Raw genomic sequence first — 71,826 nt, forward strand, 5'->3', positions numbered from 1 at the left:
GGAAAAAACCAAGGCACCCTGTTAGTTTTACAATTAAAACAGCAGACTAGTACTCCTGAAACCTGCAATTTTGCTTCTTGGTTTTGTTTGAAACTTCAGTTTTCTTGGGCAAGGCAATCACTACTCTCTTCAGTTTCCTATTTATAAACTAGGGTGATAGTATTTCTTTTCTGTCATTTTCTTAACTTGGTTGCCTGAGTTACGACAGGACCCATATCTCAATCTGTTCCTGCCTAGAGGCTGGAAAAATAGCCTGCTTCCAACTGGGACTGTTACATTGCAGTTTTGCAGTAACCACGGGTAAGTAAGGCAGAGAGGAATAGAAAAGCAAAGAAGCTGACAAAAGTTTTGATATCAGGAACTGAAAGTGACTACTAAAAAATACATATTTGGGTCCTTTTATTTTCTTTCTGATCCTATCAAATGTACTCAAGGCACATTTCAGCTTATTTTTAATTTATTCCCTTGAATCTTACTTTTACTTCAAAAGAAAGTGGCTATTCTCATACAAGAGCTTGGGCTTTCTGAAAAACACCGGCTCTAATCAGCCTTTTGATAAAATTGTAAGAGCTGAAAACATTGAGAGTTCCTTTTGTTTTAATAACCTTTCTTGAATATTTACTTCTCATTTGAATACTTATCATCAATAAAAATTAAAACCTTATGTTTGTGAGGAGTGCGAGCATATGTGGGATTAAAATGAATGACATCTCTCAAAAATGAGGGCTTTTGAAGGGCTATCTTTCTTAAAGCAGTGCTCTTTCTGCAAGAGTATTCTGAGTCCAGCATGCTACACAACCAAGAAAACAAAGGAGAGAAATTCTGTAAATGAGAAGCACAACTGGGAAAAAGATTCTGTTTGGTTCATCTGCACTATAAATTGTATAACTTTAACTATTCACAACACTAAGAAAATATTTGAGTTTCTAATATAATTAACAATTCTTTTAAGCAGTGGTTTAAATTATAGTTCTTGTTAATTTTCATTATTTGCTATTTGCCTGTGCAAATAAGGTGTTTTCAGAAACAGTTTGCTGAGAAGCCTGCAAGGAGATACAGGATTGGAATACATCACACACATGACAACGTAAACCACAGAAAAATATGGACAAATAGCAAAGACAAATGTATCCTCTACAGCATTAAAGTTGCAGAATGCCTAGAGATGAGGAACAGCTAATACAGGAGAAAATGGTTCATAATTTGGAGAAAATGTCTAAGTTAATAATTTGTGGGTGAAATGTATGAACTTTGTAACTATTCAACTAAAGTTCCATACCAAAGCTAGATGCTCTCCTGGACTTTTTTTTTTTTTTCCTTTTTAATATGGAGATAATCACAGGCATTTATTAAAATTTATAATCTTTCATTCAAAGACAGTTCCTGTTGAGTTTAGATATGGCCTATGTTTCTTTCTATATAAGCCATTAATTAAGCACCTGGAACAGAAATGTTTTCAGTGGCAAGGCCAAGGGATGTGAAGTTGTCAAATGGGGCTCTCTAAGCCATTTTAGAGAACAGAAGGACGTTGTGCCTAGACACCAAACCACAAAAAAATCTTAACAATGGGTAAATTGTGGTAAGGTACAAGGCACGCATATTTGATCATGTTGTCTTGTGCTGTTTGTGGTGTTATTTAAAACAAAGAGTACTTGTGGGTTAAACTGCTCAAATACTCCATGCAATTAAGCTTGGACTCTGCCTGGAAAACATAAGTCCTGGGGATACTCGCCGTGTTAGGAGTACAGTAAAGTTCGCACATGATGTGCCTCACGGTAGACCTGGTCCATGGGGATGCTGTACCCATGGGAGCTGCGGAGGGCGTGCCTGGAGCAGAGACATCAGGCAGGGTGAGGAGCGCTGTGTGGGCGCCGTGCTTGGGATTCAGTGATGATGGAAGAGCGTCTGTGCTAACCGGGAAATAAAGAAGCCGGATCAAGTCCTGGGTCAGGATATTTACACCTCCGTGAACTGAGCAACAACGGGGATCTATGCCCATAGCGGGCAGTGTTCCACCATCATGTTTTGAGAAAGTGGTTGCCTTATCCTCCCTTTGTGGTTTACAGTACACACCCAACGCAAGTGTGTACATAATTTTGTTACACATATATATAATACTAAAGCCTCCCTGATGCCTCTCCCCTCATAGACCAGTCCTCACGGAAGTCTGGCTGTCCAGGGCCTGGGATGGCAGCAGTGCCGAGCTGTTATGCAGGAGGCGCACGTAAGGAGAGGAGGACCCTTCTCTGGGACACACACCCCAGACACTCCCGCACAGCACTCGGCAGGTGCCGCTCGGGCCTCACCGCTCTGCCCGCGGCCCGGCCCCGCCGGCAGCTCGGCCGTGCGACGGCGGCGGCCGGTCCCGGCGGCGCTCGGAGGGCAGGGCGGGCCGGCAGAGGTGGCAGGAGTCCCCGCCTCTCCCGCGGCTTGCCCGGCGAAGGCCGGGCCGGGAGGAGCCGCTCACCGGCGCCACGGCCCGCCGGAGCCATGAGCTCCCACCGCAGCGAGAGCGACTGGCAGGGGCTGCTGAGCGAGGTGAGGCGGCGGGGGGGCCGCGGGCCGGGGCGCCGGGCAGCGAGGAAGAGCGGCGGGCGGGCCCGGCTGCTCCTCGCACCTCGGGGAAATGCCGGGGAGAGGGGCACGGCCGCCGGCAGGGCACCCGGCCCGCGGCCGAGCGGGCAGCAGCGGCTGCAGCGGCTGCAGAGCGGAGCGCCGAGCTGAGCCGGTCACGGCTGCGCCGTGTGGCCACGTCTGCCGCTGGCCCTGCCCTGCTCGGGCTGCCGCCGCGGCCCTGCGCTGCTGCGGAGCGCCGCAAGAAGGGCCTGTGAACCTCTCCGTGTAGTAACCGGCCTGGGGCTGCGGAGAGCAGCTTCTAGGCGCTGCTGCTGCTGCTGCTGTGGCTGGTTTGAAACCGACGAGGATTCCCTGAGCTGCGGGGATGGCCGAGGCCTCGGGCCCGGAGGAGCAGCGCAGCGCAGCCCGGCCCGGCTGCGGCACCGGCCTGGGTGACCGGGCTGCCCCTGTGCCGTATGCCTTCCTTGTCTTCTTACTTCACTTGAATCACATATTTACGGGTTTTGAGACCCATGGTGACATTTATACTATGGGAAAAAGAATGTAATTGCAGCGTGCCCACAAGCCTCAACAGGTGGAGGATTTTCCAGTTACATGAATAGAAACTTTATTGCCCACTGCATCCCCATTAAAACATCCACAGCGTTTACAGGTATATGTTTTCATGTAGGGTAAGTTAGCAAGCTCAAACCAACTTGAGGTCAGTATCATTTAAAGGAGTATTATTTAAGACAAGTCTGTTTATTCATCAAACTCATGAAGCAGGCTGGCATGCTTATTTTTACATCGCATTACTGTAAAAATAGTAATTTTATGCTTACAGCTAGCAGATAAAACTTTTGTGCAAATGGCATTGGCCTGGATACTGTCCTACAGTATGATGCACGCAGATGAATTCCCGTGTTTTCAGGAGGGCTTTGCCTCCATTATGTTAACTGAGTGTAAGGCCTTAGGCCCTGACCTGTCAAAAAGATATTTGAGTTTAGGGTGTTGAACCTGTCACTGTTCTTGGTGATTTCAGTGGCAGTTTGTATGGGCCCAGATCTGTGCTAGTACAGTACTTCCAGAATTGGAGACTGTCTGTGAATACAGTACTTCCAAAGACACAAAATAATCCAAGAGAAAGTGAAAAGTGCACTTTTAGTAGCATCTTGGTTGTGCAGTGTTGAATCTGACATCTCATTTATCAAATGGAGTTTTATTTGGAATGGAGGTGATTTCAGATGGGAGGCAAATCACGAGGTGTGTTCAGAGGAAATGTTGCTATTACTTGCTTTAAAATGTAATTTAGAATTATTTTGGAACTTTTCCACTTTTTATATAGTTAAACCTAAAAACTCTATCCTAAAATTGAATACCTACTTAAGTTTAGGGACTTCTTGAATGTAGTAAAGTTTCATGACTGTACTAAGCTACATTCTTGTAGATGCTTAAACATACATATGATTTCTTATTTTCAGGAAAAATTAGAGGCATGGTGATTTATATTCCACCTTTCCTTCCTTCTCTCTGTTTCCACAGCAGGCTTACAGCCTGTTGTTCTGGGTGAAGTCTAGTATGTGCTGTCAAGATACAGGTTTTCCTCTTTTGCCTTCCTCTTCATTTGGCTGTTGTACTTCACTCCATGTGTTTTACCCATTAACTCCAGCATCCTTATGGGTCTTTATGAGAAAGTGGCTCAGACTTCTGAAGTAACTTGTAGTAAGTTTTTTGAATTTGCCATATCTCTCAGTGGTACAGATTTTCTCAAGGCCTCCTAGCTTCAGTGTCTGCTGAGAAATTTTTTTCCCCTGTTCATTTCATAAAAATCTTGAAATGCTTTCAAAATACAAGGTAACACAGGCAAGAAAAGACATGGTAGCTCTAAACAAACACTCTCCCACTGCAGGTGCTAGACAGTTAAAACATAAGATGGGGTTAAAAATCTTGGCGTAAAAGAAGCTGATGAGTTCAGACCTGTGGTCACATATGTTTTCATTTGCATAAGCCAAATCTTCCAGGTTTGAAAGGTAGGAGTAATTGAAATACTTGTCAAAGCAACTGTAACTTTTAAAACTATGGTGCTACAGGTGTTAAGAAGAGTGGTAAGGATGTGTGTTTGGTCCTTATGCACAAACACTTGTACACACAGCAGATTGCCTTTTCATTTTTCATTAGAAAAGAAGAAATTTTTTTGTCAGTTTCAGTCTTTTTCTATATTTACTCTTCTCTTTCCTTTTGACTTTGGTTCCGTTTCAGTGCCTTTTGCTCTGTACCCTTTCACATATCTTTCTCTGTTTTTATTATGCTCACCACTAACTTCTTGCTTGTTCTTTTGCCTCCATATTTATTTATTTTTCCACTTACTTTACAGCCTCATATAACAGGCCTAGTGTGCATCTGGTACTCTGAACAATCTTTGCACCACATGTACCTTGAGCATTCTTTAAACTAACTGAATAGGGTGACGTAGGTAGGAACACTGGGACAAAGCCAACTTAGCAAACACTGAAGAAGCATAAAAGAGTCATTATTTCCATTGAAAATCTCACAAACCGGATGCAGAAAAACTCACTTCAAGAGCAAGAATCCACATTTTACCTGTCCTCTAGCTAAGTTTATGTATTGGTGATGGATGTATAGAGGTGTATATATATATATATATATATATATATATATATACACATTCATATATGAAAGATTAATTACTCTGTTGAGTTACCATGTTATTTTTCTGCTTGGACTCTTGGTTTTCATCTAAAGTTTATGTCACTCAGTGACCCATGTTTAGGGTATTTAAAAGTCAGTGTAAAGTTGTAGGGTGAAGACCTGGTCAATAACTGCTGGTTTGACACAAGAGACTGAGCTGCAGCAAGAACTTTCTTACTGGTGGCCCAAGTCCTCCATAAACCAGTAATCTTCATAAATCTCAAATGTACTGTCCCAAGAGTACATTCCATTCCTCATCCCCATCCCTGGAGTTGTTCAAGGCCAGTTTGAACGGGAGCTTGAGCGACCTGGACTAGTTGAACATGTCCCTGCCCATGGCAGCAGACTTGGAACTAGATGATCTCCACGATCCCTCAGATTTGCCAGCCTCTAAAATTATGTCAATGTCAAAATGCTTCTCTTTCATTTGTCACCTCCCACACATTAGAGTGTTTAGTGTATGCTGTTTACAGCTACTCATTTGTGACTGTGCCTCCTACAGCTAGTTTGAAGAGATGTAATTTCCGTTTAATTTTTCATTCACAAGAGGCTATTTCTTGGTTATTGACTGTGTATGGTCTTCAGCAGCACAGAGGGAGGTGATATGCTTGTCTCTGAGCTCCCTTGCCTAGTAATTTTGGACTTACCAAACTGTTGAGCAGTAGTTCTAGTTGAAATAGCTAGATTTTAACATGAGACATGAGTTCTGAAGGGATACCTAGCCTGCTTGTAATTGGCAGAGCACACCTTTCCCATTGGTTGTACAATTTTTTATGTGGGCAAGAGAGAAGGGAAGGAAAACTGATGAGATTTTCATGTTCATATTATCTCTGTCATGTTTCCTTCTCAAACAAAGCATGAAATGTAATTTGCCAAACCTCTGTGAGGGTACCAACAGGCTTTGGAGCCACTAGTTTAACAGCTTTTCTTAATGTGCACAAATGCAGGGGTTGTAGGGAAGAACAAAGTGGAGCGGATACTCCGAGGTCTCTGGTTGGTTGGGTTGGCATTGTAGTGACTTTGACATTTGCAAAATGCAGTGAAAATGTTGAAAGAGCTGGCATTGTGATTTACTGCACTCCAAAATTCTCTGGAGCTGTGGGAGAGTGCTATGAAGACCTGCATGCTGGACTTTTGGGCAATTAAACAAGTGGTTGCTTTTCATGTTTCAGGTTGGAGTAAGAAATCTGCAGGGATGTTGTGAAACAAACAGAGAAATTAATAATGTTATCTGATGCACAGCATACAAAACTTCTGAGGGCTGGGCCACATCGCACAGTAGTGTTAACTACTAAATTGTGGTATTCCTAAGTGGGTGGTGAAGATGGTGTGGTGTAGTATTGCCATCAAGACAAGACATGGTGTTCTGAGGAGCTGCTTATATCACTTCTATCATCAGTGGATGATACCAGCCTGCTTTGTGTTTCAGCAGCCAGAAGGCAGCCAGTGAAGCAAGAGCTGGGCAGCAGGAAAAGCAGAGTTGATATGGTGGGATAAAACCAAGGTCACTGCATTATTTCAGGTTTTATCAGAGATAAATCACATCAGGAAGTGAGATGGCAAGCAAATGGCCAATAATTGTGCATTTTTCTAGGTCTGAGTGCTTGACTCTTTCAGATAAGGTAACAATTTAATCTGAAGTCAAGGGGAACAACATTATAGAAACGCAATCAACAAACATCCCAAACAGTGAGATTGCAATGCATTTTGGGACCCTTCGGTTTCTACAACAGAATTGTCTCCAAGACTACAGTCAGGAGAAATTTGACGAAACTTAAGGCAGTTTGGTAGCAGCTGGATCTCTTGTTAAAAGAGGGTGAGTAGACTTCATGGTTTCCCAGAGAGCATGGTAGATGATAGGTTTCAAGGCCCAATGTAATGTAGTAGCCCTTCAGTATTTGAGGACACAAGGCCCTTAAGTATCAAGAAGAGACAGAATATGATCACAGTGATTCCAAAGCACAGACTGGAGATAGTATCTCTGCTTCTACTCTCAGAGAATTAGATGTTTCCCATGACATTATTTGTCATTAAATACCAAAATATAGGCTAGTAATTTGTACAAATTAAAAAAAAAAATCTGATAGGAATTCAGTGTGTTTGTTGGTTTAGAAAAAGAAAGTCTAAAACCTTGACTGTGTCCCAGCTTCATCAGATTATTAGACCATGTCTACAGCATCATTAATGAGATCTACCCAGATTTGTGACTAAAAATAGCGATGGACAAATAGTAAGTGTTTGATGTAGAGGGTCACCTTGGAGCAGTTACACTCTCCTGTCAGTCTCTTTTTACTCAATTTCACTAAAGTAGTCATCTGGCTGTAAAGCAGTTCAGGCAGTAATGTAGGATGTCATATATATTCCTTTAATTATGATGTTCTTCATTGTAGCAATTATAATTTACTTTATTGCAGATAACAGCACATTGGTAGATAAAAGCCACTAGACAGATATGAAAAGTTGTACATTGTAACTTTTAGATTGAATGTATAGCAGCTGGTTCTCATTTAACTTTGTTTTTTTAATTAATGGATTATTTTGTACCAATAATTAAAAAGAAACAAAAGATAATATGAATATTTCACAGTAACTGTAGTGCATAACAGAATTCACTTGTTTGTCTCACTGATAAACACCTGAGATGGGGCCTTTCCTTCAGTTGCAGGGGAAGAAGTCTCTGCATGAGTGAATTGCAGAAGCATCTACTGAGTGCTTTTTTTTCAGACTGTGTGAGAAAATTTGCCTTATTGCTTTCATTGCTCCAAAACAACTTGTCACACTCCTATGTTCTTTTTGACAGCATACCAATTTTGTTGCACTTATTTTGTCTATATAAGGGAAATTGCTGATGGGACTCAGTTATTTCCCTGACTAGAACCCATTTCTGGTATACAGCTGTTAGGTCATTTTATAGCCATTATTGCTACATTGTTTTTTAACATTCAGAAAAAAATATATTGAATAACCTCTTTGAGGTCTGTCTTTGTGAAATTTGGTTTTCCTTCAGTAATGGTAATGGCAACTGCAAACATAGCCCTGTTGAATAATCAGATTCTACAGAAATGCTCTGGCTTTTTGTTTCTTGTACCATAAGCCCATGGAAACAAATTATTATGTTATTACTGGTTTTATTCTATTTATTTGGGAAAGTCAATATTTGTAAAAGGCAAAAATTACTTCAAAAAGTCTTTTATGTGGTCATTTTTGTAGTAAAATCCAAACAGTACATTGAGGAGAGATGCCAATATCATCAGTATTTTGTTCATCTAGTTAAAACAGATTTTAAACAAGGAGGTCATCTTTATTCCTTTTCATTCAGACTCTGAATATTACTGTCCCCACAATCTGTTTATGGTTCATTATCCTCAGGCTAATAGGTAGTGAAGAATTCCCCAGCCCCTGCCGGTGCTGCTGTAAAAGGTGAAGCTTTCTCGTATGCTCTGTGTCCTTTGTAGAGGGCTGTGACTCATGGCAGAAGCAAGATTTGTTTGCTGCTAGGTCTATATTTCCTCCTGGGTAAGTACTGGGTTTTACAGCCTAATCCACATGCTCTGGTTCACTCCTGACTCTCATACATGGTTTCATCCAGCAGCACTTGAGGCAAGGCTTGCAGGCACCTGCAGTACTGTGGGTGTATAAGGCAAGATGTTTGGCTTCTTTCCACTCACATTGTGTGCATGGTATAGGGTGCTCCACTCCACACAGGTGTTGGCTGGATGGGCCAGCTTCATTCTTCATGGGATTCTTCCTGGTAAAGGAGCAGGACAGGCTACTTGGTTCAGGGATTAGGCTGTTGGGTTAGGGTTTTTTTAAGTGATTTTGAGGTTTGCTTTTACTCATTTTTATTTGCAACTACTCTATCAGACTGTTAATATTTAAAAACAATATAGCAAAGGCTTGATTTACAATTAGACTTAGACAGGGGATGAAACGGGGGAAAAAGAAGAGAGATTGACAAATATTTCACTGTAAGGGAAAGAATTACTTTATCAAATTTGAAGCAGTTTACTATAATCACTTACTGACAATGTTAAAGTTTAGCTTCTCATACCTTTCAGTTCTTTATCAGGGGATTTGACATTTGTGTAAGGTATCAGTAAGGACATAAGTACATAGGTACACTTGCCTTTGTTGATGCCAAGGCATCATAATCCAGAAAATTTATGGCAGGATTTCAACTTCAGTATTGCCAGAAATAAAATTAATCCAAGGTGGAAGTGTCCTTTTTGAGAGTTCAAATCCTTCTTGGAACTGCTTTTCCCATTTCCTTCCCACTTTTTTTGCAACTAAGCATTTACCATTTTTGGAAAAGGTTGTCTGTACTAATATACCAAACTTACTTTTTCCTTTCTCATTGACTTCAAATTGAGGTTAACAAAGTTAATTCCAAGCAAGTAGTACATACAAAGAATGATTTTTGTCCCAAAGAACAGCACTGACTTGAACAGCATGGAAATGCTGATGTTGTTGCTTTATGCAAGAGCCCATAATGACAAAGTATTCTTGTCAGAGGATATAATGAAACTGTAAATTGTTTTCATGACTGCTATGGTATTTGGTCTCTTGCAGATCACATTCAGAAAGTATTTAGAGCCACATCATATGTCAGTAACATCAGAAATAGAAATACATACTTTAGCATGAGCAGTGTCAAGTGATGGGTAATAAGAATCTGCTGATCGAACATCATGTTAAGTAAAAGTTACCTGAAAGTTCTGTTAGGTAATATTGAGGATGACATACATGTTACTCTTCCTTTCAATGTGAAAAGGCAATGAAGCAGATCAGACTAATGCAGAACAGCTAAGATTTGCAAGTTCTGCTTTGCTTAGTGCATGACCACTTCACATGAGAAGTGATGGCTGCAGAGGAAGGCTCATCTCTGCTTTTCCTCCCCTTTTAGGTGTTTGCAGCATTCCAGCATTATTTCCCATTTTTTTTGCCTCAAATAAGTATATGCCTAGTATCACAGCATAATTAAGTTTCTTTTATTTGTGGCATTAGGGCATCACACTGTAATTGTTTCACAGTCAAGGTATATTTTGGTTATCATTCCTGCAGGCCCTTCTGCTGTAACATAGTCCCATTTCAGTGTCCAGTTGGGAGGCTGAGCCCAGAGTACGTTGCTGGTAGTGGGGAGAAGGACAGCAGTGGGAAGTGAAGCAGGAACGATTGGTTGCTACCTGGGAGCTAGATATTGTGAACACATGTAGAAAAAGGACTTTGCAAATGCTTCTTCCTTCTAGCAGCCTTGTCAGGGCTTCTGGGCAAATTGCAAGGTTCCTCATACTACTGCATATAAAGAAAAGAATGAGAAACTCAATTTGGTAAATTTTTCTAAGTCACAGTGGTCAGGTGAACATGTAGCCTTACAGATGGATTTCAAGCTTTCCATATGAGATATCTTCCCCATGATTGTCATTAATAAGTTAAGACAACTTGTGGCAGACTTTGATCTTGTGCAGTCTTCCAACTTTTCATAGAAGAACTTGAGCCTCTTGTATTCAGTACTGGCTTGGGTAGAAATGGCTTGTTACATGTATGGGTTTTTTCTCTTCTGCAGTATCTGGTATGCAAAAGGAAACTTGAAAGTAAAAAGGAGGCATTGCTCATCCTTTCCAAAGAGCTGGACACCTGTCAGCAAGAAAGAGACCAGTACAAACTTATGGCCAACCAGCTGCGGGAACGACACCAGTCTCTGAAAAAGAAGTATCGGGAGCTGATTGTAGGTTGTTCTTTATGAAGACTGTATAACTGGGGGACAAAGGTGAACCTCAAAAAAAATTGGAAAGAAGTCCATAGTGGCTGCTGTAAAAATGGTTAGGTACTTGTTTGCTGTAGTCCTGCAGTTGCACAGCCCTGATAATATTATTACTCATTTGTTCTGCAGTGATGAGGCAGTGCTTGTTATATACGACACAGAAATGCAGTGCATCTCTGAGGAAATTAGTTTCAGTGATAATTCCATTTAAAAACTGACTGTGGTATTAGTATTCCACAGCAACTTAATGTACCAGTATGAAAATTAATGCAACAGAAATTTGTAATGAACTGCTGTTCTAGAAATGTAAACAAATCTTCAACTTTAGAAATTTTTTAATGTTCAAGTTAGAATTACTGGTATTAATCAGCAGTATTTAAAAAAATTGATAGCATTTTAGTTAAAATACATGTTCTACAATTAGATTCACAGAATTAATATAGTTTCTGGTTTCATAAATAAGCTGCCAATAAAATATATCTGTTTATTTGTAGGATGGGGATCCATCACTTCCACCTGAAAAGAGGAAACAGGTAGGAATTTTTTTTCAACTGATGTTATTTATCTGCTACAAAAGTACTTTGCGAAAGAATAAAAATATTAATTAAGAGATCTGGTAAAAAAAGCAAACATTTCTGAATATTGAAAAGCTCAGTCTTTAAATTGTGAAATTTTGCTTTTGTCTACACATCTCACTGTGAAATACCTGAACTATAGAATATATGGCTATTGCTTTTGTGTCCACCTGAGACTGAAATTGGTCAGTGTACAGAGACTTGAGGTCATTCTCCTTTTTGTTCATTCTTCCATGTTGAGTCCTAAAATGTATTTGTGACAGGACTTCTCATACTTAAAAGTAAGCTGGGAATGCATTGTCTGCTTTCCATAATTGTTAATTTATTGTTGTGAGGGCTGTTTTCCATTAATTATTCTCCCAGGCCACTTGACTATGAGTTATAAATGGTAAAACAATGATAATTGCATTTTATGGTTCCCCTGAAAAACTTTTTGCCTGCTTGCATGCATTTTTGTTCCTGGATATCCACAGTGTGTCCCTGTTGTGGAATGCTGGTTGTCACATCTTAAATTTTATCTTAATTTTTAGAGAAAAATGGCACCAAAACTCAATGTGTGAAGCAGGGAGATGAGAACAACCCAAAAGAGCAAAACTGTTCTGTAATTGCTAGTTTTGGAAGTCTTTTAACTATGTTTAAAACATGGTTATTACATTCTGTTAATGGATCAGAAGTTTTACTCATCATCCTTTCCCTGATAGTTTGCATGTAGTTCTTGCTATTTGCTTAAAATTTTATGGCTTAGGGTTTTGGTTGCTTTAAACTAAACTTCCAGAGGCAATATAATTACTCCTTCAGGCACTTATACAAATAGCTGCCAAGAAGTCAGTGGCTTAGTGTAGAATCATTTAACTTCCTCATTATTTAGCATAATTTATTTGCAGTTCTGTTATTTCAACAGAATTCTAATAAAACTTTATGACAGATACAAGTTTGTGCATTCTGAGTGTTGCTGAGGAATATCCAGTTGAAAGAAAAAACCAAAGCAGTGTATGGATCATTACAGAGGATGATCTGTAGGATCAGAGTAGGAAGGGGGATTTGCCATCCCATAGCTCTTCTAATTAATCTTTCATCTTTCAAAACAAATAAAACTGGCAGTTGTTTCTAAAATACTAGCCAAAATCAGTCTAAATTCAGAAGCTGTGATTGTATTAAGTTTTAGCAATTTGTCTTACCAGGGCAAGTGCCTCAAAAACCTTTAATAATTTACCTAGGAGTCATTTTTTTTTCCTGAGGAAATTATGTATTCATGTTAGGTAGCAGTAAAAGAAAGAAAATGGGGTCATTGATAGGTTCCCCCCTAGAACGATGTATATGTTAGGTTGTACAGTAGTAGACTGTTAGTGTACTTCTTGAGTTTTTATTTTCATGAGAAATGTGTCTGTAGCATACAAGGTGGATAACCTAGAGTAGTTAGTGCAACCTTTCTGAAGAAGAGTATAGTTTCGCTTTGAGAAATGCATCAGAGAATAATAAAAGAAAGTTATGAATATTTTTCCATTATTACCATAGCTACATTTCTTAGCATTTTCTCACCTAAGAAAGAGTGAAGTTCTCTCTCCTTTTTGTGCTTCTTCCATTTCCTTTTTTCCTGGAACCCTAGATGCATGCTGAGAGAAGTTTGTGACCTCAGTTGCTTTATGAAAGGAGACCCTGGTCCTCCAATGAATTCTACACAACACAAAAGTGCATACTGTTTTCATGGTCAGAAATAAGATGAAAACACGATATACTTAACAGTTTGCTATGTGTTGCATTGGTTTGCCACAACTGAGAAATTACTGCTAATTATTGAAATTCCAGTCTAGAACCTTAAATGTAATAGGTGGGTTGGAATTACTACTGTCTTCTCCTTCTTGTCTTCATTTTTCCCCTTTATTATCAATTATGTTTGGTGACTGCTTAAAATGTCATGTTTTCCACCATGCCTTCTCATCCTGCTTTCCAGCACAGAATTCTCATAGTTTTTATGGAAATATAATGTAACCAGGCATTTTCTGTCAGCAAACAGCTAAGTAAAAATCTGGTTTTGTAAAATTGTTACTTAAAGGTATCTTAACATGCAGTGCTCTGTAGTGTTTTCCCTCTCAAAGCTGTGTTTGCATCTCAGATCTTTTCCAAACTAAACAATTCTATGATACTATGATGATTTTATCCAAGGAGTGACCTGTGTGTATCACCTTCTGCCAAACAGCAGAAGCAGAAAGTGAGAAACGGTGCTACAGAAATCTCTATTTCTACTGTAGATGTTTCACCATTAGTGTTGTTCACAGCTTGTGAGCTGTCTGCGCTTTCCTGGCCCTTCATGCCTATGCGGTTGAAGGTAGTTTTATAATGTCTTACAGTGTCAGGTGTAGAGTAATTTTTGGATAAGTAATGGAGGGGCAAAATGTTTCAGGACAATAGGAATTAGGAAGAGCATGTTTTATGTTAAAATTCATGCAGACATATTTGTAATGGTTTAATCCCAGCCAGCAGCCAAGGCCCACACAGACCCTCACTCACTGCCTCACCAAGGCGATCATAGAGAGAATCAGAAGGGCAAAAGCTATGGAATTTGTGGGTTGAGATAAAGATAGTTTTATGGGAAAAATAAAAGCTGCTCATACAAGCAAAGCAAATCAAAGTAAGGAATTAATTCATGACTTCCATGGGCAGGCATGCTGTTCACCCATCCCTGGGAGAGCAGGCCCTTTCAAGCATAATGGTGAATTGGGAAGACAAATGGCATCACTCCAACCCCCACCCCTTCCTCTTTCTTCCCCACATTTTATATATGGAGCATGATGTCACATGGTCTAGAATATGCTTGGTCAGTTTGGGTCACCTGTCCTGGCTTTGTCTCTTCCCAACCTCCTATGTACCCCCAACTTCCTTGCCAGCACAGCAGTACAAAAAGTATAAAAGGCCTTGGCTCCGTGTAAATTCTGCTCAGCGAGAACAAAAACATCTCCATATTATCAGCCCTGTGTTCAGCTCAAATCTAAAGTGTAGCCCCGTATCAGCAACTGTGAAGAAAATTAACTCTACCCCAGCTGAAACCAGCACAATGGTAAACAATAGACACTCCCCTTTTTGAAAGACGTGTTAAAATATTTCTCTGTATTCATAGCCTCTGCTGAGCATCCTATATAAATAGAAATTCTGCTGTTCTACAGTTCTGCAATGATACGTATTTATATGCATTAACTGTGATACAGGACATTTTAATAGAAGTTTACTAGCTATCTGTTGGCCAGTGTTGCTGCACTGGGAAACTTTAAAAAACACAGATTGGATTTCTAGCTTAATATATACTGCCTGTTATTTTCATCTACGTTGCTTAAATTTTCAGTATAGCTTCAGTTTGGGAGAAGCTTTGCCATTAAAATAACAAATCAATGAATCCTTTGACCTTCTATATGAAATGGATATTCTTTTAATACAAATGAGATCCTTTGAATAAACAACCATGAAGTAAAATGCATGCTTAGGAAAACAACTGTTCTGGGCCACAGTCCTAAAAATGCTTTCCTTAATTTGATCTCAGTGAGACCACTCAGTTGGAGATAGTGGGTTTGCACTGGGGCTCTGTGCGAAAAATAAAGCTGCAATGCGTATGTCACTGGGAAGGTCTTAGATTTGTATTTTAAATGTATAAGAAATCAAATTAAATGGAACTGAATACCACAAGATCACAGAAGAGTTGAAGTGGGAAGACAGCTCATGAGGTCAACTAGTCCAATCTTCTTGCTCAAACATGACCACGTAGAGCAGGTTGCCCATTTTCAGTATGGTTTTGATTCTCTGTGACTCCACAGCCTCTCTGGGCAACCTGTTCCAGTATTTGAGTACTCTCACAGAAAAAAGGATGAGGAGGCAAGACCCTTCCTCACCTTTTTGCAATCCTTTCTAAGGAGCCTGTATCCCTTCATTGCAGCACTCCGGCTGTGTGAGCTCTCCCACCTATTCTACATGATCCTAGAGTTTGTAACTCTGTAACTGCCCACAGTCTTCAAACTCCTCCTGTTTATTCCCCCTGCTACATGTGTTAAGAGACCTTGGAGGGGTATCTAGTGTGCTGGTTCTGTGGTACAGGCTTACAGCTTTCCTACAAGGCTGTTCTATGGTAGTCTCCTTCTGTACAGAATCACAGAATAATGAGGTTGGAAGAGACCTCTAAAATCATCAAGTCCAACCTATGCCCTAACACCTCAACTAGATTATAGAACCAAGTGCCATGTCCAGTCTTTTTTTAAACACATCCAGAGATGGTGATTCTACCACCTCCCTGGGAAGACAATTCTAGTACTTTATTATTCTTTCTGTGAAAATTTTTTTCCTAATATCCAACCTGTACCTTCCCTGACATAGCTTGAGACTCTGTCCTCTTGTTCTGTCAGTTGCATGCCTGTGGTCAAAGGAATTACACTTCAGCTCAGTTGCTTTGTGCATTGCTAAGTCCTTTCTCTTCCCATCATCCTAGACTCTTGGCATGCCTACCCTATCCTAAGCTTCCTTATTCCCTCCCACATAATTTCAAGAGTAAAGCTCTCGTTTTGAAGTTCTCCAGCCTACTGCCAAAGATACTTTTGCCTCATGTGGATCCTGTGTCTCCCAGGCAGCTGCTGAGCCTTAGAGAGGATCCCATGGTCACAGAAGCGTCTTTGAGGCTCCCAGTACTGAGTCCCATAATGTAATGATGACATATTCCTACTACAGAACACAGCTTGATGGTTAATCTTCCTACCAGCCAAAAAGGCCCACCAGAGAACCTGAATGTCACGGCCCTTAATGCTGTTACAGTTATCCGTAGATATCCTAAGGTGATTCATTCAAACCAAGATTCTGACTGCTGCAAGGGCCGTTGGTATCACAGTGGCATGGTACCCACTCACTGAGATGTTTGTCAGCTTGTCTCCTGCTAATGAGTATGTCTGTGGGCATGACTTTTTTTGGGCAGGCATAACATCAGAAAGACCAGAGGTTCCAGACAGGATTATGCTGTGACATACCACAAATGGACTTATTTTGATCCATTTCACTTCTGGCTTCTAGCTCAATGTTCTTGGCTATCACAATTCACTTCTGAAACAAACTTCAGGGATTACCTTATGACTGTTCATGACATGATCATAAATAATTATTAATGTGGCTATTTCTTGTAAATTAATGAATTCAGTAAGTTTTTCTAGCCTTGTGTTAAGGTCCAAAGGCTGCATTCAGAGTCCTATGAGATAAAATCTGTGGATAAAATATACTATGGGGTAAGGAATAATTTTGTATTTATCTCACAGTGGTGCTGTGAAGATTAATGTGATTTCCTCCTTTCTACAAAGGGTTTGAAGATGAAAAACATTATGCATGTGCTGAATGTGGACCAGTGCACTTTGCTTTGGTTTTTAGGTGCACATGTTTGACTCCCATAGCATGAGGTAGCAGTTGGAAAACAGTGACATTGTCCTTGCAACACGTAGAAAGCAATATTCCCGTGAATTTCAAAATGTGCCGGCTCCAAGAATGTAGCCAGTAGACAGATTTTTCTTTCTGGACACTGAAATCTTCTATTCCATTGGTCAGAGCAGGTGGTAGTATGTAAAACCTAGAACTTGTTAGCCACACTAGGAGTCATGCTTTGTTAAATTACACCATTGTTTCTTCAACAAATAGGTTTTGCACTAACACAGAATTATAGAATCATTTAGATTACAAAAGATCTCTAAGATCATCGAGTCCAACCATTAACCTAATGATGCCAAGTGAAGTCTAGGAGAGGAGAAATGCTCATTTAATAGATGTGATAGTCCCTCAGGCCTGATGTGTACAACAACTTCTTGTCTGGTTGCTGTGTCTTACCTTAATGGAATAGAGAGACATTTGTGCACACCTCTGCACCTGAGTACTTTCAATAAATATTCTGTCGATTAATTACAACACTCAAAATGTTTAAGGGATTTTGATTATTTTTGTGCATTATCTCAAAGTTTAAGATATCTTTAGGAATTCAAAATATTTAGGAGCAGATTTTCTTCTTGTCTTGTTCTATGTCAGGTGACTGCTTGACGAAGCTTTAATTTTTGGTGTTGTTTTTCAGTGTGAAAATATGACCCATATTAAATGTATTTTCGTTTGTATACCCAGGATATGTAATTTTAAAAGTCTTCTCTGGTTTTTCATCTTAAAGAGAAAAATGCAATAATTTTGGGATTTTATTGCAAGGAAACTAGTGCTAAGGGCAGTCATCAGTTCCCATATCTTGGAGTGAACAGTGGTATCTGGTAAGTAAAACAGGTTTTCCTGTATTAATTCAGCCATTGCAGTCAAATGAATTCATTAGAGGAGAAACTGCACTTAAATTTGTGATCAGTCACACCCATCAAGTGTGCTGAATGTTTCATCAAACGTTTTTCTGTCAGGCCTATAATTCAGTGTTCTTCTTTGTTTGAAGGTGTGGCTGGAGCAAACATAAAAGACTGTAAATTGCAATGTAGAAATGTTTGTATTTAAAAATACTTCTAAACTGTAAAGGTATGTTGGAAGTTTCCCCCTCTTCCCCCGTGCCATATTACTTTTTCAGGGAGAACCCTGAAGGCAAAAAGTTACTTTTTTTTTCCCCTTTTTTAAGTGTTGGATAAGATTTATGTGCAAAAGAATGGAGAGCTGTGTTAAAGACTGTTATTATCCATCATGTTTTAAGTGCTGTGAAGAAAAGTAACGCTGTGTGTATGTGTAGCTAGATTTGCAAAATGATTAAAGGAGACAAACCCCAGTGTAGTACATAATGCCAGGGATGACTATTTGGAGTTACTGGTTTTTTCTCATCAGGCCATTGGTCACTAGTGAGCAAAGATCTGTTGCTGCCTGACAGATATTTACTGGCTTATGTCAATAAGTATTTATGGATATTTTTGTCGGTATTTTTTTGATGCTCATCTGTAGCTAAAAGTGAAGTTCTTTTCCACCTTTTGTCCCAAAAAAATGTTCTTGCAAATTTTAACAAAGCCTAAGTGGAAAAGGAGGAGGTCTGTGATCCCATCCCACTGCATCTTTGACTCTCCAGTCTGTTTTGATATATCATGCTTTTTTTCCTTTATGTAATAAAGGTACGCACTTCCCACTTGGCACTCTCTGAGCCTTCTTTTTCTCCTTTCTCCTTAGCTTCTGATGGGATTGTTGGCTGTGGTTGCACTTGCATTTGGTCAGAGGAAAAAGGAATATGGGGACAATGTATTATGTCTAGCACTGCAGTGAGGGTTTAGACAGTGCTCAAATCGTGCTCCACTGAGAAGGTGGTTGAGCACTTGAACAGGCTTCCCTGGGAAGTGGCTGCAGCACCCAGCCTGCCAGAGTTCTGGCTGCATCTGGCCAACACTTAAGTATGTGGCTTCCTTCTGGGGCAGTCCTGTGAGGCAGAGGCAGTTGGACTTGATGATCTTTATGAATCCCTTCCAGCTATTCTTGAGTCTATGATACATGAAGCTTTCCATAACAGATGCATCTAAAACAAATAGCTTGTTGTGCTGCAGAGGCTCCAGAGAACCTGCCAGAAATGGAATGTGGCTAGAGCTCTGGAAGCTTGTCTGATACTGGCCACCTACAGAGACAGCGCTGAAGCAATACTTGTTATTTTGTATTAGAAACAGCTGCATTAAGAAGAGGGTAGGAGAAACAGTTTCCACTGCTGTGGGTTGTTGCAGAGGGAAGACGAGGAGGCAGGAGAAAGGTACCTCTGCATCTTTCCGTCCTTTATTCATGGCTCAGAAACCTCTCTTCATCAGTACTTTACAGTTAGTTTTGTGTAATATGAGTGAAAGAAGTAAAATCTTTTAACAGTTTCAGGAGTCTTTTAAAGGCTTCACCTAAAATCAAAAGAAACTCTCGAAGAAATTGCCTTTAGAGAAGCTGAATTTGGCTAATTTACAGGGAGTTCTGTGTTGCATGGGTAAATGATAAGAGCTTTATTGTCTGTTGAAGTAACTAATGTTGGATTTCTGAGCAAATTCTGTGTTTGTTCTATGAATATTGAAAAGAAGTTGCCAAATGGAAAAATGAATTGCCATTGCCTTTCCATAGATTTCTCCCCTTTCCTCAAAAAATATGTTCTTGTAGGTTCACTAAGGCAGTCCTCCATTGTTAGTTTTATCATCTTTCAAGCATATGGTATGTTTTCTTATATATGCCAAAGAAATGGTACCAAGTCCAGTGTCAATCCATATATCATCTTGGCTGGCTGTCTTTAAGCCTAATAGAGCACTTTGGAAAATCAAATGTTTCTTCATCTATCCATATTTAACCAAGAGCTTTAATGAGGTCTTGCCAAAACCTTTGAAACTCGTAACAGTCTGAATTATACATTGTATGGAACCTCTAAGCCAGGGAAATGAGTAATTGCTGGAGACTACTTCTGTGACATAGCTTGGTTGTTTCAGTTTAATAGAAGTACAATACAAGGCTTGCAGGAAGGAGCAAATCTATACTTAGCTCATTGTAATGCTCTTGGCATGGTCAAACAAAGCTGGTTTATTTTGGTGTCTAAAATTCTTTGTTTCCAGTTTCTTCTAAAACCTCTGTCGTGAGTATAAAGCTTTTTGTCACATTAAGTCATTTATATGACTGACAGATAAAATCCAGCATAGAATTGCAACCCCAGAGAAATGGTTTTAAAGGAAATAAATCTGAGCAGGAAGATTTAGTATAGGCATGGTAATGCCTTTCCTGCCATTACTGTGAGCCAGGTTTTAACTACAGACTGCTGAAATCCTGGTGTTACAGTTGTAAACACTTATTAGTGAGATTGAGTTCTTTCCAGGTGTTGAAATTACATGTGCTATTGCAGTGTTAAGAGTTGTGCCAATTCATCATAAAAAGGAGCTGTATGTATAGAGGTGTTTCAGAGAGATTTGTGCGAATCATATTCCTTTTAACTAACACAGGCTTTATTGACAGTCAGCTTTGTTTAAAAAAAAAATTAAAAATGCATCTAAGCAGTAGCTATAGATACTTCAGTTTAAATACAATTTCCTGCAAATGTGGGTTCTTAGTTTTCTTTCTTTTCAGTGGCCATTAAGAAGTACTTCTCAAAACCATTGATTGAATGTTTTCTTCTGAAGCTCCTTAATTCATTTGTCCTGTGAATGACTATTATACTATTTGTTTAAGAGATAGGAACAAGATTTTGCATTGCTTGAATGGTTGTTGTTTTGAAAATAAAATTAAATTTATTAATTTTAGATTTATTAAAGTAATTAATAAATTAAATTTATTTATTTTAGTCCTGTATTGGCTGTAAATTGGCTCTTTATAGGGGTTCTTTTGCTATTACACTCTTCCCCCAAATTATTTATTGCAGTCCTCAGGTTTGTCAGTAGTTTAAAAAATACTTTAATGCTTTTTACCTGACTTTCTCCTGAACTTTTGGTCTCAAAGCATCAGAAATACAGAAGCTGTAGCAGTGACTTAGGCTTCTCGTTCATCAAGTAGGGTGTTGTCAGTTTCTTGAGTTATTTTTCCTTTTTAAAAGTTTGAAGCTATTACTAATTTAGACCAATTGGAATTTGGAGTTATCTTCTTCAATAGTATAGTACAAAAGTTCTACTTGATGGTAGCTTAATAGTCTAATCCTGTAAATGGTCGTATACATGCATAGCTATGTTCATGTTACTATTCACATTCATACATTCCTCTTAATCGTTCTCTTAAATGTAAAGCAGGACATGTAGAAATAGTAGTTGTTAGTGAACAAGGAGCAAGATTGCAGTAATGGCTATTAGATACCTTGTTGATTTGAGAGTGTATGGGTTGTAAAGATAAAATTCACAAAAACGTCCTATTAGACTCATGGGGTAGTAGAATCACTGGGTAAAAGAGTCAGATTGAAAAAGAGATTTGTCAGAATAGAGAAATGGGGGAGTTGAATGAGAAGCACAGCAGGTAGGGAATCTAAAACTAAACCTAAGATACCAAGAGAGAACTAGGAACAGTCACTTGATGAATTACAGTCATTTAATGCATTGGCCTCTAATCCAGGGAGTAGTGTAAGCGTGGCTCAGAGATACTGACTCATGAGGCTTAAATAAGTCATACTTAGAAGATCAAAAATTCTTTTGAAATTTCTTTTCATACTCTTAAGATTTATGGCAATGGATGACACTCCAAACTGTCCATAGGCAATGTCTTGAAAGGTTGCATCTTAGCCACTATGATTCTAACTTCCTTGGAAAAGCTGTCATTGGTAGGTTTTTCCTGTGTTGAGTCAATGTTTGTGTATTCATGAGACATTTTTAGGGTAAAAATGGAATAAATTTACCTTTAGTATTTGTTCATTTTCAGATAGCATATATGGGAAAAGAGCAGATTGCACTTATTTTTTGGTTAGTGATCAAACTGATGTAATTAAATTGTAAGATCATAAACCAGACTGCTTGCCCTGCTAACTTAGTAGGTTAATGTGAATGACTGCTTTTAACTTGGACTGTTGGGTGGGGAGTAGAATGGAACTCCAGCTTTCACCTCTGTTTTTCCAGAATCTAGGTGATACCTAACAACAAAAATCAGGTCATATTTGAAGTTTTGCAATAGTAGATATCCATGGTATAGCTCCATACAGGGGCAAGGACTTTGGCTGACAGCTTCTTTACTGGCTGGAAATCTGCTCTAGACGCTATTAAGGGCTTTCATTGTATCATAATTCTTTCTCAGCTGTGCCTTTTGTCTAATTATATGCAAGTTTAAACTATTATTTTGGCAGCTTTGTATAAATATTGTCAAAGTATTTTGAATTTCCAGCCACGATACTGGAAGTAGCTTAGATGTTCTCACTTTGTCTCATTTGGGGTTTGTGTGCTGTTCTGGGAGTCTGTATGCACTCATGCTGTATGTATTTTCTACTATGTAGAAAGATAAAGGAACCCAGGTGACTTTTCTTGTTATCTCTCTAATGAAGCATGAAGTCTGGGTACCACCAACAATAAAAGTAAAGATTGTTGGTGGATAAGGAGTAATTCAAGGGTTTCTTTTCAAGCACTACTTGCACTTCTCTCCACAGACACTGACTTCTGACTGATATTTACTCATTTTCTAGGCAAATCTTGCTCAACTACTGAGTGAGGCTCAAGATCGAAATAAACATCTTGGAGAAGAGATTGGAGAGCTTCAGCAGAGACTGGGAGAAGTACAAGGGGACAATAAGGTATTACCAACTGCCAGTAAATGTCATGGAATGTGTAAACTGGGCTAGAGTTTTGCATTTACTTCTTAGGAAAACAAAATAATGGGTTACAGAATTTCTAGAATACTTTAATTATAAAAGTGCTTAGAACAGTGAAACTACAGAAGCTATAAAGGATACCATTAAGTGCATCTTATGTATTTTTATATGGTGCTTTTTCTCTGTTGTCCTTAACTATGTATTTTGTATTTAGCCTTGCTTTAATGCTCTCAGACTTTCTATGTTCCTTTCTTTTTTTTAAAAAAACCCATATTTTATTACTGGTCTTTCCTCTTACAAATAAGTACAGATAAGAATGTGTTCTACATGTGATAATTTCCAGGTTTTTGTACTGAACAGAAAAAATTTAGTAGATGCTGGAGGAGCATAATTTTTCCCTTAAAAAAATGTGGAGTGGTTGATCAGAAACGTGTATAGTGAGCTTTCTATTAAGCCCTCATCCCATTATCCTTACATAACCAATTTATTTCATTGCTAAATTTAGCAAGTTATATGGAACATTACTCAAAATCTGCCATTTGGTATTAATCAAACTCCTGTTGTCTCCATTAATTGAAATATTTAAACTCAAGCCAAATGTGTGTAACATTCACAGCTGGAGCTTTATGCAAAAGTACATTCAGAGATCAAACTAGTGAGAGTGAGAGGTTGAATTGGAGAGTCAAGGTGGTTAGCAAAGTAAAAAATTGAAACAAATAATGATAACTTCCCTCCCTCAATTACAGTTTTAAAATTATAGCATTTTAAAATTTGAATAAAAATGACATGGCTTTTAATTATTCAGATGGGGTTTGTCTTTTTCCATTTAAGTTTATTTTATTTATTTTCTTTTAAACATAAATATATTGTGATAATGCAAGTTTTTTCACTGTTTGTCACAAAGACCTCCCTTCAAGGTGTTCATAGAGCTGGGAAAGGTTCAAGCGAAACCTGAATTTATAGTATGCGTGGCATTCAGCATAACTTGCTCAACTCTTCAAAGACCAGCTTTCCCACTGTTTATTTTCATTTGTATGTTACTGCTTGAACTGTATTACAGTGTAGAAGTCAGTGCCTTTCCAGTACCAATATTATGCCACACAGCCTTTCCCAAGCCAGTCCTGAAGAGATAGCAAGGGTTTGTAAGTACAAACAGAAAACAAAGGTAGGAAAACTACAACACATTTAAATATCAAGGTTATGTACCTATTGTAGTTCCTTATGACAATACATGATCTTGGTAACACAGAACCTACTTCTTTGTGTCTGAAATGGCACTGTTTAGGTTCAGCTTTGTGGGTTAACATGGTATTAGCTAGTTATCTTCATGACATCTGTATTCTCAGCTTGAATTTAAATTCATGATCCTCAAAATGAGTGGAAAAGTACAAAAGGAGTTATTCTGCCCAGTGTGCCTTTCTCTGAAAGGTGCAAAATAGTGCATCACTAAATACAGAGTGGGAGGAAAGAGCTGCATCAGACACGGATTAATTTAGACTAGGATTTTCATTTTTGGAATACATTCTTCACTCTCCGAGTAAATGAGAAACAGAGCTTATTTTAGAGTCAGGTTGCTGGTTTTCAAAGTGCCTAAAAAAGCATTGCCATCTCTCTGAGGGATTTAACACTCTCCTCCTGTGTCAGATTTCTCTCCCTACAAGCTTCAGTGATAAAATTCTAGGCTTGTTCACAAAGCCATTCTCTTCTGCTCATCAGTTCTTCTGTACTGGCAGCTGGGCTACCTCAGGCACTGTAGTCCACATAATGCATGGTATATACAAGAACAACAAAAAAAAAACCTATCATAATTTGCTTGTTCTTACATTTTTTCCCTTCATTCTTCTCACTGCTTTTTCCAAAGTGAGGGAGGGCATCCTGCCCAGCTGGTCTACGTCAGCCTTACTTCTGGCAAGAGACGAACAAACAGCTGCTTTTGCAGCAAGGGAAGCTGCTTATGGATGAACAATTCTGCCTATGTCTGAGCAGGGGTGACTCATGCAGGCTTTGTCACTGAGTGGCAAGGGCTTTGCAGGACTAAAAAAGAAAAAAAAAACTCTTTAAATATCACACATTAGTTCTATTGATAAAGAAATGTTTTGATGGCTTGGCTTGTTTTGCACCACTTTAATGTTTGCTACAAGTAGGATACAGTCACTTGGATTAGCAAGAAAACCTTGAACTGGAGATATTTTACTTGTTGAAATCATGTTAAACACGTCATCAGGCAGTAACAAATTACTTGCATTTGGTTTAACTGGAGTAATTTTTTCCTCTCATTTCAAGTAGAATTTTGTTGGCACAAATAATAAAACTTGTTCAGACAGTCTCTGGAAGGATTTGTTGCTGCAGTTTGAAAAATACAGCAGTAGTTAGACTGCGCCATTCCAGTGACAGATATCTAAGGCTATTTATTTTTATGATTGATCACAATCTCACAAGTTCTGACACATGAAAACTCTTCTATCTTTATGGTAGTTATTTGTAAATATTTTTCCTTCCTCATGTTTTGGCAGCAATGCTTGGAAACAATTACTAAAACATAGAAGAAGATAGTTAAAATATCTAATTCTCTCACGTGAAAGGGTAAAAATGGAAAGCTTAAGAGAAATTGGAGACTTCTGCAAGACAAGATGACTCAGTTGCCTTTACCTGAACCCCTACCCACGCAAAGAATTGCTTTTGTTAGCTGCCAAGAGCAGTGCCGAGCGAGAGGAAGGTGCATGGGGAACAATGGCTGCGGTGTTACTGACAGTTCCTTATTGCCAGGCAGACAGTCATTCATGCAGCAGCAGGGAGGTGTTAAATGGGGCGTGTGTGTTTTGGCAGAACTGGGACTTCAGGTAGCATATTTGCAAGTTCTGGTCCACATTTTAAGATTTTGTAAGATAACGGGGTGAAGACAGTTGCTGTGACATGATGGTTTCTGCCTTCCATGAAGAATTGGTTGTGCTTGTTTCCCTTCTCCTTCTGCATGTTTTATTGATAATCAGGAGTGTCCAGCTTTGGTGCAGGCATTGTCTATGGACTCCTAGCCTGCACAGCACCTATGCCAGTGATGCTGGTTTTAGGCATTGTGGGGCTGATACAGTGTTGCTACTTTGTAAATAATTATCTTTGCTGAAAGTGATGTAAGAAAAAGCTGTGATACTAAAATAAAAAGACGGTGCTTGCAGCAGTGGATTGTTTTGGTTAACAACTTATAGGTTCTTGACAAACAGGAGTTTTCTCTGGGAAGGTGCCATTAATTTAAATCCGTTCAGCTGTGAATGCTGTTCTCTGAATCCTGAGGGGTAGTGTTAACCTAAATGAAGTTGAGTGGTCTTTTCGTCAGTGATTTCTGAATGACAGAAACAAAAATACAGCAGCTAGAGGGCAAGTGTATAAAGTTTATAAGAAAGCACTAATATATCAAATAAACCTTTAAACCTCTGGCATAACAGTGTCTCTTTGGGTCACAGCATTTTCAGGGAAGAATTTTATAGCAGGTGGTGCTGCCTCATGAGACATTCGCAATGCAGAATTAAACGACTTGGCCTGTTCTGCCCTGTCAACTCTCTGATTGGCCAACTGTCTGGAAGAAGCACTCTGTTGTTTTATGGATTGATATTTTACTGTATTTTGTGTATGTTAATAATGCTGCGTTTGCTGGGTGAATTTGGATTTTTGAAGCATTCTTTTCATAAGACCTCATGGTTTTTGGGGTTTTTTTGCCTCAAAATTGGTAGTAAATAAAGAGTTCTCCTTTTATTAACAGACTGTTTGACCTTGCAAGTTCTAATTGCTTGCAGTTATATCTTATGCCTCACCCCCTCCTGGGCTGGAGGAGAGTTGGTCATAGTGCATGAGTGACAGCTTTGGTCCAGTTCCCAGCCTGGTGCCAAGTGTTATGCAGAAGTTTTACTCTGCTGCAGGCTTTGGAGGCATTAATAAAGTGTGATTCCTCTTTCCATTTCCAGTTTTTTTTTAACAAGATTGAAACCTCAAAATGTTATTACATTTGTTTTGTGTGGTCTTTGTCACTAGAGAGAGATTCTAGAAGTTAACTTATCTGAATTAAATGACATGACATGACCACACCTTTTGTTCATCAGCACTTTAGCATTTAAAAAAATCCAATAGCTATGAAACCATTCTAGGATTTGCTAGTTGCCTTTTTTACTTGTTTTGATAAAGAAATTGGTAGGAGTTATATCTCTTAGTATCCATTCAGCCTTACTAACTATGCAGTAATTTCCACTTCACCTGTAGGGATAGTGAAATATAGTTTGCCAAAACCAGTTACTTTTGCAGCCACAGCTTCCCCTGAAAAAGTGAACTTCTTATCAGCACACATTGTACTAGCTTCAGTGACTTGCACTGAACTGGAGCTGAAATAAGTGGGGAGGATGATTTTGGTAGTCTGTCTTGCATCAGCAGGATTTTAATTGGCACATTGTAGCTATGGTGACTGGCATCCCATAAATACCAAAGATAGATTTTAATGTACAATCTTCTACTTCAGAAGACTGATTTTTTTTTTCCTAACTCTGCAATATAATGATGTGCATTAATTCCTTGGTGCAGTCGAAGCTACAGGGAAAGTCAGGCTGGTTATTGTGGTAGGTTTCCCTGGTCTCTGTGGAGCTCCTAAAGATGAGGCCTAGTTGTACTGAGTATAAACAACTGTAAATGCTGAATGCTTTATAGATTGGTATTTAATACTCCATGGTCCTTGAAAGGTCTTTGCTTTTTGCTTTGGATATTGAATGTAAATGTGTATTAATTCAAGTCAGACTGTTTTCAGCAGTCACAATATCAGAAGTTCATTAGCTGCTTGAGCATTTTGGCCAAGTCTCTTTGTTGTTAGCCCATTGTTTTGCTTTTGACATGAATTAGCTTTTGTGAGTAGACTAAAAAAATAACGCATAAGCAAATGTACTAGCAGCTGTTAATACAAATTCTGCAGTGATGTAGCACAGTGGGGGTTTTAAGTCATGTCAGTAAAATGAAGCTGGACAAACCACTTTGTTCCTTTTTATTAACTAAAAAGACTTCTCTGCCACAGAGAATTTTACTATTTACATATTTACAAAGAGGCTTTCTGTAATTCTGTAGTTTTAGTCTGGGTGGAATTAGTTTCTGTTGCTCCTAAAAAACATTGACCACATGTCTACGTTTTCTTGGTCTTTCATAGTTTGTATACTCTGATGACTGTTGTTGCAGGGTCTGATTGAATTCCTGTGGATGCTTTGACTGTTCAACTGGATTTTTTCACTAAAAACTGGATTTGACCCTCAGCTCAGAAGCCTCCCTCTGATTTAAATAATACCAGCTGTTTGGCAGCTTTACTCTTTCTAATACAGATGTACTCTGCTGCTACAGCCTATGATTTCTTCCTTACCAAATTCTGTTTTTGTCATGACAGCTCCTTCGAATGACCATAGCAAAGCAAAGACTGGGAGACGATGAAGTTGGGGCTCGCCACTTTGCAGCACATGAACGGGAGGACCTTGTTCAACAGTTGGAAAAGGCTCGAGAACAGGTAGTAATTAAATGGGCATACAGTGTCATGTTTTACAGAGCTATTGTAGTAGCAAGTAAATAATTTCTGTTCTGTTTGAAGGGCTGATTGATGCTGGAAGTAGTGGTTAGAGTGAATTCCTAATCTCAGGGATTTTTTTTCTCTAGATTATTGATTCTCCTTTTCTTTTTAATGTCCAGCAACAACTTGTGACAATTGAATATTGTCAATGAATGTCAATAAAAGGTACCTGTGGCAGCTGCTCTCTGGCCATAGAGAGCAACAGGACACAACTTTCCCAGGCATTGTCCTGGGGAAAGATGTGAGAAGATCAGAGAAAAGAACGAGAAACAATTCTTATCTTAGCTTGCTGCACCTGTTGGTGTGAACACATGGAATGTGTTATGGAGATTTGTTTACCAAAGGGTGATTTCTTAATTGTCCAGTGGTGATGGTGTTTGGAATCAAGCACCAATTAGGTCAAACTGTATCAGACTGTCTGTAAGGGCAATGGGTTTCTTAATAAACATAGTATAATGAAGTGATTGATCAGCCTTCTGAGAATCATGGAGTCGATGCTAATCATTACCGGCTCAGTGCAGCTTAAGCTACAACAGGTACCCTTTAGTGAAGGCTCTTACAAGTATTCAGCACAGTGTACAGTGGCTGTGTACCTCCTAAAGATACTCTCTGAATCAAATTTTCTGTAGAAGTGTTGTTAGTGTCCTCTTCCTCCTGCCTCCAAGCTATTTCTTCTCCTCTTCTGGAAAATTCTCACATCAGACCTATTTCTTTCCTCAAGTCTGTATGAATGCTCTTTACCATGCATCATCAGACTTTTTCCCTAACACTGATACATAATTTTCTGGACAGTTTTGCAGGTCTGCATTCTCAGCTTTTCCTACACTTATCCGAGCCATTCTGTGATCCAGGAATTTCTAGTTTTTCAGTCTTCCCTCAATTGCAGCACCACTGTCCCTTACTGGAAAGGCTGTTGGTCTTCTTCCAGTGTGATCCTCCCATGCTAGCTCTGTTACCAAGCTTGTGTTCTTTCTGCTTGTCACCCAGCCTCTTTTAAAGGGTGGTCTGTTGTCCTTCCTGGCTTATCTGTGTTTTCTAGGGTGTAGGTGGAGACTTCTGTCACTGCAGACTTTTCTCACACTCAGTTTCATCTCGTTGGAAGTTTGAAGCTCTTTGTCCTTGAGTATCTTCCACACTGGACTTCTTCACTCTTTTGTACTTTTTCAGTTTTTATTCTATGGAACCTCATTGCTCAAGTCCCATTATTAGTGCAAATTCCCACTTACCGGCTTTTTGACAAGGCTTGTTCACTTAATTCTTGGAGTCCTAGAAATTATATGATAAAACCACCTTAATATGTTTATAGAGCAGAATTACAGTAGGGATTGAGATTTCTTTTGCTGTTACATTTTAATTGATTTCTAGAATTTTTTTCCAAACGAATTTAACTGGTAAAGTTACTTAACTCCAAGTTAATGAAATATTACTGAAATTGGGTAAAAATACCTGGGGTTATGAGCTTCGAAAAGAATTTTGACTGTCCAAAATGAATACTGTTCAAACATGTGCTTGTTGCTGTTTTCAGGCTGGGTCATATGTTAGCTATGGTTTAAATTTTTACTGATACAGCTCTTCTTTCTTCTCAGATTGAGACTCTGAGATATGATCTTCAGGCTGCACTGGATGAGTTACAGGATGTGAAAGAGGAACGCTCTGTTTACCAAGATAAGTCTGACAGACTAAACCAAGAGTTGAATCATGTCTTAGGAGGGCATGAAAACCGTATCATTGACATAGATGCTCTATGTATGGAGAACAGGTGAGTGCATTACTGTTTCCCTAGAAAAACAGTGTGTTGTTGTAATAGGAGTATCAGGAAGTCAGTCACAACACAACTTTAAAGAAAAGATATCCAAGAATAAAAGTTAAGAGATTTTGGAAATTTGTTTTGCCTGTTTTATTTATACTGTAACTAAGCATTAAATAATATTGAGAAATCTAGGCTACAGGAAATTACCAATGCTGTATTTGGCTACAGAGATGCCAGTGATGTTCCCAAATAAAGCTAAACAAGGAAAAGGAAGAGAAGACCTTTTTATTCCCATCACTGCATGGCACCAAAAGCAAGAATATTAAAAATTTGTGTATTCAGAAACGCCCAGTGAGCTGTAGTGGACTAATCTTGAGTTGGAAACAGGGACTTTGAGTACCCTGGGTTACAGTTAAAAACATAATTTTTGCACACAGAGAGGTTGTCAGCATGGAGTGATTTGCCAACAAAAGTTGCTGGTGAAATCACCCATGTAGATATTCTTGCTGGTTTATTGGGAAAATAATGTGTTTTATGGTCTCTACTAAGGATGACAGGCAGGAGTCACTGACAGAGCCATACGCAGGTATGTCCCTTAATGTCAAAATTACCTTACAGTGAAATAGAACTTTTAAGACAGTTTGCATTTACAAAAACCTATGCTTTAGGCAAGAAAGTGTACTACCAAAGGCGTTACTTCTTCCCCACAACTTCAGGAGATTTTTTTTCTGTTTTGTGTGGCCTACAGAGTTCTGTATCAATTTATCCCCCCTGCTTCCTGACAGTGATGTGAGTTTTTTCTGTAAAATAATTAAATTGTCCCAAACCCTCATACAACTGCAGTTGTACTACATGAAAGAAGATCCCTTATAAACCCTCTATACATAAAAAAGATATTTTCCTATTTGGAAATAACTGTCTCATCCAAGTGCACAAACTCTAATAGGAAGAACTGTACTGTTTCATTTAACTGTGTACCATTTTTCAACTATACCGTTAAATTTTCTACTTTGTGATTGCTAATGAGAAATGCCAAGTAAGTGATGGATATTGCAATGCAAAAGTTCTGCATAGCTGAGTCTTGTGTTGACATATATACAAATCTTCATGTGTCCATCTCACAGACCTTTAAGTACAGAGGGCACACATAAATGCTTCCTGACTATTTCCTCTAGACATAAATATATTCTTTTAGCTTTCTTCCCCAGAAACCTGACAACCAATACAAAATAGTTGTGCAGCATGCTTGACAAATCTAACAGGAGGGCAGCCTCCTGTACTGATGCAATTTGTTTCCCTGCTTTAAGTTTTATGGGGTCAAGAACAGTAAGATCTTGTTATTTCATCCCTCAGAGAACTGCAGAGGGAAAAGAACTCTCACTAGTTCAAAGACAGGACATGCCAAATAGTAAAGAACACTGCTTGAGGCAGTATTTGAAGGTTCCGTGAAATAAAGGATTACATTTCTTTTTCAGGTATCTTCAAGAGAGATTAAAACAACTTCAAGAGGAAGTCAACCTTCTGAAGTCCAGTATTACTAAATATAAGGTAAGATCTTCTCAGTATATCATCTAAACTGTGCTTCTTTGTTCATGGAAGTTATTCTCCATTTTCATGTTAAATGTGTTTGAAAAACAAATTTGTTCTTGTGAGAAAAATCCACCATTGTCATTATGAAAATATTAATATGTATAGTATTACATGCTCATTCTTCCTTGTAGGCTTCTTAGCTGAGGGTAGTACAAAGGGATACCTGTTAAGAATATTTTGAAAAATTAATGAAATACTGTTTTTAAGTTCTGTGGGGAAATCATCAGTCTGCTGGGGGGCACATGATCAGCCTTCCAGCCAGCTGCTAGTAGCAGATCATGCAGTGGTGAATAACTGCAGCTGTGTTGCTGTCACAAAAAGATCTTGTCTCCCTGTTCTCTGGTGGCTGTGCTATTTCTTAATGTAGCTTAATGGTAACTAAGCTTTCATTGTTCTTCTTTTCCTGAGTTAAGGTATATGCTGTTTTACATAAAACCTTCAGGACTGATTTTTGCCCTTTCCAGAAGTTGTGCACTCTTATTTCCTTCTGCAAGTGATTTTGGGGAGTGGGAGGGGAGGACTGCTTGTCAGAAGGGTAATCTTAGGATTGTCAATAGGACTTCTTCATTTAGGTCACTATAAAGTAGTCACAGCCCTGATTGTTTTTTGTGCATGAGCAAAGCTCCTCAAAGTACCAACTTCATTTCAGTGTCTGTTCTCGCTTGCAGCTTGGGTCTCTTGGAGTGTGAGTTTATTGGTGAGAACTGAGCATCTTGGTGGTCCAATGGATTTCACAGAACTGTAATTGAAAGATCTGGACTTCTGTAGCAGGACCATTCTGCTTTTAATTCCTGAAAGTCAGTATTTGGTACTAAAAGGGCTTATAGAAACTCTGATTGAGGAAATGGAATTTTCCCTTTGAAACCTATCTGAAGAAATGCTGGGAAAAGTCTGCTTTTGTTTCCAGTTGATGTTGTCTACAGGATACTGCAGTATCTTTACTGGCAGTTAGCAGATTATTAAAAAATAGGCAAGTCTTAAATATACATTAGGGGGAGTGGGTGGGAGAGACTGCAGTAAAGTGATTACGGTGAGACAGATGAGTCTTTGTAACATGCCAAAGACTTTAGGCTGGAGAATAATAATCTTTGAGAGTTACACTCCCATAGTTTTTTATAGGTGTAAGGTCTAGGCCTTGCAGAGTTGCTCTGAGACCAAAATCCAAAGTTCCAGATTCTTTCCTCCTAATGACAGGATTTGTTGGCTACTGTTTTTCTAAATAAGATATTTGTTGTTTCCCTAGAATGCACTAGAGAGACGAAAAAATTCAAAGACTCATAGTAGATCCAGTAGCAGTGCTCTGACTGGAGTCCTTTCTGCAAAGCAAGGTATTGCATAAATGCAGCATGGTGTAGCATATCTCATTGAATTCCTTTCATCTAACCTCTTAATTTCAGTAACCCTTTCCTTACCAACCAAGCCAAAAGCTCTCTTCCTATTCCCTGTTTATTACTATGTGCTAATTCTGTCCTCTTCTCAGTTGACTTTACAATATAAAATTTGCCTCTGGATTACTGCTTCTTCTTTTGTTAATTCTTTTGCCATTCATTCTCTCCCCCATTAGTTTTATCAAATATTTCTTTACTCTCTAGACCCTGACAAATCACTTCTTTATTCATCTCTTTGCTCTGCTAACAATGGCTGTCACAATTCGCATTCCAATGAAAAGGAGACTGGGTGGTGGAGGAGGGGCACTAAGTCAGGTTCTCTGCTACTGTTCTTGGAAGCTTTTACATTCAGATGTTTTGCAAGAAATCTTTGTGTCCCATGTTTCTTCATGGGTAGCACAATAATCTCTTTTCCCTGTTCCAAAGAAAATACCAAGATTAGGAAAGAAAGGGAATGAGAAAATTCTTTGAAGCAAACAGTATACCTTGCCACCCTACTGTTTAAATGTAGGTATATTCATACACACACATGAGATCAGTAGTAAGTGTCATGGTAAGCTGAAACTCATTTTCCTGGTTTTGACTTCTCTTTTTTCCTCTTCTCCATGTACTTGCATACATATATATATTTATGTATTTATGTAAAGAATCAGAGCCAGATTCTAGTTACAGATTTTAATGATACTAGTGAACTTCCTGATTTGGCTTGAAGGTACCGACTCTCTCTTGCAGAGGAAGAGTTCATGGGTGACTGTATTTTTACACCAGTCTTAAATAACCTGAAGGATATAATGGTTTTAAAAATTAATATAAAATATTCCTTGGAGGCTTTGGTTTTAATGACCAGGTTTTACCAATTTGTAGGCTTGTGGAAGAATTATTTTGTATCCTTCTGAACACAAAGTATTTTCCAAAAGGAGAATCGAGCTAATGTAAGATGTGTCTGCCTATACTTGTTCTGGCTATTGCTGTGAATAACAATCAACTTGGAAAGGCACCATATTTATGCCAGCTAGAAGTTACAGTTCTGATCTTTTGGCTTTGTTTTTTAATTGAAGGAAAAATATATGTATTCATTTGAGTAATTGGAATACTTCCTTAGTGCTAAGTAAATGTTTGTGTTGCATTTCTGTGCATGAGAAGCCAAAACTCATTTGTGTTTTTAACATTATAGTCCAAGAGTTGTTGTCGGAGGATCATGGATGTAGCCTACCAGCCACACCACAATCCATTTCAGATCTCAAATCACTGGCCACTGCATTACTGGAAACCATCCATGAAAAAAACATGGTCATACAACACCAAAGACAAACCAACAAGTAGGTGGCATGACTTCTAAGTAAAATATCAAGCTATGGGAAAGTTAGATTGGGGAAATATTAAGGGAAATGGGAAGGAAGATTCATTTTCACAGAAAATTCATCATCATGGTTGAGTGGTGGATTCTTTAGTTTTTAAGACCAGATTTGTGATTTGAGAAAAATTACATTTTCATCTTAAATTCTGGGCTTGACAGAGACTTGTCTGCCTCTGCTAGGCAAGGATTGGTTTGCTGCTTAGGTTATTACAAACTGTAATAACTCAAAGCAGACTTCTAGCAGGTAGTCTGTAGGAACAGCTAAAGAAAAGCTTCTGGGAGGAAGCTTTGAACTGGAGAGAAGATATGTGGTAATTGGTTGTCAATGTAGGAATTTTCTAATAAGCTCTGATGGAGTTAGTAAGTGTTGCTCCTAGAAAAGAATCTTAAAGGGTTAATGTAACATTTGACAACTGCTTAGTGGCCTGTGTCATACAGATGATACCTGTTGCTCCTATGGTTACTTTGCTAAAAGTTGAAGGGGATAAACACAGTTTGATTGCTACTATATGGGCTTTTTAAAAAAAATCTGAACTGAACTTTAAAGGGGAATTTGTTTACTCTTAGCTGTTCTGCTCATCAGTAAAATTCTTTGTGGTTTGTACAGTTCCTATCATGGCAGAATATAATTTTTTTGCCACATTTTGTGACATTCTGATATTATTGTCCTTATACAGTGTATAAAAATCAGAGCTAGGAAGTGTTCCTTGATTTTGTGCTCAATTTCAACCCCTCTCTTTTTTTGTTGGTGGGTTGTTTGGTTTTTTTTGGGGTTTTTTTTTTGTTTTTTTAAACCCTGAGTTGCTGGTGGTAATCAGAGGTTATTCAGGCTTCTCAAAAGCACATCAGGACCAGATGCCAGCAACAGCCAGACATCTTTTCTGAAAAGAAGTAGTACTGAAGTAAACTGTATTACACTAGAATGGATGATTCACTTTGAAAATTGATAACTTAGATACTAGGCAGACTCCATTGCATAATTCTGAGTGATGTGGCAACACAAGTGGAGGAGCAGTTGATAGCCACTTTTAATGCCTTTGAGACATCAAATGGCTAATCAGCTAAAAGGAGACTAAAGTGGTGAAAATGTAGCCCAGATCTAACTGATGACAGCTCAGTCAGTTCTTGTCCTGTGATGGAAAAGGAGTTGCTGCACAGAGCAGTGCTAAGGAAGGACTAACACCTGCTTACTGCCTTCTTACTGCTAATGTAACACCAGAAGGAAAACATCCAGAAAACAACTTTTGTTGTTCCAGGTGTAACCAATATTTGCCTGATACTGTATCACGACCCAGTGTTTTATTTTGCATGATTTTTCTTTTTTTGCAAAGTTCTTTCTTAGTTTTGTATTTTTCTTTGGTGATATGCAGTCTCTTGTATCTCTCAAATATTATTGCAATGATTGTTTTCTGATACTACTCTTTCTGTTTTCAACTACTGAGTATGGTTTGTCTTGAGATAACCCACATGAGGAGATATAATCCTTATGTGTGCCCCACTGTTCATATATAGCCATCAGAGTATAGACTGGATAAATGCAAACTACTGTTCTATGGCCAACAGAAGATCAGGTCTTAGAGGGAAGTGACAGTCCAGATCAGTCCAGGATCAGAAGTGTTCTCAGATCTGTAGTGTATATAGTTTATATAGTTTATATAGTTTATATAGTGTATATATTTAGTTCAGGATGGTTCAGGAAAAAAATATATAGATAAATCCTGATCAAGTTGAGTGAAGAGCCTCAAAAACATTCCTTTGTAGTATTCTCATTCTTTTTATCACTTTTGACTTTAGATGGATTAAAGAAGCTATTAAAGAGCTAGGAGGAATGGGAACCACTACAAGTGGAATCACCTAAGATATAAAAATTTAATGTGAAAAAGGGAAATGCAGGTAGGACATCAAGGAAAAACATCCTTTATTTGAGATTCAAATAAATGAGGACACTTATTTGCCATGTAAAAAGTGAAGTCTGCTGACTTGTGAAAATGGGAAAGAAACTACCCACCTGTTGGAGAAGATTAGATGTATGATCAGTGCACAAGTTAAACAGACAGGGTCATAAACTGGTACTAGTAGAAGATGCATTCTTTTGTTGAAGACATTTCTCCATTCAAAATAGGAAGTTGAGAAGGATGTGAGGCTAGAGAGAATTGTAGTGACAAAAAGTTTTACATAAATCACAAGGTAGCAGTCTTTCCCTGTGCAAAGAGCATGTTTGAAGGACACATTTACTCTTTCAGATTGTTGTTTGAAGAAAGTGAGATTTATTGGATAAAGAACATGAGATTTTGGGGTGTTTTTTTCATTTTGTGGAAGAAATTCTGCATTTGATATTTGATGGGTGAATGACCTAATAGTGATTCGCTCACTATCAGTAAATGAGATTTTTCAGACCACATGAACTTACTTTCCCCCCACACAGTTAACCTACTCTAAGGTCTAGACCTCCTTGGTAGCTTGCAGATTGAGAGTTGACTGTATAAGTTTACAATAGCAGAATGGTGGATTTGCTTTCTGAATAACTGAAGCAATAACAAGACAGTGGATTTTTTAGTGTAGATTGGAGTTTGGATGTTCTGTTGAAGTTTACTTTCTGTTCTTATACTGTTGTTAAAAAAAATCCATTGGCACTTGGTCTCGGAGAAGACGCACTACTATTATTGCCACTCTTCTAAAGATATGGCATGATAGAAGGAACTGTGGGAGTATGTGCCTAGGGACAAGTAGGCTAAATCTAGCCCTTATTTTGTATCCCCGGTTTTCAGAAAAAAAGTTGTTGTGGGAAAAACAAGATTGTTTTTCCAAGGTGGTTGGTAGCTACTAATACTAAGTTTAAGTAACGTCCTGTGTTTTTCTTCACAAGCCCATTAGCTTAATTTGAAAAGGCAGTTGTAAATTAATTCTCTACACAGTAGGGTGTTGCAAGATTAAACAGTTCCGTAAATGCAAAACCAAATTGTCCTAACTCTGCTTAGCAAATGGATAAACATCCTTTTTTATTCTACCAGCAATAAACCATTTATTAGATGTTCTTTTTAGTGCAATTTGTTCCTGAAATTGCCAGCACTTGTGCAAGCTGGATCAGCGTAAAAGCTGCTGTGGTGGTTAGATATATTGCACTAATTTTAACATTTCTAACTTGGGCAAGTTCAGTCATGTCCAAAATTACAAAAAGGATTGTGTCAGTCTGTAACTTGAGCACACGTTTCCATGCGAGGTGCAGAGCCAGACATGGGACCGTGACAGAGCTATTTACAGGCATTTAAGTGATGGTATCTGTATGAGGGTGTATGTCTTCTGCAGCAAGAGCTAAATTGAAGTCAGGTGAAGGGAGCTCAGGTGCTGTAAATCACCACAGCTCCCTTCAGATCATGGCCATGTATGTTGGAAAGCATGAGAGAGCCAGAAGGAGACTTCTGAAGTCAGGTGGGACCATTGCTATTGTTGCACAAACAATGACTCCCTTTCCTGGAGGGAGGTTCATACTAACTCCCTTGTTGCATTAGGTACAGGACCAGAGAACAGTGGAAATAGCTATCACCTGTCTCTGTGACATAATCCTTCTGTTTTAGTTGAAGGATGTGGTTCACTGTGTCTAGAGATAAAAAAAGAGATTAGGAAATTGGGTGCTACCAACCCATGCAGCCTCTTTAAAAATACTCACCCAGGTAGGCCTACCCAGGCCACCAAGCTCAGTCTTCCCACAGGTCTCAGGGGAAAGGAAAAAATGCCACATTGTGTTCAGAATAGCTCACACATTTATCTTTCAAAACTTTATTGCTATAAGAACTTGCAGCTTTATTTAGGTTTTATTTCTCCCATACCTGTCTTGGGATAAAGTGTTTTTTTAAGCAAACTAGAATGATACCTATCACTGAATGTATTTTGCTCCCTTCGTGAATGAAAGGAGTAGGGTTAACTATTGTCCTCTGCTGTTGCCAAGCATTGTTCTGACATACAAAATGATCCTTCTACATGAGAACCTGCAACAAAGGTTAAAAAAAACCCTCAGTGCCTCTTCAGAGGATTCAGTAGGTATTATCAGGATATATTCTCTTCCATTAGAACAGATGATAAATAAATTATACAGTTGATAAATAAATTATAAAATTTAAGAGAAGCAAGAGAAAAGTGACTTTGCTGTTGTTACCTGAATAACAAGAGCAGTAGCAATAACTTCTTACAGAGGATTGAGATGTATTTGGTATGGCTAGCTGGCAGGGAGGGCAGCATCCTTCCCCTGTTTTCTGCCCTGGAACTAGTGGTGAACTACTTATGAAAATAATAAGGATTAGATGTGTTAAACTTCTGACTCCTTTGTGGTGACAATCTTTAGCTAAATCAACATTGTTTTGTCAGCTCCCTGCCAGAACTAACATGATGTGGAAGAAGTCTTACATCATGTCTCTGTTCCCCTCTAAGCCTGGGGAATTCCCAGGCACCTTGGTTAGCTGACCCTTGGTGAGGCCTTAGGCAGGAAGGTGGAATGGGCTCCCAAGTGTGCAAGGTGGAGTTTCCTGAAAGCTGCTCCGTGCCTTTTGCTGTCAGCTGTTGTGTTGTACTGCAGAACCCAACTGCTGGATGTCAGGGTTATGAAAATAGTGTTTTAAGGCTGAGTTTCTCATACCTGAATAATTTTGCTTTTAATTGGAGAAGACAGTAGAAAATCCATCATAACCTTTTTAACCTACTGAAATACTGAGTTTCAATGGGGAAATAAATGTAACTGCTTTGTCTTTTCTCCTCTGCTTTTGATTGTGATGGACTGTTCTTTTTAGTTGACACCCCCCCACACCTCTCAGTGTTCTCTATTTATTATAAGCTTTCTCTTTCTGTTTTACATTGGCTCTCACATTTATATTTTTGTGATCTTGAAAATACTTATAGGCTTTATTGTGTCATTGCGAAGCCCTCACAGTAGAGATTTCAAAAATGCTTAGTCGTTGTTTATCAATTTTTCTAGCCCCTTTGATATTTGCTGGGTGTGCTATTCTTCATGTCCTTCCCAGAATCTGCCATCTTGTCAGTAACAACATTCCCAGTGTGCTCAAATGTCTGCACATAAAGCCCTTGCTGAGGAGCTCTCAGTACAGTATTACACAGCTCTGGTATACACAGGAAGATACTATTGCCTTACTGGGGTGGGATATGCTGCTTCTCAGCATTCAGTTCCAATTTAACTGATTTATCCTGTTGCTGTAATTTGATGAGTAAAATTTGCTCTCCATAATCTCTGCTGTCATGTTTAGAATTGCTGCCTTGTCTCAGTCTAGTATTGTTTGGGATTTATTTAAAGATTTTGACTCTAGCAGACTTGCTGTGCTTGAGAAACACTTGCAAAAATTCATTGGAGAAATGAGCCTTCTTTTCAAGATAGAAATCTCTCATTTGATCTGGGGAGAGAATTAAGACTAAAAGTTAAATCCTGCAGGAGAGCTAACTGCAAATAGTATTTGTGTATGAAGTCAGATACAAAAGATGACATGACCGGAGAAATACAGTGAATACTGAGTGGGTGATAAAGGCACTAAAGAGCTTGAAACTTTTTAGTAAAGTAGAAAGCAGTTCAATGCTAAAAAAAAAAAAAAAGGTGTAATGGAAAAAATATTCCTTGCCATTTTAAGCAATCTTAATGATAGAGAAAATTCCCTGAATAAAGAACTAGCAAAAATGTGTGTCTTGGAACTTCAAAGTCAATCTAGATGCTGTCTTGAGTTTTCCATATTTTGTGAGTCGTTTTTCTTTTTCTTTGCTGCAAAGATTGAATGTCCTGTACATCATAGGTCTTTTGCTTTTTTAAAAGCATGGTATAGATTAGACAAATATATTTAATTTTCTTCTAACTCTGGGAGAGGTTGTCCATTGCAGTTAGTGAAAAGAGATACTGTATACAGGTTCACTGCACTAGTTAAGTAGCAATTTAAAAATTCAACTGTAGTCATATAAGTAATTGGGCTTTGGTTACCTTGGTAAAACAACTATTCTTTTTCCAAAGAATTCTAGGTAATCGAGTGGCAGAACTAGAAAAGAAATTAAGAACTTTGGAAATCGCTGGCTTGTGGAGTCTTCCAGGTTAGTAAAATTTCAAGCAAATAGCTTGCATTATTTAATTTTCAAGGGTATGTTTGCATTTAAGAGAAGTTTGGCCGTGATTTTTTTAAATGACAGTTACCTTGTGAATGTTCTATTCAGCACATTTGCAAAATTAGAAATGTCTAATAAATGTTAAGTGGAAAGCAAAAATCACTATAAACTCTTAAGTCAAATATGTATTGAAAATAACATGAAAAGTGCTAAAAAAGGTTTAAATATTGAAGTAATCAAATTATTTCTATAGCAGGCAAAAAAAAAGTGAACTATTTTATTTAAACATTGCATAACGTGATGCATAGGTCATTGTCATTATGTTTTTCAACCAATTTTATTTATTAATTTTGTACTTCTTTTAACCATGGATTTTGTTTTTTACTGTTTTTAAATACTTTTCTATAGAATCATAAACTCCGAGAAACTGGAAATGTAAATGGTCCTAAATTTTCTAGTCCATCTCTCCAGAACAGGCTTATTCCCTATAGTGCCTTAAGTATTGCATTTGGTTTTAAATTACTCAAGTAATGGGAGATTAATCTGCTTCCTAATAGACATTGTTGTTAGGAAAATGTGCAATATTTAATTTACATTTACTTTCCTGCTTCTTTTCTTCCCATTGCACCTAATTGTGTCTTCTGTAACCACTGTAAATTATGCTACTTTTGTTGGTGGTGTTTGCATCATTAGGCTTTGTTGTTTACAGATTCCTATCAGTGCTAGTAAGAGTGGGAAAGAGTGGTTTAGGCTTCTGGGTTTTTGGCTCTGGTTTTTCCGCCTAACCTGTACATCTAGAAGAAAACGTTCGACAGAGCTGAAGAGCCCTTGTAACAAACCTGTGCTGTTCAGGTGTTTGGGCTGATATGGTGTGTTTCTGCTTCAGCTTGCCTATTTGGGCTTTATCAGTCCTGCTTGACTCTTTCCAGAACTGGAGGTCCAAATCTGTTTCCATGGATTTCTCCACAGTTAGTCATCTAACATGTGTAGTGTACTTAGTGCATTTGTGCCTCCCCGCATTCTCCAAGAGATGAAAGTGAAATGTTTGTCTAAGACCTTGCTAATGCAGTTTAGTACATTACTACAAACATGTCTCTCAAACTCAGCAGTTCAAGGTACTGTAGGGGTTGGTTGTTTAGTTTTGTTTTTCAAAACTAGTGTTCCATAAAATTTTTACATTAATAAATGCAGCATTTCGCATGTTTGCAAAATGTATTTTAAAAAATGGAAGTGGGAACTTCTTGCACCGTATTGATCTATGTAGGTAAAGCATCAAATTAATGTTTATACAATAACAACTGTCTCTTTCCTTCCTTTCTTTTGCTGCCTGAAGGCCTGAGCTACAATGTCTCAGTGGGATTTGGGAGTAGGTTCTGCTTAACGTATTTTTTTAGTAACTGATCCTAGCAGTTAAATATTGTCATTGCATGTAAATAAATGGAAATGTTATCTGAAAATTTTTATATCCAGCAGATTAAGGAGTTCAGTCAATTGAGTTAGATGACCCAGGAGAAATAGAGGCTCTACATGAAAGTTAATTTGTCTTACAGAAAATAGTAAGGGATTATCTTAAATGTTTTTAAAGAAATTTTTCACTAGATTGTGAGTTCTCTTGAGCCCTGAGGTTTTGTAGATTTTTTTGCTTGCCTTTTAAATCAGGAGTGCACTTTTGTTTCCAATCCTAATCCTGAGGTGGTTAAAAAGAGCATTGCAACACCTGGTGGGTCACCAGTTTTTTTTTCAGAGTGTGTAACGCTTCTGCTCCATAAAACAGCAGTGTGTAACAATTACTGTGGGAATACCACAATGGATTCTGAAGCTGAATGTTGGCTTGGGTGAGGAGCAGAACATGGAGAGTATCTCATTTAGTCAGTCTTAAATTCAGAATGAAAAATATTATTTGGTTTTGAGTGGAATTTTTTGTCACTGGAAAAAAAAATGCAGATAAAAGCTGATGTTCATTCTAGCACTGAAAGAAATGCACATTACAAATTGCAGGATTTTAATCTGAAGTTAATGTTCCTACTTAGTCATCATTGTTTATATAACATTTATAACATACACTGTCACCATGATAATAATATCTTCCAAATGCTGTTAATATACTTAATCCTATTGAAGAAAGATCTTGAATGCCTCTGGTTTTTTGTTAGGTGACATATTTGTCATCTGCTTTTTGAGAAAGCCATGAATGAACTTTGGGGAAGCTAATCAATAGGAAGTGCATATTTAATTTTTGAGAAAGTAAAATTTCATTCCCTGTGGAATTTCTGCCTACCAGACTTTATATTGCTGTGCTTAGAAAATGGGCTTTAGTTAAGTGAATCTCTTGTGAGGTTTGTTTTCATTGCCAAAATGAAAGCATGTTTGGGCTTTGATTTTCTTTTTATAATCCTGCTTCCCTTAAGAAGGAAGTAGAGAATGTGATGGTCACAGAAGCATTTAATTCTTTGCTTTGTCTTGGCTACATTGTGGTTGAAATAGGCAAACAAATAAGTTAAATGTATTCAATAAACAGTACATAATAAACACTGTTTTATTCTTTTGGCAATCTGATGTCACTAGACATTCAGATGGGTAATTCTGTATTTTTAAAAATCTATAATTTCCTGAAAATTCCAGATTTCCACTGAAAAGGAAGTCTAAGAAAGAGCCAGCCATGACTCAGCCTTCTTCTGTGAGGGATGATAAGAGAGTTTCGATGCTGCCTCTTGCCCTGCAGTAATCAGCGCGGAGCAGAGGCAGGGTAAAATTAAAGGGCTCTGCAGCTGCTGTGGCTGTAGCCAGTTACAGTGGCATAGGGTGCAGCAGAGGTTATAAGAAAATACCCAACCCTGGAGAAGAAAATGAAAAATTTACTATTACTGAAAACTTATATGTATTTTGAGATCCATATACTTTTCATTATATTCCTTGAAAAATTCATTAGAGGAACATGAAGCTATATAAGTTATGAAATTGAGCTTACACAGCAGCTAGCTGAAATTCTTTGTGTGTAATCCAACTTCAGATCATGATTCACAGAATGTAATGCAGCAGTACCCCTGTGTGCCTCCTTCATGAATGGATGTGAATCGCTGTTAATAAATAAATATTCATCAGACTCTTTGGGTCACATCTATTGTTAAGACATGTGGATACTGAGCTTAGCTTTATTTTCTGTAACCAGGCTGGTTTTCAGAGAAAAATGGGAAAGTAAATGTGTTTACTGTGTAAATGCTGGCTGGAAAGTCAAGAAGTATCTTTTGTGAAGCTTGTCTTGCAATCTTCAGGGACTTCAGCTCAGGCTTTACTTTTTTTATTAAATAAATTTAAAAGCTTCTGCTTTCTACTTTCGTATTAAAACTGCTACCAATTTTTTTATTCATCATCTTTCTACTTCCTCCATTGGATTCCTTTGTATCTTTTTGGATATGTTGCTGCTTCTGACTGTGTGAATATCTGTTGGGTGCTTTCATACCACAAGTTCCCTGTATGATTTGGTTCTTCCAACACAAAATTCCTTCACTATTACAGGAAAGTACATTCATCTAGGAGCTTTTGCATTTTGAAATATTGGTTGGATTTGTTTAGCATTTTTTATGTCTTTAATTAATTTTGTCTTACAGTGGGAGGGTTGTCCTCTTCGCTGTTAGTTAATGCTGTTTTTTATTACTGAGTCTGGCGAAGGCAGAATTCTGATGCATACTTAACAGGGAGATCAAATTTCCACAAGATCCATGCTTCAAAAGCATCAATTGCATTCATATTGCTGTAGTGTATTGCCTGACATGGCAAGGGTATAAGAAGATCATTACTGCCTTTAGGATCAAGGTATTTGCAGCCAGTGCCCTTAAAAGGAATTAGGGATTGGAGTGGTCCAGTTAGACTCCATGGGAACAGCTTGACTTTCATTATTCCTTAGAATGAACCAGAACTTTCTCAGAGCTGGATTTATTCCAGGTGTCTCCTGACCTGGTGTTCTCTTGAAAGTCTTTGTCTTGGATGGGTGATTAGATTTAGGATGTTGCCTTAAGGTGAAACATACTAACAGATTTAGAGGGGCGAAGTGGCTGTTACATAAATGTCGGTTCTCATGGAGATAAATAGAGCAGTATCTTGCTGCCTCCCCAGCCATTACTTATCAGTTGGCACTTGTTCTGGAGGCCACACAAACACCACGCTTAGCTGATCTTGCACATTTCCTGCCGTTTCCCCTCTAGGTTTAAGGTAGTGTCAGTCACTAAAAACATGAGCATCCTGAATAGTGGAGGACTTCCTAAAGGATCTGCAGGTGTTGCTTTCTGCATTGCTAAAATATGTAAAGACTAAGCATCTACAGCAGAGTCCTCAGATGAAGGGTTTCTTGCACTGTTTTGTCTGCAAAAGAGCTGGAAAATTGCCCTTTTGCATTTGGTTTAAAACTAAATTGCTCAGAAATGTTTTGGGAATTTTCAGATTAAAATCCCTCCTGTTCCCCAGCAATGTGTACTTGTTTGCTCCCTTGGTTCTTAATTATGCAAAGTTTTTAGGATTTTTTAAGGAAGCATTGCAGGATAATATGTAAATCTGAAGCATAAAGCTACATAATGATGAACCTGCTTGTATCACATGAAAACAGAATAATAGTAAAGAGTCAGTGCTGAACACTTGCTGGTAATAGCATGCAAGTGATCCATTACTTTGGTATGATCTGATTATTACTATTTTTAATTGAATTCTAATTGCTAATTCAATTTGCTGCATACAGCACCTGGTCTTTCAAAATCTGGCCTTTACTCAGTACTGCATTTAGAAACATACAGCTTTTCTGCCTTTGCCTTGCATATTGTGGCTCCAGTACAGAGTATTTTTTTCCATGCTGTGAAGGGATAATTTGAGATGCTTTTCCTGTTCTGTACTTTTCTATATCGGTGTTAAAAATTTGTAGGGAACATCACTGATGCACAGTGGTTGTAATTGGTGGAGCAGCAGTTCTAACACTGTGATTGTTCCAGGTGGGAAGGATACGATAACATTCAGTGACCCCGCCCTGCCTGTGATACAGCGGTCCAGGTCACCGTTGTTAACATTTGCGGATAAACCTCGGAGAACTGAAGTACAAGGTGAGCACCTGAGACGTAAGAACATGATGAGAGCTGAGCACTCATTTCTTTCCAAATAAAATGTAATAAATTTTCATGCTGGGATAGCAGAAGGCAAAGTTTCAGTGATCACAGAGATTGACTACATCATCCACAAGTAAAACAGATAGATGGTCCCAGTACAAATAGCAAAGAAACTACTCAAAAGTCACTATTGAATGGATTGCTAAGGCTAGGGATCAGGTCTTACACCTCAAAGAATTTTCCTGCCAGATAACGTGACACTGTGTGAAGTTATTCATGCCATTTGTGTTGCAGTTAACTGATTCCTGCACTTTTCCCCTCAGTTAAAATGCACAGTAGGAAGCAGTCTGTGGAACTGGTTTAGCACTTTCCTGCATTATAGATGATGTCTAGATGAATGGCTTCCTGATTGCACATGGTAAATTGAAATACCCAACTCATTTTTCCTAGAGAAATTGACTGCTTTTTTCATAGTCTTACATGTGTTTTGTTAAAAATCTTTCTCCAATAGCAAGCTTTAACATCTCTCCAAAGTCAAGCTTCACTTTATTTGAGAGTTGCTGATAACCTTGATTTGTTTTTCCTTAGTTTTTTATAATGGATGGGAGATGGATTATTGTATTTGCTTATTGGCATTTGGATAAAGTCTTTAATGGGCATAACATTATGATGTGCCCAGATCTTTCTCAGCTAACCATGAAGCATCATAAACAATTTATTTGTTAGTCCTGAAACTAAATAGATTGTGGCTTAATTTTGACTTTATAGTCCATGTCATTATCTGATAAAATGTGACAGCAAGGCTGATCTTTTTTTATAGTCTTGATCAGCTGATACTTTTGCTAAAAATAAGAAGTGAAACTGTAATGAATGGTCCTCTGGTAAGTAATAATAACTCATAAATATTCATTCTTTTACCTACTTAATTGTTGATTTTTAATTAAATCTGCAGTTACTGAAAGTATTTACTTGGTGGCATTATGCTCTTTTCTTTCCATATTTGTCCTAGGTGAGGCTGGTATTACAGTTGTGATTACAGGCTGATCAGACAGGCAAGTTTTATCTGCCTGTCACATCTCATCAGATCCTCTTGCTGTTTCTTTGTAACACTGCCAAACCTTAACTCTGGGCTTAAGCTTTCCACATTGTGTTTTCTACGTCAGCTATTTTTTTTAAAGATAGACAAATTATTTCCTTTTTTTTTGTGTTAAATACTGATGACCACATCGGGGTTTTGAGGGGCTATTTTTGTCTTTTGTATATTTGAATTTGGGTTGGTTCTTTTTCAATATGCAAATATTCCTGTATCTACAATTATAGGAATTTGAAATCTAGGGAAAAGGTTTCCAGCCTGAGGAAGCAGTCTGGAGTTTCCACCTCATTCTACAAGATTCACTTAAAAATCTCATCTGCTAAAAACAAGCAAGTTATTCTGTTGAGCTTACTTTGTGCCACCAGTGCTGGTAAAACTCTGTATGCACCATTCCCTTGAAATAAAGTAAACTTAGAGGGGGAAAAAAAGCCTGGAGCAGAGCGGGAAGAAAGGCCAAGATCAGGACTCTCAAATGGTGGGAAGACTGGAATAGATGGGGTTTGACAGAATCAATGGAAGTCTGAGTGAGGAGGAACTTGCATGTGTCTGAGCAGAGGTCAGAGCACAGGAGTGAGGAATCAGAATGCTGGCAGTGAAAGCAAGATGTGATTAAAAAATATTGAAAGGTGGATGAGAAATGAGCACAGTGAGTATAGGGACTGGATAAACAAGGGGATGTGGAGCAGGAACAGAAAGATAGGCAGGGGAAGAGAAGAGCAGAAGTAAACAGCCTTGGATAGGAAAGGACAGACCAGGATTAGACCCGTGGCAGTCATAGGAAGAATCAGCTCCCAGTAGGTCATCTCCTTCTTTTCTCCTCTCCATCCCATGACCATAATGAGAACCAAGGTTAATCGTAGCAATTCTGTCATTGAACTGGAGCAGGTTAAGGAATTACTGTCCTGCCTACACAAACAGCTTGGGTTTTCCCTTACCTATGTCCCAATATAGCTGATAACCTGCAGTGAGAACTGAGACAAAAGTTACCTCTGTGATAACTAAACTGGGCCAACTTTTTTGGTGACATAAATGAGCACATATCTACAACCAGCTGTGCAGGGGACACCATAGTTTCTACAGTAGGTGATGCAACAATAACCTGTTCTGCTGCTCCAGATGCTTTTTCTGAAGGATGTTTGGGGCTGCCATTTTCCCTTCAAAGCCTAAAAAGGAAGCAGTGTGTTTCCAGCTGTGGGGCATATCCCTGTGTTTGGAGTCACACAACTCCTCTGCAGTCAGAATGTGTATGGGAATGATACCTGGGTACATTTTGTACCACTCTGCATAGAGAATGACTGCTGTTGAGTTTTAGAACTTGGTGCATATTGCAATTTTTCATCTATACCATGTGCCTCCAAAATGTGGGGGACCTTGACAACTGGGAAGAACACCAGGAGTGTGTTCATCCACCATCATTCATCAAACAAGTATGCTCTTGGTTAAAGTATTACTGAAATAAAAACAAAGCCACTCTTATTTTCGTATTCATTAAATGATCATCAGTTGAGTGAAAACAGTTGATAACCACAATAGCAATGAAATTCTTACTTATCGTTATATATTAGATCTCATGTCACATTAGTCAGTTATGGTCTTTTAAAGAGTAGCATGGATATTTGGTGCCTGTTTGACTCAAGAAATCTTCTTAGCTTTTGAACAAACACTTATTCTGTGTCAGAACTTTTTATAATGCATCAAGTGTTGCTCTAGCTAGATCTGTAGATAATCAGAGGGCTTTTGCAGGCTTTTTTTATCCAGTCTGTCTGCTTACCCTGGTCTCATCAAAGCCTCCTTTAATCTGCACTTGTTATCATTGTTTCAGTTAAGCTGATGAAGTTAAGGTGGATGTCTGTAGGATCTACCGTGCGGCTCCTGTGTGAACATGCATAATGACAGAGTACAATCATGAATCAAAGCCTGTCTTGTGCCACAAAATCTCACTTTATCCAATGCACAGGATGGATAGTGTCATGGGATGGATTGTACCTGAGCATCACAGCTGCTGATGAACAACTACTTGGGGTTTTTCCCCTCCGTTGTTGAATGCCTTGTCCCTGCTGTACTACTTGGGTGCTATTTCAGGCATTCCCTGAAGAAAACAGTGCTGTTCTTCTGTGAACTTTTCTCTGGTGATTTAGTGCTTTGAGACAATTTATCTTCAGAAGATTGCAGCAAGGTGATAGGTTGGTGTTATTCTACAATAAGAGGGAGGAAACAGAGGCATGCAAAGAAGAAGGTAGAGTCCCTGCTAATTTCAAGTGCTAGTTTGAGGTACATACATTTTGGCTCATTTGGAGCACTTTGATGTAGAGCATAAGCAGAGCAGTACTGCACATCAAGCTCCTCGTTTTCCAGGTGACTTCTCAGATAATGAGTCTTAGATCCAGTGGGTGATCACCTTTTGAAAGTTAATTTATCCCTGCCTTTTCCACAGACTTAAATTCCAGGTCTTAAGAGTTGCATTCCTAGCTTTGTTGATGGCAGTAAGAGTGTCTGTTCCCCTCATGCCAGGCCTGGTCTCATCCACTCAGTAGCTCCCAAATTCTAATGAGACAGGTATGATAGAGACAGTAGGCTGGTCCTCTGCAGCCAGGCAGTCCCATTCTTGTGTGAACCTGTGAGAGAAATGGAGTAAATTCTTAAATAGTAAAATGTAATGTGTCTGCACAACAAGAGTAATTTTAAGCTCTCAAGGCAGACTTATTTTTGTCATTTCCTAATTTTTCTTCCTTTACTTTGCAAGCTTATTTTTAATGAGGCTTCCTGTCCTTTAATGGACACATTGATTGATTGTTTGCACATTGATTTTTTTCTCTATTTTGACTCTTTTTTCAGTGTTTGCCTTTTAGTATAATGTTATACTTAAAATTCTCGTGCTGCTGCTTTGTTTTATGCTGTTACCCTAATCAAAATAATTTTTTATGTTTGGAGAAATGTTGCAGGACCAATAACAAAACTTCATTATTGGATGAAAACCTGTGAAAAGCTCCAAATAAATGGAGCTTGTGTTAACCCCTGAAACTGATAGTGATGGGGGGATTAATGGTAAGCTGTGCCAAAAATTTCCATAGTTAAGTGCCTTGCTTGGAGGTGATATTCCTCTAAGAAAGTTTTTTTGACCTTGCTGTTCTACAGTATGGTACTGTCTGACTTTTAGAATTGTTGGTATTAGGGAAAGATAGGTTCCAAAACAGGGCCAGGTCCAGCAAGAAACTTAGTGTTGATTGTTTATTGTTTAAGAAATAGGCCTGGGAGGGATAGGGAAGCACTCTTAAAAATTCCTTACTGAGATAAACATCTCTGTGGTCCAGCACTGGTAGTAATATTCTTCAGATCAGATATATAACAAATTCCTCCAAATGACTTGAATATCTTGCTGTTCCATTTCTCTTTCAGCAGAACAGAAGGGAGAACGTGATGAAACTGATGCTGTTGCAAGTGAGTCTCTGGCTCCAGAGGGAACAAACTTAAATAACAGAATCCAAAATAAACATTTTTACCCTTCATTACCCCAGCTACCTTCTGAGGAGGAAGACATAAACAAGCTTGGAAGTCAGATAATTAAACTGACAGTTGCAGAACTGGAAGGGAAAAGAGGAGGCGCTCCTGTGGGGGAGCAGAACGTGGGAATTGAAGCAGAGCTTAATGATTCATCAGAGGCAGAGTTCCCACTTTCCAGCCCTGATCCATCTGACCCCACAGATCCCTCAAACTCTGAGAGTGAACGAACAGGTGAAACTGAGGCCCTGAAAGACAATGGCAAAACCTTAGAGAGAGATTGTGAAATTCCAAATGAAAGAGAGGATCAAAACAGCAGCACCATGGATGTGGTGCATACTGAGGACGCTGGAAGGCATGGAGGGCTCAGTGTTAAAACTGCAGACACAAATAACAGCTTTGAGCAGCTCTCTGAATCTGAAAAAAAGAAACCATCTGATGCTGCTGAAAACCGTGAATATTTGGATAACAGTTTGGCTTGAGGTATGAAATCCAGGCCCTCAAGCATCTCACTGTAATCCTTGTGCAGTGTCTGTGCTGTTGCAGATATGATCAGTAAAATATCGTGCTGTAGGGTTGATTATTTTATACTGAACTGTTAATAATTCTTCAAAAAAAGATGTTTTTCTGTTAGTTCTGGCTGTAGTGTACCAAAACTGTAGATTACCTAAGGGAATGAATTAGTGATGAGGTTTAGTCATGTTGGTTTTTTGTAATGATTTGAAGTTTCTATGTAGATTGATATAATTTATATTAGTGTAGGAAAGAGACCAGTGATAATGATTTGTCTTGTTATCACTAGGCTCCTGAAACATGTATGGTCCTAGTGCTGGACTGTATTTTAATGTTGAGAAATGTCTCTCAAGGATGAAAAATTTGGAGTGATAAATTGAGAAGCATCTTAAGGCTGTGAGCTTTTGCTTCTTTCTCAGACTGTGTTCTGCTTCTCTTTATGTATAGTGACTGTCAGTACATCTGTAGCATAAGATCACTATTCCCTGACAGGAAGTTTCTGAAAACCATCCCTGCATGTATAGTTCTCTCATTACAAACCTTTATACTTTTGTATTTTGTCAACTGTACAAAATTTTTCCTTTCCTCTCCCAGCTCATATAATGAAAATGAAGCAAGCTATTTCACCAGATACTGAGAGCCCAATTTAATGAAGCTCCGAAGGAAACATCATCAGAGAAGCCAGAAGTCTTACTGTAAGAAACAGCAATGCTGTTCTAAAGCAAAGAAAACAGCAAGAGGAGAACCAGTGATGTCCTGTCCAGCTACTTGGCTGTCAGTTTCTGGAATTGCATTCCTCTACTTACAGGAGCTGGAGCAGGCCTTTGGGCTTAGTTAATGGGTGATAGGTTTCAGCCTACTCCATCTGTCCTCTCCTTTCTAAAGGAATTTTGTGTCTTTTTTATTTTTTTATTACTTGGAATTAAGGATAACTCTTCCTTTCCTCCTCATTTCACCAGTCTATGGTATGATAGAAGGATTATTTGCATTGTTGCCACTTTTTTAAACTTCTTCTCCTGAAGAGGTTTAGTCATAGAATAACATTCCTATAATAACTGGGGAAAAGGGAGCTGCTGTGTCCTTCCCTAGCTTGGTCCTAATGCTGGGGCTGTGCCACTCTGCTTCTTGGAAGGCAGCAACGAGGGAATACTTAACATTGAAGTTAGCAGCTGTTGGGGAAGGGGAGGGAGGTCTTTCCTCTCCTGTTTGTAGCATAAGGAATAGTCTCTGCAGCTGTGGAATTTCTGAGGGCCAGTAGCTGTCAAGGCAATTTTTCTGCTGGCTAGGGACCTAATTGTCTATAAATGTTCATTTCTCACTCCTAGAACTTGAAACTAATCAGAAAGAATTAAAGCAAATTTAATAAAATACTACTAATAAAAAGGAAAATCCCTCCCAGACTGAGTACTTCTTTGACAAATAACTGCCAGCTGCAAGTTTTTTACAGCCCACTTGTCAGCTGCTGAATAAAGAGAGTTTATATTAGCAGTACTGACAAACTCTTCTGTATGTGTAAGATGAGGTAGCAGGTGCTGCCATAATCAAGGTGTCAGAGCCCATGAATGGTTTTTATTCAGCAGAAGAAAGGTTGTATGTAAATTATCACATATAAATATAAGGAGTGATAGTTGGAAGGTGAAAAATGTGGCTTGTCTCTGTTCTCATGTGTTTTCCCTAGCAGGTGCATTTGTGTAACCCTTTCAATGTCGGTCTGCAGGATACAAAGCCATACTTATAGTGTTCCTCAAATATGTGTACTTTATCTTTAAGGGTAATTGGACATTGCAACATTCCACTGATGTTAAGCAGCAGTCCTTAGGAACAAAAGTTATATAAATAGTTAAGCGTATTAGGGACATGAAGCAGTAAAAAGGTTTTATTTTGTTATCTTGCTCACCATTAAAATTCCTCATTACCTGAATAAAACCCAAGAGTTTAAGTGTTTGAAAGAGTGTTAAGATGTTCCCAGTAATTGTAACTGACTGCATTACTGACTCATTTTTGTGACAGTCAGAAGAAAAATAGCTGTAGAAACTAAAATCTCCAGGAGAATTTGCAGGATTTTCTCCTCTAATGCCTGAATGTCACATGAAGTAGCATTTTGAGATGTATTTTTTCCATCCTTCACAGACTGATCCTGCAGAGCTAAATATCAATGCAGTCAGAACTGAGGCAAGCAAATAAGAAGGTCAAGATTTCATGTGTTGAGCTCAAAAACATTGAGAGTCTTTTACTATTTCCCTGCCCTGTGTCTTTCCTGACCCAGAGATGTGAGAATGAGCATTTTGCTCACAGTCCCTTAACAGCCACTTAATGCTATTAGTTAATGAAGAGCTTGGTGTAAGGTTGAAGCAGTGCTGGATCAACAGCTTTTTAGTGCCTCACTTGCTGAGTCTTTTCCGTAGGTCTTTTCTGTGAGAGTATATTGATGTACAACCCAACAATTAGGGAATCTTGGTAATTGTCCTCACACCATTCTCCCTCCTAGATGCAATTTTTAAGCCTTTGCAATCACTAAATTCCAGTAAGATACATAGATCTCTGAAAACCTCATTTCCAGTGTGATGCCGCTGCTGCGATACTGATCCTCTCCTTTCTTTTCTAGCAAATGTGTATTCTAGCTACATTTTTAGCTTTCTCCCAGGAACACAAGACTTCAAAGCAAGGAGACTTGTAAAAGTAAGACATTGTTGCTGCACTAGGTGATAAGTAATTAAATATTCTTGTCAGTATCTTCCTCGGATATTGCTTTAATTAATATTGTTGTGCTAATATAACAATGATTTTTTTTTCCCAGTAAATTTAACTAGTGTTTTTTTGTGGACTCAACTTTACCTTAGATTTGGAGGGGTTGGTTTTGCTTTTTTGTTTTTTTAAGACCTGTGTTCCCTTTTTCTACTACTTTAGAAGTCACAACCGGACATGTAAGCCTTTTTGGTGTTTGGCTTTGGGGAAGCAAACTGGGAAGGGAATTTTGTGGCAGGAGTATGGAGAAGCTGCATTTCACAAACTAATTTTAAGGAGGCTGTCGTACCTAAAGGTGAAGTCATGCATTATCTGTGGGAAGGATTTCATTTGAAAGTATGATAATGTGGTTATTGGAAAAATAATGTTCTCTGAATTTGTAAAATAAGTGTGTGAAAATGACAGATTAAGAAGCATCTTTTAGAATGCTGCTTCTTTTCTAAGTAAGACTATTTTTAAGCATATGGGAATTTGTATAATAAAGACAGTGGGATTTCTTTAATCCCTATGAGCTCAGGAATGTATTTCAAAATCTTAACTGAGATTAAGTTGAAAATCTGCTACATTTCTAAAAGATAGCACTTGGTTTACCAGCTTCTGTTTTGTAGTTTGCTTTCTAAATTATGCAGTTTAATTTATTTGCAAACTAGTCTTTTGTTGCTGCCTGGATTAACAGCACAACGTGGTTAAACTATATTAATAAATTTTGTCATCTTTAATAAAAACATTTACTGATACACTTGTTCTACCTGCTTGTTTCCTTTTCTCTTCTTAGTATTAGATGAATGATAGCCATGGGGTGATGTTTTAATATTCTGAGTTGCGTTAAATTTAAAAAGTAAAGCCTTATTAAGTGAAAGTTTTAAGTCTGAAAATTATCTTACTTAAATCTTTTCACTTTCACTTCTCCCAGCCCAAACTGACTTTGTTCCTACAGTTTTGTATGGAGTAACACACTCATTTTTTTGCTATGAAAATAATATTTCTACCTGATCTGCTAACTTTATCATCATTGTCTAAGCAGCATTATAACTTTTGTATATAACTTTGTTACTAACAGGCACAGACTGGAGACTTACAGAAGCAGAATAACATAATGGATCTGAAGTTCAACACAGAAATTTCTGTACTTTTCTTTATTTCTAGGGGAAGTCCACTACCAAGGTCTTGCAACACAACACCCACACTGTTAACAGTATAGAAATCTTTCTGCTTTCAAGTTGGCACCTAACTACAGAAGAGTGTCTAATGAGAGGCAAATTCTTACTTTTTTCCTTTAGGATCTAACAATCCCTTGAAAGACCCTTGCAGTGCACAGATTCTTTAGCCCACACACCCTATCCATCTGCACTCTTGCTTACATGCATTCAGCTTCCAAACTGCATAAAAGGGAATCTTTTTCCTTCAAGAAAACACTCACAGTGTTGAGCTGATGCTGGTTTTATTGATGGGCTTACATAAAGGAAGCTCTACAAAAGTGATACACATTTCATAGAGGAGCAAGCAAATAGGAATCCTTTAGCCATATATCTTAGTGGGCAACAGCACAGCCTGAGTTGCTTTGTGCTGCCCAGGCTGTAGCTGGCATTTTGGACTTCACCTAAGCCTGGCTGTACGTTCTTCTGTTGAGCCCTCTCTTCTTCTTGTCCATAACCTCAGGCAGTTTCTCTTCCCACAAGTTCTTGTTGCTTATCCCAATCACACAGCAAGCCAGACGTTTCCCAGCATTTCCATTTTCCAAACTGGCCTTATTATTGCCCTTGCCCATGTCATCTTCCTGCTCATGGATCACAACAGATCTGCCCATGATGGAGTATGGACCAAAGATTGTGGCAAAGAGGTTTGTTTTGTATTTTCTGATTTTGCCTTCTTTAGGAAGAAAGTTGCCAAAATCTCCTGGGTGACGAGGGTGATTCACTCTGAAAGGGTTATAGTGTCCCCCTGTAGAATCACAGCCATTGCTGAGGTCTCCAAGCTCGTGGATGTGTATAGCTCTGCTGGATTGATTGTTATCCAATGGAAACCCATCCAAGTAAAATAAGGCTTCCAGTCTTCCATATGAGTAACTCTGCCTGAATAAGACTTGTCCAGTCACTTGTGGCTTGTCAGCATCTATTTTAGAGCTGGGCTTCATTTCACAAGTGGCGTAAATCATTCCATCAGTGTCGTTACCACGTGTTACTGGGTAGAGCAAATTCTGCCAGAGGTCGTTCACTTGTTTCTGTATTTCATGCAATGACTCCTGGCGTGGGTCAGTTTCCTTGTCTGTCATGACACCAGAGGCAGACAGGGTGAGCCCAGTGACCAGAGAAAGAATCAGAAACATCTTGGCAATTTCGAGCCTGCAAAAGATACAGGAAGGTACAAAGAAATCAGGGCGTTTTGCAGCAGTATGGCTGGAGAGAAAGACACACACAGCTAGTGGGGAGCTGGTTGAAACAGCTGGAACATGGTCCCAGGGGACTGCTGCTGGCTAAACCTCTCTATTGTGATGAACTGAAACTCAATCAGAATGCATACCTGTATTTAAACACATCCAACTGGCACCCATGACTTAAAGAAATTCTAGTGATTGTATATTTTAAATTAGATCTTGATCTCAAAAACTGCCTCTGTTTCCCTGCAGGAAGCAAGCAAGCCAAAATGTTTTTAAATCTATTTCTGAGTTTGTATTTTTGTATTGTAGAAAAGAAGGCTTTTCTACTTCAACAAATTCCAGCAAGGCAGTTTGCCAGGAGTTTTTTCTTGGTCCATCTACTTAACCATTAGTTAGGCATTACAAACAAAAAGCAAAAATCCAACAAGTTGATTACCTTGCAGAACCCCTCAGTAGTAGCTCTTCGCCTCTGCTCCCCTAAACCAAGATGTGATCGGACAGAAGGCCAGAGCTGCTTGAAAGTGATGCTTACAGAAAGTGCGTGTTTGTGTAGAAATTAGGTAACGCTGGCTCAGGGGAGGCGGAGAGCTGTGGGAGGGGAAGGAGGCGGGGACGGAGGGAAAAAGGAAGGGAGGGGAGAAAGTTCTAGGCATTTTTGCTTTGGGCAGGGTGAACTCTTTATCCTTTCCGAGTGAGTTTGTTAGTCTGACTCTCGGTCCTCACAGTCATTAAAAAAAAAAAAAAGCCAGGAAACTTTGAAATTAATCTGCCTTTTGGTGACTTCATGCACTCATCTAAAACAAGTGAACTTGAGCAGGCAAGGAGGGGAGAGGAAGAAGCTTTATTAAGGCACATTTGGGAGGTTTGCTCACTTGTGTGCTGGTTGTCTGGAGGTAGTTTGCATTTTGATTTCTTCATTAATCAAAATGGAAACTGGTGCTTGAGCAACATAAACTGTTTTATATGGATGTATACAAAAGTTTTTGTGGATTTAGAAACAGTTTAAAGTGTAATTGTTGAGGTACATGTCAATGGTGCCTCTGAAGTTTTGGGGTTAGTTAGCATCTGCTCTTCTATATCTGCTCCACTGAAGCCTTTCTGCTGCTTTTTTTTTTTTTTTTTTTTTTTTTTTTTTAAGTAGCAGTGATTTCTTTCTTAAAAGAGGAGTAAGCGGTACTGAGGCAGTGCAACATCAGACTGAAGTGCAGAGAAATTGCTCAGAAGCTGGAACATGGAGAGTTCACATGTGTTTCATCATCCCATGAACTAAGAAATGCTCTCCTCTCGAGGGCATTGCTCTGCTCACAGCACTTCCCACTGATGTAGCTGAAATGTGGATTTGTCTGTCACAAGATCAATTTAACAGGGTGAGATTTCTGTGGAGAGAAAAGAGTATCTCTTACTACTCTGGAACAATTCTCAATGCAAGAAAATTGCAAAGAAAATCCCTTTTCCCAGTTCATGTCTTCTGCCAGCTGGGTAAGGAATGGGACTGTCAGCTTCTGCAATGGTAAAATCGTGTGTGTTAATCTTACCAGTACCATATACTACATCAGTTCCAAGATGCTCAGTTATGTGAGAGAGACAATTCTTTTTCTTTATGTATGAGGGAGAGTAGAGCTAAAGGAATGTCAACTACTCGGATCATTAGCCAGGGAAATACAGAATTAACTAACTTCATTTTTGACTATTGGGATATTGAATTTGTTACTTTAGCTCTGGGCTTCAGTTCCTAATCTGTGAAACAGGACAACTGGTATTTCTTCAGGGTATTTACAAGTTTTTCAGATCACTGTGCTCCTGGGCACCATGCAGTGTTCAGTGGGAGCTGAACTCTCAGAGAAGCCGAGCGCCAGGATTGTCCATCAACCCCAAGCCTAAGGCTACCTCCTTTGCAGCTCTTCCCAACTTCAGTCACTGGCAGTCTCTGAGCTGGGAAGGGCCATGCTTGCAGTGTGGTAATACTATGAAATTGTGTGGGTTTAAAGCATTTGAAAGTTTTAGAATGAAGTGTTATAGATAGACACAAGAATGTTCAGCTAAGACTAGCCAAATGCAAAGGTTTAAGTTTGTAAAATACAGGAAGCAAACATCCGATCTAGGTACTATTAGAAAAATTACTTCTTAGCAGCAGAAACCATTTTTTAAGGGGTCAAAACAAATGGAAGGAAGAAAGGAGCATCATTCATTGTTTACTCTTTGAGTCACAAAGTAGTAAACTGCAATTGAGTTTAGTACTTTTACAAGGAAATTCCTGAGCCAGCAGTCAGTACTCCAAAAAGAGAATTGTAAAGCTTTTACTGAATTATAAGGCATTTTGAAATACATACTAGGGACAGAATTTTAGCTGGCCTAAATACAGCAATGTTTCTGACTTCAGTGGCGTTTGTGCTGTCTACCCCAGCTGGGATTCTGTCCCTGGAAAAACCTACTTGCTGCTCATTTTTGATGTACTGCACATGAGGGAGAGAAGCAGAAATGCAGAAGGTGTAAAGGAGATGATCAAAGGGACAGAAAGGACTGCAGCAAAGCGAAATGATGTATTTGTAGTGCTCTGCACTTCAGAGAGTGAAAAGGAAATAGTAGCTGTGGGCCGCTGTCAGAAAGATGTATTTTAAAAAGGAGAAGGGATGATAACTGCAAGGAATGCAATTGCCAGGGTGATTTGGCATTCATTTTGAGCCTGAAAGATGGTTGCTAAAGTACTAACCAGGTGTATCATTAAAGTCTGTTGTTACCCACTGCCTGTGTTTTAATTTTCTAGTTACAAAGAGGTGTGAATAATGGGCTTGACAGCTTTAAAGCAGACAGCAGTTACTGGGAAGAAAGTCCAGATTGACCTGACCATGCACTTGTGTTACAATCACTTCTCTAAAAAATAATAGACCTCTGCTTTTGTTCCAGTTCTATGAGATCTTTTGTATCCTGAGTTTCAAGCAATGTCCTAAAGATTCCTGGGCTATACAAGACAGACTAGTCAAAACAACTACTGCAAGGCTCTCTAGACTGCATAGGAAGGACTCTGTTCTACAGTGAGCTTTATAGCAGAATCTGCTCACGAACTCCCAGTCCGTGCAGTGACCTCCAGGGTTGGTTGGTTGGTTGGTGGGCTTGTTTTGCAATGACACTGTTCCTATTGCATTACTCTGCTGTTTGACATAATGTTGTTTGATTTGTCCAGCACAGAGTTAAACACGATGAGGAAAACACTGCATAGGAGAGAATCCTTTTATAGCAAGCCTTTTTTGTGTCTCCAGCAGTTGGATCTGCTCTCACTGGTTTTAGTTTTTTTTTTTTTGTTGGTTTTTTGGGGGTTTTTTTTTGGGGGGGGGGTTTGGTTTTTTTTGGTTTTTTTTGTTTTTTGGTTTTTTTTTTTTTTTTTTTTTTTTTTTTTTTTTTTTTTTTTTTTTTTTTTTTTTTTTGATAGAATGGTTTTCCATAAAAACAACAACCAGACAAGGAAACTTCTGTCTTTGGGAGTAAGTGATGGAGCTGACTGCTTTTCTCCACGTATGGCAGCAGCTGAAGCAGCCGAAAGAAAGGGGACATTTGTAGTCTGAGGGAAACAGTCAAAATCCTTGGGCACCTGCTCTGCTCCTTTGGTTTTGGGCACTTTCTGCCATTTCTGAGTCCTGGGAGCCAGTTATGCTGGTGGGTTATCAGGCAGCAGCAGGAGCACACAGCATTTGTTGGTGTGTGGAGTTAGAGACTACAAGGCAGCAAAACTTCCACATGCTGAGTTGGGTGAGGTGTCGTCTGTGCTGTGGGCTGGTACCTGCACGACGGTCTGCAGCCAAAGCCTGCGGTGCTGCCTCCCATCTGTAGCGCTACGGGCAGTGCAGCCAGGGGGGCAGGACACAGAAAGCAGCACTGCAGCCAGGGGGGCAGGACACAGAAAGCAGCACTGCAGCCAGGGGGGCAGGACACAGAAAGCAGCAGTGCAGCCAGAGGGGCTGTGAAGGTGCTGTGGCTTTGCCTGTTCACGGCCTGTGACCCTCTGGTGGAGCTCTGGTGCTGCCGAGGGGCAGCTCTGCCCAGGGCTGAGCTGTTTTCGCCTTTGCACCGGCGTGGAAGACAGGGCTGGCACTGGGCTCTGGGCAGCACCACATCTCTCAGTAATTATGATGAAGCAACTGGTTTGTAATTCCTATGGAGAAAAAAAAATAAAACAAAATGAAACATTTTGCTGTAGCAAATGGAAAATCCATTGCTGGTCATGACTTATTCTTCCTGTTTAATCCTGTTCCTTGACTTGGTATTTCTATTTAAAGAAATAAAAATATTTACTGCCTGAGATAAGCATCCATTTATAATATTCTTACAAAAGAGCTATAAACATTTCCAACTTTTCAGGGCATTACCCATAACAAAACTCAAATAAATAAACAAGAGGGAAACAGCACTGTTCTCTCTGGGGAATAATTTCTCTTGCAAATAGAAGCTCATGCAACTGTCAAACTACTCTGCATCAGCCAATTTGAAAAATTCTTTAAATTCTTCCTCTTTAATAGCTTTTGAAGAAATCATTTCATGAGAGTGAGGGAGAGATGATCTGTAAGTAAGCTTTCAGAACAAGCTGCATTCAGAAGCTCATTCTAAGTCTGTCAGCCTAATTTAACAGAATTTCATCTTCACATATGAATATAAAATATAAATATGTAATATAAAAAGTAGGGATGGAGCCCAGCTATTAGGTAATTTAAGTTATCATTTGTCGTTGCATTTATTCCCTGATCTTTTATAAAATGTTCATCCTTTCCTCTTTGTAGCATTAATCTGATGAGGGGTTTGCTGTTTGAGATGAGACAAGAAATAAACACAAGACTTTTTTCAAGCTCAATGCCCAATGGCCAGAAAAGGGAATATCTTTGGGTTTTTTAATTTCAAAGTGGACATTGCATGTTTGCACAACTTCAGCTCTCTGCATAGCTTCAAGCTGCAGCTCGGGAGCCATAGGAACACTGGACCATTAGGTCGGATGTATGAGCAGTGGTTACCTACAAATAACTACATACAAATAAATTTCTCTTTTTATGACACTTAATAGCAGCTGTCTCAGTAGTCTAATGATCATCACAGATTAACTGAGCATGATTTTCAGGTATTTCTATCCTTAGTGTACTAAAAAGACACAGCCATTGATAACAGGCCATACCCCTTGGTTTGTATCTGTGCTATGGTCTGAAAGGGATTTAGAGACACCAGACCAAACCTTACCAATCAGGACTTAGGAAATCAAAGCTTAGGCTTCTCTATCCTGATTTTAAAAGTCATCATTGCTGAAGAATCTGCCATCAACTGTGGCTTGACTGTCCTTTCTCTTACAGGTTTTCCAGCTCTGTAGCCTGGCTCCCACTGCAGATTGGAACCACTGTTTTGATTGTACCCACTACAGACACGGGGGACAGATGATTCTCTTCTTTGCAACAGCCTCAGTCACACTCGAGAGTTTAAGTCTGTACCAGTGGCTCTTCCATCTTGCAGCTAAACATGTCCCATTCTTTTAACCTTTCCTCCTAAATTGTGTAGGTTCCTGTGTTAAGTAGAAAACCTTTCCCTATGGACTGTGCAGCTCTTCCTGGAAGAGAAGTCACAAACACCCCAGTGTGCCAGACAAATAGCAAGAACTACCACCATGCTTGTCATGCAGACTATATTATTCTCTACATCATAATGTTATCTTTGACTGACCCTTTCCCACAGAACTGCTGCTTATGCAATTATTTCCATTTTATATTTCAGTAGCTGCTATTTCTGCCATGTATGGGATTTTACGATTGTCTTAATAGAGTTACTGCCTATATTTTTATTTTCCCCACCTCTTATTTCTCCAGCTTGTCATGAACATTTTGAATTCTAATCCTTCCTCACAGTGTATTTACAGCTCCTCCAGACTGGTGTCAGCTGTGAATTTAATCAGTTTATTTTTTGTAAGTTTACTTCACATCATTAACAGGAGGGCTGAATAAAGCTGAATAGACAAACTCCTGCACCCGAGGCAGGTTGCTCTCCCTGTTAGGAACTGACTGGTTTCTAAGCTGGTACAGATTTCCTGCCATCCCCTTACGTGCTTTGTAAGAGTGTGATCAGGACTGGTATTTTCCCCAGCTTGTGTGTAAGAATGTCATATGAGATAGTAGTTAAGATATTTAGCAAAGTTCATTCAGATAATCACCTGCTTCATCTCTATATGCAAGACTAATTATTCTGCTGTAGAAAGGAAATAAAAAGTTCCTGATGTCTTTTATCCTTTTCCCTTTCTGACATTCTATCCATTCCCTTTCAGGTGAATGCAACAAGTTTGCCTCTTTTAGAGGTTTTTCTGTGTCTGTGACTCCTGGATTAAGCCACACTTGTCATTACAGAATTTTCAGACCTCACAGGAACCAGAATCATTTACTGACCCTGTCTCAAAGAATCTTCATTACTGTTGTTACCCTGGGAGAAGCAAAATGTCTTTGAAGAGCTGTCTGGCACTAAGTAGTGTCTGAAACCTTAAGCATACAAAAACTAACAAAAAAGCCACCATTTAAGTGCACATCCCCACATTGCTTTCTCCCTTCTGCCAAAAGAGCCAATGAAGCAAGGATTAGGTTAATTCATGCTGGCTAGACTAAATAAATTTTCAGAGGTTCCCATTTCTGACCCTCTTATTTCTTGCAAGCAGCACCTGTTTGTGAAAGTCTCCCAGATCATCCATGTTCCCCACCAGTTCATTACAATTGCCAATACTGAAGGCACACCTTACCAAAACCAGGAAAATGAAACCCATTCTTAAGTTTGCAATTCAATGTAGAATCATAGGTGCTTGTCAAGTCACTAAATAAAGTGAAATACCTCGATCTTTATTTACAAATTACAAATTATTTATTTTATTTACAATTTACAAATTATTTATTTACAAATTCAGGAGGATCTTGGTGCTCCCATATCAGAGACCCCGTTAGTGCTTAAATCCTTGGTGGCACCTGCAGGCACTGGGGGCTCTGCTCTGCACTAGGGCTCAGCAGAAGCTGAGGGCAGTTGTGTTCCAGGAGGACAAAAGCCCACCTGGCTTTCACACCAGGAGCAGCTCCTGCTCTGGTGAGAGCCCAGCAAAGGGCTCTGTGTGTGGAGGCAGGGGCTGGTCACTGGCAGCCCTGGATGGAGACAGCCCTGGGCTCTTGCTAGAGTCAACACTCAGCAGCATCTAGGAGGATCCTCATCCTTGAACACAGCAAGGGGCAGGAGAGCCCTTGAACTCCTGGAGGCTTTCTCAGAGCAGCTATTTCATCTCAGATGGTGTGGTATGCTACTATAAATTAAAATAATTTTAAAAAGGTATGGTTTATCTATGTTGGATACCCACCTCTATTGAAAATTGTGTGTAGTTCAGGACCTGAGCCTCTGAGTACTTTTCAAACCAGTTTGTTGTAAATCCTTTGAATTTGTATCTTTCAGAACTGCAGAAATTATAAAATTTGAAAAATGCAACCTTTTACAGAGTAAAAATAATTTTTATGGTAAAGGGGCTCCCCACCTTTTTAGCCATATTTATCCCAGTGGTTGACTTTCAGTAAGAATAACTGAAACCCTGAGAGACTGATGAATTTTAACAATGTGTGTTCATTATATCCAATTTTGTTCTCTCAGTGAAAACACAGACTCCTAAATCCTATTTAGACTCTGAAATTTCAGAGGTTCCAGCCCTCATCTGACCTTAACACCTCTTAGTTTTGTGCAGCTTTTGTAAGCCTGTGCACATGTTTAAATTCTCCCATGGCAAATGGTTTTGGAGATCAGATGTTCAGGATTAAGAACACAACCAGTTTTTGCCTTGTTTAAAATAATTTTGACATTTTAGTGGAAGTCATTAAGATTGTTTTCTTGTACTCTCAAATGGGCCACAGTGTGAGTGAGCCATTTTTAGGAAAATTACATAAAAAGATTTGAATTGCTAAATTACTCACCTTGACAGTGTTAACACAAATATTTTGAAAACTCTGAAGGTTTTATCTGGGGTAAATATTTGCACCTGAATTCCTCCCCTGGGAAGGTTAATTAACAAATAAATAAATTATTAAAGTCAGGGGCCATTCTGAGTAAAAGCATGTAGGAATAGTCTCTTCTAGCTGAAGATGCTCTTAGTATTGTTTATATTTGCATTCTTTCTTTTCCTTTCTTTTAACTGTGGAGTGGAATAAAAACCTCCCCAAATGGTGCCAAGTTTAAGGATCTCCACACAGGTGCAGCATGGTTCTGTGGGTTCTGATTTCCAGCCAGGAGAATCTCACTAGTTGCAGCCCAGCAGCACAAAGGATTTGAGCATCTCTGAAACTGGATGTTTGGCTCTAGAAAAACAGAGGGTAGATAGGAGGCAAACACATGAAGGCACTCTGTTTTTATCAGCTCCAATGTCTGCATTAATAGGCAGGGCTGAGAATGCCACCTGCTTACAGAAAGGCTTTCAACTCATAGGCCATGGAGTTCTTAATAGTATTCCATTAGATATAATGAGGTATGCTGGTGCAGATTTCCCCCCTGAAGTTTGCACGCATTTGTACAAAATAAGGCTCCTGCTGGGGTGTTTTATGAATGTGGAGTCTTTCAGTTCCAGTTAAATAGGATAACCAGCTGTTTTCCAGGGCACATGAAGAAATCCTTGGATTGGTTGTTGTTGCTACTCTCAGCATTAGCATGCCTGCAAAAAGAGAATAAAAACACAGAAATATTTTATTGTAACCTTCTTCAAGGGAAGGCAATTCTTTCAATGCATCAGAAATTGTTCTAATAGATGCAGGGGGGAAAAAAGGATAAAAATCAAGTTTCTTTGTCCCTTCATTTTTTTTTACAAACCTTCTTTGCATCTTCAGCCTCCAGGTCTCCCTCCCACAAGCTGTCATCTGTGTTGTCACTCGCAAGACTTTATTCCCCAAACCTGCAGATGTTATTAAATTTGAGGATTATAAGGTTATGTAGGATGTGGTAGAAGCCAGATATGGATTGGATGTTTTTATTAGAGGATTACCAAATTTTGTTAACAGGAGTATGCCTGAATAATTCTACTGGAAGCTCTGCTGTGCTTGTTATGAAACATCTGATCCTGAAGCAGATACAGAGCTGCACTGTGGCAAGGCCCAGGTTTCTTACCATGCCAGGTTTCTTACCACGCGTTCATGTTGTGTAAAGCTGGATCAGTGCAAATGATGTATAATGATTTCACTGGAAAAAGTGTAATGGTTGTGGCAGAGGTATCTCATCATAAAATCCCAAATATCCCAATGACTTGTTCACTTCAGAATCCTTTTCCACTGCTGGTACAAGTTATAGGCAACAAAATAAAATCAATATACCAGGTCAGTGCTTCAGTGTTGGTTTCAAATACAGTGAAAATATCTAGTGCTTTTTGTAGTTTCTTATAACTTGCATGTTTCTAGCATATGACACCAAGATCTCAAGCAAACCTGTTGCTCCTAAGGCATGAGATTATGATGACATTGACTCTGTAAATGTCACTATACTGGTGTATTTGTGAGTGATGGGCTAACTCAAGCTAGTGAACTTAAAGCAAGAAATCAGACAAGAATGTTGATGAAGAATAAATAAATAATCTGACCCTGGAAACACCATTTTCTCACAGTGATGAACTTGCCCAACTAAGGTCACCCAAAAGCTACTGAGGAGGAAACTTCTCTTCTTCCAAGAGGAAGGCGAGTCAGGGAATTTCCAGAAGCTATGAGCAGTTTGCATAACAACTTGTACCCTGCTGTGGTGCGTACACTGGTAGGAAGCTCACATCCATGCAGCCATTTGCTCCCTTCCAACAGGAGGGGAGAGATAATTGGAAGGGCAAAAGCAGGAAAACCCATGGGAGGAGATAAAGCCAGTTTAAGTGGAGATGGGAAATAGGGGCAAAGACAGCCTAAAGCAGTCACTGCTCACCCATCACTGCCTGCAACAACAGCTTTGGAAACGCTTCTGTCCCTCCATTTATTGCTGAGCATGATGCCACAGGGTGTGGAATATCCCTTGGGTCAGTCGGGGTCATCTGTGCTGGCTGTGTCTCCCTCAGCTCCTTGTGCACCCCCAGCCTCCTTTTGCTGGTAGGGTGGGATGAGGCAGAAAAGATCTTAACTCTTTGTAAGCACTGCTGAGCAGTGGGTAAAACATCTCTATGTTACCAGCAGTGTTTTGGCCATAAATCCATACAAAAGTTACACCATATAAGCTACTTTGATGAAAATTAGCTCCATCTCAGCCAAACCCAATACCCCTGCAACACTGGATGCTGGCATAGCCCTGTACATGGAAGGAAAAGAGAAAACAGAGATTTGAGTCACAGCTAATGTGGTTTGCAATTCCAAGAGAAAAGTGAAGAGTATTGAAGAAGGAATTCATGTTGTACTTCCAGGTACACCTTCCTTTCTGCTACAGGGCTGAATTACTGCTGCTGGGATAATTAAGTCCACTTGATTTATATGAGCAGACTCCTAATCACCTAATAAACCTCTCAAAAAGTTATTTGGTAGAGTGGAAAATTATTAACTGGCTGAAGATTCAGCAAGCAGCAGCTGTTTCATAGTAGAAGCTTGACTGGGAGAACTGGCCCAAGAATGCCCATGGTCAGTGCCAGAATTTTTTTTTTTTCTAGTTTTAAAGTTATACCCCATTTGGATCTACAAGAAAAGGGAAAATTCAGGTCCATGTATATAATTTGAAATTGTAATTAGTAGCATAAGTGAACATTTGCTGTTTATATTGTATTTCTTTATTTCCTAGCTGTGAATTAGTCATAATCCTGTTCCACTCTGAATCCCATCATCAGTTTGAGCTTTTCATAGACTCATAGAATAACATGTGTTGGAAGGGAGTCACAAGGTTTGCTGAAGTCCAACTCCTGGACCTGCACAGGACACTCTAAGAATCCCATCATGTGCCTCAGAGCATTGTCCAAATGCTTCTGGAGCTCTGTCACACTTGGTGCTGTGACCACTTCCCTGGCAAGCTTGTTCCAGTGCCCAGCCATCCTCAGGGTGAAGAACCTTTTCCTAATATCCAACCTAAACCTCCTGTGAGATTGCTATGAAGTCTCTCCTGAGTGTGGGTATTCAGTTTATTAAAATCCACTTGTCTGTTTCTGCAGGAAGGATGAGTATCTTGCCTTGGCTGTGGATATTTACTCATGTTTTTGGCTAGATCTAAGATGGCACAGTATGATTCTTAGGGCTTTTTTTTTTTATTTAATGGGTAATTGTTAACATCAAGCTCACTCTCACAATATCCAGCTGGGTGAGGATTTTAAAATCAGCTTTGAGAGAGTTCAACTATAATTCCACCATGAAATTTAGATTTTAAGAAAATTCACATTAAAAGGTAAATCTCTCTAAAAGGTAGAATAGAGCATGCATACTGTATGTAATCACATAGTTACATAGTTCCTCATTATAGCCCTATAGTCTCATTTTTCAGCCAGCAGAAGAGAATCTCTGTGTTCTGAACACTTCTGGTGTGGTGTGACTGCATGGTTTGATAATTGCTGTATGTAGCTTCATCAAAGAATATTGTCACATCACAAAAGGAAATATGGTTCTAAGATTAAAAGAAAGATTCAGATTCTGGAAGCATTTTAGTCTCTTTCTCTTGACATGGAATAAGGAGTCTAGCCTCCTCTTACCTCCAATTTGCCCTTCTTCAAAATGTTGATAACGATGACTCACTTCCTCATGGGGGTACTTTGAAGCTTAGATGAAGTCTGAGTTGTTTCTGACACTGAGAAAATTGATGTCAGAAACTGCAATATTGGAATACTAATCTTTCAAGGCGAAGATAAATAATTGTCTTCAAATGAAAAGCTATTTTCTCTGGAAATTTTTTTACCCTCTCTATAATATTCTTTGAGTTAATAGAGTCCAGACTTAATACAGACAACAGAGGAGATAGTGGACACTGCTTGCTTAAGTAAACAGCAGCCAGAGCCCAAATTATTAGTAAATACCAAGTCTTCATTTAGGTTGAATAACGCTGCAATCCAACAAATAAATGAGCCATCAAGTTTGAATTTATGTAGCATACGAAACACATTAAAGCCATCTGACCATGACAAAGGCCTTTTCTGCTGTGAATAATGAGGCCAACACATTAGAATATCCTTTAGATGAAACATTAAACCCAAGGTCCTTTCTGTTTGTCTTTGGTGGCTCTTCAGGTGGAAGTTAAAGACTCCATGGCATTCCACTAAAACCTTAGAAAATCTCTGGTCCCCAGAGGTATTACTTTCCTAGAAAGAAATTAATTAAATTTAAAAATTAGAATAGCCAAGGCTGTGTATGAGTTGAATATCATCAAGGAAAATGCCAGTTTTCCTCTCCATGAGGACAGTGAGGAAAGTCCTCTTGTTTCATGGAGAGGAAGGTGAGTGTGCCTGGTATAAATATAGGTCTTTAAAAGTCCTTTGCAGTTTTGGGAGTGTAAAGCACAGAAAAATGGTTTGTACTCATCATTAACAAAAAGTGTGGTAAAGGAGAACAAATCCAAGTTATATATGGTATATCTTTGTATGTGTCTATGCTTACATAACTAGACATGCACTTTTTACATGTGTAATTTCCAAGAAGTGGCTTGGAGACAAACAAAAAATATGCCAGGAAAAATTCTTTACCTCAGCCTGTACACGTGTGATTCACTTTACAAAGTCCATCTCAATTTTCAGCTTCTTTTGTGTAATACCAATGATTTTGTATCACTTGAGATAGTTTAGCTATGCCTTTAGTCTGAGTCTCAGTGAATGTTTATCTGCTTAGTGAAAACCAGGCTCCCTGAGCCTGCATCTTAGTTGTGTAGTTTCACACCAGTTTCTTAGCATAAGACATTAGAGGCATAAGAGGTCATGTGAAAGGTAAATTTCAGACTCCTCTCGTAGATGCAGATGTTCTATTTTACTGTTATCAAGCTGACTGGACTCACCCATTTGAATTTAAAAGAATTACAGAGAGAACAATCCTCTTGAAAGAAACACAAGAATTAGGTTAAAGCTTAACCCCCTTAGCAGCAGAGATAATAAAGCCTTTCATGAAGAACTGACTGATGAATCTGGGCATCATTCAATATTCTGAATAATGAGCCACTTCTTCCGTCTTGCTGAGAAACATATGGGATGTGAGGAAACCAGCTATAAACCCAGCCATGTCTGTCCCATCCAGCATCCTCCCTGCTGGAGGCAGGGAAGTGCTGCCTTATGAGGGAAGGTGGTTTAAGGGAAACCTTGGTATTCAGTAAAAGCAAGCTCAGTCTTTGTGAATCTTACCTGGCTTGAATCCCCTGTTTATCAACAGGAATGCCACAGAGAGCTGTGGTACTTGTCCAACAGGGATTAATGCTGGCTGGTTTAGGGAATCCATTGTGTTTCCTGTTTTTAGTGTGTCTGCTTGAAACTTCTGACACAATGGAAATGTCCCACAGGCTGTGCTTTACAACAGAAGAGAGAGTGATAACAGGAGAGCAATGTAAATATCTAACATTGACACTTCTTCAATTGATTTCATTGACTTTCATTTCATTCATCTCCACATTAGGGATAGGAAGTCTAGTCATGAGGATTGAAAGCACATGCTGCCTTTTCTGACTAGTCTGACACATAGGGGATACATTCACCCTATGAATATATCAAATGGATTTTTAAGCCATGCCATTTCTTTCATGACAATAATTAAAGATGCCATTCTAATCTAAGGGGCCAGATCCAGCCTGTGCTTTGTGATGGCCATTTTGCACAAGGGAACTACAAATCTTGTAAGTAGCTTGTGTGGTGTTCGAAGCAACAAATAGCGTTTTCTTTTTTTTAGGATTTCTTCTAGACCTGAATGATCACAGAAAAGAATTTTTTTTCAAATTTAGCTCACTAACTTCTAAAAAAAAATATTTTAGTGAGCTGAAAATTTTATCTGCTTTGGTATGATTATGCACCCTTTCAGGCATTACCTATAGAGCTTTACTCAATGCCTTAAAATACTTAATATTTTCAACATGCAGTATTCCATTTAAAAGGTTTATTTTAAAAGTTGGTGATTCCTAACCTTAATTTTCTTTGTCTCTTTAACTGCTGTCCAAAAAACTGGAGGCAGGGTGCTCCCAGCATAGTCTGTGACATATGAATGGATTGTTTGGACTGCATTCAGAGGAAGGTGATGATAGACATCTGCCCAAAAAGCAATTAACTGCAATGTATTTAGAGAGACAAAATAATTCAGTGATGATTTACCTCCTCCAGAAAGGGTTTGTCATAGAAACAGTGATGTTATTTGTTGTGGATTTTTTTCAGATGTTTTATACCCAATTTTCAAGAACTAAGAAAAAGAAAAGTCCCAAAAAAATTTACCATATAAAACAAACAACAATATGTAGAAGTAATTAATAGGGACATTTGAAGGGAAAACAGGGTCGCACCATTAGCCCCTAATAAAATGCATCAGAGTTGATGAATTATTTTAATGGGACAGAATGACAAAAAGGGGACTGTTTCACCTAAGCAGGGACAGCTGGTCCCTCTGACAAGGATACATTGCTGTCTTGTGGAGTCTGCCAGCCAGCAAGGCTGAAATAATAGCACTGAGAGAGGTGTGAATGCTCCTCGTTCACCTCGATGGAGAGGTAATACGAAGTCTAATTACGAACACTTGGTATTAACTGCTTCGTGTCTGAAGGCAGACAGCAGATCAGCTGCCCTCCATCATGCATCATGTCCAGGGAAGGTCTGCTTTGATTTTACAGACGGTTACACATCCCGATGCCACCATGCCAGCTGTGCCAAGCAACATCCAACTGACAACTGTCCCTAACAGAGGGTTTTGATCCCAATTTCTGTTCCTAGGCAATGGGAGCCTGGGACAAAATTTCCACCGGGGGACCAAACTGCGTGTTTCTCAAAAGCAGAACTGCTCCCTTTCCATAGCTGCCAGTGCCAGGCAACACCTGCGGGGGGCTTTAGGGGCTGCAGCTGCACAGAAGGGTTCTATGCCCGCACAGAAATCCGCCCTTGCTGCAAAGCCCACGGTGCAGGGCAGTCCTGGGAGCGGGGCTCATCCCACTGCCCACGGTGCCTCCCGCTCTGCCAGGGACAGCCAGGGACAGGCAGGGACAGCCAGGGACAGGCAGGGACAGGCAGGGACAGCCAGGGACAGGCAGGGACAGGCACCCGCCGCGGCGCTGGAGGGACAGCCAGCGAGCCATCTGCCAGGACTCACAGAACCACAGGTGCGACTACAGGATTTCGGTGGCTAATTGCAGAATTTACTTTCATACAACATGTTTGTGTGAGGGGGAGAGAGGTGGATTCACTTAACTGACAACATTCCTCCAATTATTTGAAAGGTGGTTGTAAAAATGGCTGGTTTATCTTGCATCTCACCTGCTTCTGAGAACAAAAGTGCTTAGATTTAAAAATATTGTCTAGATGGGGATGGGATGGCACAGGGGACTGAGACTAAAGCTGCTGAGGCTTCATTTGTAAGTCACACAACGGAGGCTCGTGAGGAATGCAAGGCACTGACCCTTTGCTGGCTTTTGTGAACTGGAAACCAGATTTCAATTAGAAAAGAATTAAGGACCTGATTCTACTTTCACTTAAACAGTGGTCCAAGCATGAGTCTTAAGCACCATGTTGCAAATGCTCAGTGCTACTTTTAGCAAGTGTCCTGGCACCGAGGAGATGAAGGCAGGCAAGATTGGAGAGCCAGTGTCTGGTGCTGCCTGCAGAGCCAGGCTGAACTGCACTGTCACAGCAGCACTCACAGCAGCTCATCCTGGTGCTCATTTTCAAAAGGAAAAAGTCAGGAGCATCTGCTATGTGCAACAGTAAGGAAAAAACAACACAAAACCCAAACCAAACACAAACAAAAAAAAGCATATGGGAGGGAGGGAAAGGAAAAGAAGGATGGAAAACAAGCTAAGGAAAAACCAAAAGAACAAACATAAATAGAAAACCCATGCCAAAACCA

The 71,826-nt window shown here is 39.1% G+C and overlaps 2 protein-coding genes across 4 annotated transcripts; one reads left to right on the forward strand and one right to left on the reverse strand.

The window, feature by feature from the left end:
- Nucleotides 1-2,381: 2,381 nt before the first annotated feature.
- Nucleotides 2,382-54,215, forward strand: CCDC149 (coiled-coil domain containing 149). 3 transcript variants are annotated; one of them, XM_053940507.1, is made up of 13 exons: nucleotides 2,382-2,538; nucleotides 10,829-10,990; nucleotides 11,521-11,559; nucleotides 22,664-22,771; nucleotides 28,194-28,310; nucleotides 29,957-30,129; nucleotides 31,596-31,668; nucleotides 32,954-33,038; nucleotides 34,273-34,417; nucleotides 40,454-40,530; nucleotides 45,519-45,626; nucleotides 50,119-50,703; nucleotides 51,328-54,215. In XM_053940507.1, the coding sequence occupies exons 1-12, from the start codon at nucleotides 2,491-2,493 to the stop codon at nucleotides 50,700-50,702; spliced, it is 1,719 nt and encodes a 572-aa protein (XP_053796482.1). In that variant the 5' UTR covers nucleotides 2,382-2,490; the 3' UTR covers nucleotide 50,703; nucleotides 51,328-54,215. The 3 variants fall into 3 exon arrangements, with proteins under 3 accessions (XP_053796482.1, XP_053796483.1, XP_053796484.1); XM_053940508.1 differs by having other exon boundaries at nucleotides 50,122-50,703; XM_053940509.1 differs by lacking the exon at nucleotides 2,382-2,538 and adding an exon at nucleotides 2,873-3,229.
- Nucleotides 54,216-54,902: 687 nt separating this feature from the next.
- SOD3 (superoxide dismutase 3) lies at nucleotides 54,903-56,409 on the reverse strand. Its single transcript, XM_053940511.1, has 2 exons — nucleotides 56,292-56,409; nucleotides 54,903-55,820 (listed from the first exon to the last, which is right to left on the reverse strand). Exon 2 carries the CDS (start codon nucleotides 55,802-55,804, stop codon nucleotides 55,079-55,081), a length of 726 nt encoding a protein of 241 aa, XP_053796486.1. The 5' UTR covers nucleotides 55,805-55,820; nucleotides 56,292-56,409; the 3' UTR covers nucleotides 54,903-55,078.
- Between the last annotated feature and the right edge of the window lie 15,417 nt (nucleotides 56,410-71,826).

Source organism: Vidua chalybeata, chromosome 4 (genome assembly GCF_026979565.1).
Source record: "Vidua chalybeata isolate OUT-0048 chromosome 4, bVidCha1 merged haplotype, whole genome shotgun sequence".
In the NCBI taxonomy this organism is placed as follows: domain Eukaryota; kingdom Metazoa; phylum Chordata; class Aves; order Passeriformes; family Viduidae; genus Vidua; species Vidua chalybeata.

What these genes read in the sequence shown, in the direction of transcription:
- SOD3 (XM_053940511.1), bottom strand. Translation starts at nt 55,804, where the DNA reads ATGTTTCTGATTCTTTCTCTGGTCACTGGGCTCACCCTGTCTGCCTCT.
- CCDC149 (XM_053940507.1), top strand. Translation starts at nt 2,491, where the DNA reads ATGAGCTCCCACCGCAGCGAGAGCGACTGGCAGGGGCTGCTGAGCGAG. An exon ending in AAGTACAAGGGGACAATAAG is followed by an intron (nt 22,772 to 28,193) that starts GTATTACCAACT and finishes TTGTCATGACAG; the next exon opens with CTCCTTCGAATGACCATAGC. An exon ending in CACCAAAGACAAACCAACAA is followed by an intron (nt 34,418 to 40,453) that starts GTAGGTGGCATG and finishes CTTTTTCCAAAG; the next exon opens with AATTCTAGGTAATCGAGTGG.